Here is a 65,148-nt window from a genome sequence, read left to right as displayed (position 1 = left end):
AGTTTCTAGTTACTACAAATCAAGCTGCTATGAATGTTGCTGGAATAGTTGTTTGTGGACATTATTTTCCATTCTCTGCAGTAAATGTGTGGAAGTAACTGAGTCTGGAGTAACTGAGTCACGCGGCTGCTGCACATTTATTTAACTTTCAATTGCCAAGGTTTCTCCCACAATGCTGGGGACGGTGTACATGCCCGTCAGCAGTGTGTGACTGCTCCAGTCGGTTCACATCTTGCCAGCATTTGGTGGAGTCATTCTTCATGCTGGCTGCTCAGGTGGGTATGCCCTGGCACCTCCCCATGGGCTTACCTGGCATTTCCTTGATGGCTAAGGACACTGAGCCCCTTCCCATGTGCTGATTGGTTAGTCATGTGTCTCTTCAAGTCTTCTGCCCATTTTTTGTTTGGATGACTTTTTTTTATTTGTAGGAATGCAGTACATATTTGGGACATAGATCCTTTGATACGTGTATTTGCACTTTATTGCCTGTTACTTGACCAGCAATGGTTTTAATTTTAGTAAAGTTCACTCTTAACGGTTCATGACTTTTTGTGTTCTGAGAAATATTTGCCCATTCTAAGGTCCCAGTGATACTCTGTCTTCTGGAAGATTCGGTTTTAGCTTTTGTTTAGGTTTGTAACCCACTGCACTGAATTTCTGTGTGCAGTGTGAGGAAGAGGCTGAGGACCACTTCCTCCCACGTGTTCATCCTGTTGTTCCAAATCATTTGTTGAAAGTTTTTTTGTCTCTGTCAAATACTGCTACCCCCCTAGCTGTATTCCTCTGGGTCCATTCTGGAAGCTCTCCTCTGCATAACGGCCCTAGGATTGTCCTCAGACAGCACCCTAGTATCTTGGTCACTGCAGCTGTAAAGTACAGTACAAATGAATCCCTTTTGTTCTACGTATTTTCTACTTTTTCAAAATTGTTTCGACTGCTTGCATTTCCACATAAGTTTTGGAATCAGCTTGTAAAAGTACCCGAAAAAAAGTCTGCTGAGATTTTAATTGGAATTGCATTGAATCTAGATCAACCTGGGGATCGTCTTTTCAGGTTGCCATAACGACCCCACACACAGGGTGCTTGAACAAAAGAAGCCCAACGTCGGATCCGGTTGCCCGCCTCTTTCTGGCTCGTGGACAGCCTTCTCGCCTTCTTGCCTTCTTACTGTGCACTCCCATGGCCTTGACCCTGCCTACTATGAGGATGCCAGTCGTGTTGGATGAGGACCCATCTCATGACTTCATGTGACCTTGGTCACCTCCAAATAGAGTCCACATGGGGGGTCAGGACTTCCACGTGAGTTTGGGTGAGGGCGACAGTTAAGTCCACCACAGGGACTTAAAAATTGCAGCTACATTGAGGCCACCAGCCAGTGAATACAGTGTCCTATATATCCAGACCTCACCTGCATCAGGGTTCTGGGTGCATTTTGTTTATCCTAAGTCATCTCATCGTTTTCCTGCTTTGTTCAGTGTGGTGACATAGACATGTGATTGATCCTCTATATTGATCTTGTATTCTGTGACCTTTCTAAGCTCATTTGTTCTGGTAGCTTTTTGCTGTGTTATAAAGCATTTTCTGTGTACATGGTTGTAACATCTGCAAATAAAAACCATTTGCCTGTCCCTCTCTAATCTCCATGCCTCTCGTTCCATTTTCTCCCCTTATTGTGGGGGTAAAGCCTCCAGCACAGTATGAATGGAGCCCAGGTCTGGTTCCAACCTTGGGGAGGAAGTATCCTCTCTCACCATGAAGGACCCTGTCTGCTATAGGTTATCTTAGGTGCAGTTATCAGGTGGAGGGAGTTCACTCCTCGTTCCTGAGTTACCATCATGAGGGCACGTTGAATTTTGTCAAATGCTAATTTCTTCATCTAATGAAATTACCATAAGGCTCCTCTTTGTTCTGATAAGGGTGACACCGACAATTGCACGATTATTCTTGAGCGGCTGAACAGGCCTCCTGAGCGCATGGTGTTGGTCTTGTGTATAGCATGCTGGATTGGACTTGCTGGCACTTTGTTGGGCAGGTTGTCCACAATGTCCTCTATTAGTTTTTTAATGTCTGTAGGATCTGTAGTGATGTTCCCTCTCATTCCTGATATTGGTGGTTTGTTTCTTCTTTTCCCTTGATACCTACCTAGAGGCTTATCAATTTCATGGATCATTTCAAAGAACCAACTTTTGGTCCTTGATTGATTTTTCCCTATTGTTTGCCTGTCTTCTGTGTAATTGATTTCTGTTCTTTATTGTTTTCTTCCTCCTGCTCATTTTTGGGTTTAATTGTTCTTTTTCTAGCTTCTTAAAGGGAAGATTAGATTATTGCTTTGGGGCTTTTCCTTTCTAATATAAACATTCCATACATTTTAATGTTGTTTTCATTTTCATGCTGTTCGAAATGTTTTATAATTTCCATTGTGATTTTTTTCCTTTGACCCACAGATTACAGAAGCCTATTAGCTATACTTGGAGACTTTCCAGGTATTTTTCTGTTATTAAATTCTAATTTAATTCTGTTGGAAAATCTACTCCGTTTGGTTTCAATCGTTTTAAGTTATAGACTTGTTTTATGTCTGCCTTGGTGAGTGTTCCATGTGCACTTCAAAAGCACATCTGCCTGCTGTCAGGGCAAGCCAGGTCCAGTTCATGATGGGCAGCTAGTCTCTTCTACCGACTGATCTCCTCCTTTTTAGTTCTTGAAGTTTACAGGTGACTTTGTCTATGTTCCCTTTACGCCTATGAGCTTTTGCTTCATACACTTGAAAATCTCTGTTCTGAGGCACAAGCACACTCCTTGGTAACATCTCTGACGTGGGCCCAGCTACTCTGATCCTCATCTGCTTAGTGTTCATATGTTACCTCTTTCTTGATCCTTTTGCTTCCAACCCAAGTCTTAAACCTGAAGTATGTTTCTATTGTAGACAGCATACACTTGGGTCTTTTTAATCCAATTGGACAATGACTGCCTTTCAATTGAGGTGTCTAAACCATTGACATTTTTTTCAAGATTTTATTTGAGAGAGCGCCGCAAGCAGGCGCAGTACTCAATCCCTACACTGAGATCATGCTGAGCCCAAGGCAGATGCTTCACCAACTGTGCCACCCAGGTGCCCCTAAACCACTGACCTGTACGGTGATGATTATTATTACTGGATTTAAATCTGTGGTCTTTCTATTTGTTTTCTGTTCAGTCTGTTATCTTTTCTGTCTTTATCTGCTGCCTATAGACTAAGAATTGTTGTTTTATCTCTGTTGACTTTTTAGCTCTACCTCTGTAGTTGCCCTAGTTCAATGTACCTCTTTGACTTGCCACAAGTGCCCTTAAACATTATACCACTTCATGTAAACATAGGAATCTGGGACATTCACTGCCTCTCTGACCCTGCACCCTGCCGTTGCCATGTATTTTCCTCTACAGACGTTCCATATTCAATACGTTGTTATGCTTTCAGTGAGTAGTCAATGATTTATAAAAGGAATCTGGAACAAAATAGATGTTATACTCACCCACATTTGCCCATTACAGCACTCTTCACTGCTTTTATAGATCTAAGTTTGCACCTGCTAGCGTCTGCCTCCTCTGAAGAACTTACTATAACAATGCTTCCATTGCAGACATGTGTCAGTAATGAATGCACTCAGCTTTCCTTTGTCTGAAAGTGTTCTATTTCAACCTAACTCAGGTTGGGAAGGATATTTCACTGCATATATAATCCAGGTTGACAGGTTTTTCTCCCTTTTATTATGTTAGATTTCATGCCATTGGCTTTGAGCTTGTGATGTTGTGACCAAGAAAACTGCTTCTCCCTTATCTCTTTAACTGTTTACATGAAGCCCTTCTGCTTCCACTTTTTGTCACTGCCTTTCCACACATGGGTCATGATGTGCCTTGGATGGGCACGTGAAGTGCTTCGTCCTGATGGGTTTCCTCATCTCTGAAAGTCCCACCTGGTTCGTCTACAATATCCTCTAGGTCTGAACACGTTCATCTGGGCTAACTCTATTTATTCACCATTCAATATTGAATGGTGCCTGACATCATGAAACAAAATAAAGATCCTTGTTCTCATGGAGCATATGTTCTGGGGCAAAGAGAAAAATAACGCTTACGGACCTTGTGTGACAGGAAGCCTGAGCACTTTGAGCATTGCAGGTGCAGTGGAGGAGCCTAAGGAGAGGGAGGGAGGGGCCTGTAGCAAGGGTGGGCTGGGAGCCGCCTTCCCTGCAGAAGCCCCGCTGCAGGAGCCAAGCCATGGTGCTGGAGAGGCAGGCTTGTGGGCAGCATGGTTCCATCCTGGCTGCTGTGAGGTGAATGGACTTTAGGGGTGTGAGGGCAGAAGCTGGGAGACAGGCAGCTGAGAGGGCCCCCAGGTCATTGGCGTAAGTGGAAGGACAGACGTCCCATCCACTGAGATGAGGGCGGTAGATGGGAGACAGACTGGGAGCCCTGGGTGGACGCAGGTGTCACAGGAAGAGGAGGTGCAGGGCAAATGCACAGCTCACTCTAGGAGTCCTGCTGCAAAAGAGCACCAGTAGCACAGCAGCTGCGGGAGAAGAAAGTGTGGAGAAGGGTCTTGTTGGGACAAAAGCTGCAGTGTTGTAGCAGCCTAGTAGACTAGGTAATCCCTGCATGGGAGATGGAGGGGGCTGCCAGTGGTCGCTGGGTGCACACCACAGGCCTGGGATCAGGCGCACAGGAAGGGCTGCTTTACTGAAGGGCAGTTCATGTACCATACAAGCCACTCACTATGCACCACCAGCACTTTAGTGTGCTAACAGGCTCCTCCGCAGCCACTCCTCACTGGTGGCCACAGATCACGCATCTGCCTTCTCTGAACGTTCTGTGTCGGTGGAATCACACTATTTGGGCCTTTTGTCTGGTTGCTTTTGGGGTTCATCCACCATCTCCTGATGGACACTTGGGCTGTGACAACCTTTTGCCATTAAGAACAAGACTGAGAGCGCTCTTGTCCATGGGGTCCTTCCAGTGCACCTAGGTCTTTGGTGCTTTCATCCCATCCTGCTCCAGAGGCCTCAGTCCCTGGGGGTGAGGGCCATGCTGGGTGAAGGGCGCTCCGTGCCCGGGCTCCAAGCAGGGGTTGGGTGACGCCAGGGGACCCTCGGGTGCGCCAGGCGAGAGAGGTGAGGGGCTCACCCCCAGGGCTCTCCTCTGCGCCGCTAGTCCCCGGCCCCAGAGGACAGGCTTGGCCCTGACCCCACGGGTGGAGGTGTCCGGGTGCCCAAGGGTGTGCACCTGCCGCTGCACGGCACGGGGCTGAGCACCGGGCTGGGCAAGGGCTGCAGGAAGAGCGAGCGACCAGGTGGACATGAGTCCAGGCGGAGGAACCCCGGCGAGTCGGGAAGGGGCGAGGGGAAGAGGGGAAGTCCCAGGGAAGATGAAGCCTGGCGACAGCCCCCCGAGCTGACGCCCCCCCGCCCCAGCACCAGGAGAAGCCCCGGCGGCACGCCGGCCCTGGGGGACCCCCTCCCGCTCCTCGGGCCTCACCGGGCCATCTCGGCCTGCCGGTCGCGGTGGCAGGGCCCGGGGATCGCACCTTCCCGGGAGATCGCGGCGTGGAGAGCGAGCAGGTAACCCTCGGGCCCACCGCGTCTGGACCCGCACCCCACCCGGGCACGCGGCCCCTTTAAGGACTTGCTGCGCCCGCCCGCCTCCTTTTTTCTCGCCCGCCTCGGCCTTCCCGACCCGCCGGGAGCGCGCCTGCGTCACCACGCCCCAGGGACAGGGAGAGCCATTGGTTGCCGAGCTCGGGGCCACGTGACAGGGGGCGGGCGGGGCCTCCGCCGGAAAGGGCGGGCTAAGGTGACAGCTGTGTCGTTGTGCGTAGGTGCGGGCACCGCCGGGCTGACCTTCATCCCCGCACCGCCCGCGGCAGGGCGAGCCAATGACTGCGACGAACTGGGGCACGTGACAGGGGCGGGGTTTCCGGAAGGGGAGGGGCGAGGCGAGCGGCTTGATGCGCGGTAGGTGTCGCGGGATTCGCGATGCCAGGCGGGGTCTGCGGCTCGCCCCGGGCTCTGGAGGCAGGCCTCGTACCCGGACGTCTCCCTCCTCCTCCCCAGGACGCGGCCCTCCGCCCGGGGCCTCTCCTCGTCCCCCGCTTCCTCCCGGGACACTGTCTCTCCTTTCTCTTTCCTCCTCCCTCCTCCTCTCCCTCCGCCCCGGGACACTGAGCCTCTTTCCTCCTCCTCTTCCTCATCTCCCTCCTCCCAGGACACTGTCCCTCCTCCTTCGTCGTCGTCGCCGCCCTCCTCCTCCGCATTCTTCCTTCTCGGGACACAGTCTTCCTTCGTCTTTCTCCTTCCTCCTCCTCCTTTTGCCTTCCTTCCTTCTCCTTCTTTCCTCCTCCTCCTTCCCCCTCCTCCTTCCTTCCTCCTCCTTCTTTCTCCTTCCTTCCTTCCTTCCTTCCTTCCTTCCTTCCTTCTTTTCTCCTCCTCTTTTCCTTCCTCCTCCTCAGGACACTGTCTCTCCTCCTTCCTCCTCCTCTTCCCCTTCTTCACCCCACACACACCATCCCCTCTTCCCGGGAATGCAGCGCCCTCTTCTGTCTGGCATAGCCCTGGTGCCCTGGCCGGAGGAACTTGGGCAGAGTCCAACCAGAGGGATCCATGGTCTATGGTAGGGGGTGCTGGGAGGGGCTCAGGGGAGCAGCTACCTGCCTCTGCCGAGTGTGCATGAATTGGTGTTGGTTGAAGAGGCTGTGTACGCCTTGCTGGGCCTGGCACCTCCTTATACCGAATAAAACAGCTCTGCAGCTAGCCCAGCACCCCTGCTGCCGCAGGCTCCGTCCCTGCCGAGTGCCCGACCTCCTTGGGCCTTGTCCTCCTGCCCCACATTCTCTCCTTGCTGTCACCCTACCAGTTCCTTCCTGCAGCTCTCTGGGTGCTTAGCACGAGTTTGGACGTGATCTGGGTTTTTCTGTGCAGTTACAGAAGTCTAGCCCTGAGGCTTTGCGGTGTGCAGAGGCTGCTGTGTGAGTGTGAATGAACGGCGTTGTGAAGGGAAAAGTACCGCAGTCACATTTGGGCAAAGCTCAAGTTTTATTTAGATGGTTGTTGTCCTTTTCTACCACACACCTCTCCCGTTCCTGGGATTGTAGTGCTCCAGAGTGAATACTTTGTGGTTGCGCTTCTTCTAATTTACCACCAAAAAATTCTTGTCGGCTGTGCCCAGAATACCACCTTGAATTGTATTTCACTGTCCAGGTCACCCCCTGAAGAGCCCAGGGTGCAGCGGAGCTCAATGTCACAAATTGTGAAGCACTAGGTGGTCACCTTGTGTCTCTGCCACGCGCATTTCTAGTATGGATCAGAAACTGTCCAAGCTGGTAGAAGAGCTCACGACTTCGGGAGAACCCCAGCTGAATCCTGAGAAGATGAAGGAACTGAAGAAAATTTGCAAGTATGTCTTCAGGTCCAGCAATTCATGCTGATCGCTGGCTCAGCAAGTCTGAGACACCCCCAGGAGATTGTGGGGCTTCCCCTGGGGTCCGGCCTCCCGCCTGGTCCGTCCCAGCCCTGCCTTGCCTGCCTCTGCCATGGTCCCTGTGTGTGGGGAGGGAAAGCGCAGGATGTTTCCCCAGGGCCCTGGGGACCCTGCCCTGGCAGGCCATCCCGCTGTGGGCCCCCGTTCTGGGGTTGGGGGCAGGCTGGTGCGGCAAGAACACTTCTAAGGATGGCTCTGTTGGGAGCACAGGTGCACAATCGCTGATTGTCCTTATCCTGCATTTACAAAACAGGAAAATTGAAGTCAGTTTAATGACGTCGTTAGCTTTTGAAAAAAAAAAAAATTCAGCACAGATCAGCTGTCACAGTACACCCAGAACACCCCCTAACAGCAGTGGCTTCTCTTGCAGGGAAGAGAGCTGAGAGGACTACAGGAGGCAGGGTGTGTGGTGGCTCCTAGGGCAGGTCCCAGAAGCTCCACTGACCTTTCCTTTGCTGCACCTGCAGGGGAGGCTGGGGGCTGGGGTCTCTGCTTGGCATGAAGTCTGTCCTGCCTTTGTCTGATGGGCCAGCTGGTGACCACTCTAGGCTTTAGCGGCCATGAGCCTCTGCTGTGTCCACTCAGCTGTGGACAGTACTGATGAACAAAGTGAAGGAGCGGCCATGGTTGTGTCCCAACTGGGTGCTGACACTGGATCTCCTGATTTTACATGTCATGAAGTATTATTCTTTTGGTTTGTTTCAGCCATTAAACCTGTAAAAGCCATTCTTGGCTTGTGGTCATACAGAAACAGGCAGGGGCCGAGGGCTGCAGTTTGTCCAGCCTGTTCTGGACAAAGGTTAGAAGAGTGGGGGCGTCCCTGCTGCTTTGCATGCTGTCCGCACACAAAGCATGTAACGCAAGGCTGACGGGTGTCCCCAGGTCTTCCGAGGAGCATCTCAGCCACACCTACCACCTGCTCACAACCCAGCTGAGCCAGGAGCATGCCCAGATCCGCCTCTCTGCATTCCAGGCCATAGACGAGCTCTTTGCCCGGTCTCACCAGTTCAGGATGCTGGTTGTTTCCAACTTCCAGGAGTTTCTGGATCTCACACTGGGCACTGACCATGAGCAGCCCCTGCCACCCCCCAGGGAGGTGGCCCAGAAGCTGAGGCAGGCTGCCACCCGGGCTGTCCACGAGTGGAATGAGAAGTACGGGGCGGCCTACAAGAAGCTCGCCTTGGGCTACCACTTCTTAAGACACAGCAAACAGGTGGGCAGGCTGCACTCTGTGCTGCATTGGTGGACACACTTGCCTGGCCACTTGGCTGCCAGCTAGGGGTGTGGAGGGCTTCCGGGAGTGGGGCAGCAGCTCTTCGAGGAAGACATGTGGAGGGAGCTGGGTCTCTGGTCCTGACTTCCACAGAAAGCCCAAAGGAAGGGAAGTGTCCTGTGGCCAGGAGTTGAATCCCGTCAGGGTTTGTTGTGGGCTCTGGTGGTCCTGGCTGCTGCTGCCTCTGTCCCCCTATCCTGGCAGCTCAGGCCTTGCCCGGGGCATCAGGCCAGTCTGTGCAGCCTGACATGCCGCAGCCTGACATGCCGCCTGGCTCTGCACCTCTGCAGTCCCCTCCCGGGGTGTTTCCAGGCCCCCCGGGATGGGACAAGTAGCATGCGCTCTCTGAGGTGCTGCTGACTGTGCTTCTGTGGGGGATCGATCATTGCTGTCCACGTGTCTCCTTGTGTTTAGAAGCCTTGGAGCCAGGGACACACAGGGCCTGGCTCATGGGCATGTCTTCTCTCAGGCCTGGTTTGCCTTATTCTCTCTGTGTTCTATGTAGTCAGGTCTCATGTCTACTTCAATTTCCCAGGTGGATTTCCAGGATGTGAGCGCAAGGACTCTGGCAGAAAGGAAGCGGGAGGAGGAGAAGCAGAAGCGCTTGGATAGAATCTACAAGGAAAGGTCTGAGCGGGCCGTCAGGGAGATGGAGGGTGAGTGCATGGTGAGGGACCACCCTGCCATGGGGGTGGCAGGTGGGCAGCCCCAGCCCTGTCCCCCGGAACCCCTGGGCAGCCTCTACTCTCCCACGCCCCCTGGCGGCGCTGCATGGGAGCTTCCGCAAAGGTCTCTAGGCTGGCAGCAGGGACGTGTGCCTGTTCATCTCACAGCCCGTTTGCTCTTGCCAGCACCCCCACTTCAAAACCTGACCCTTCCGTGAGGGACAGGGAGCAGGCCTCTGCCCCCTGAGGATGGTGCTGGCGGGCCCCAAGGAGGTCCCTGCTGAGAAGCAGCCAACCAGAGTGCCATGGTAGAGATGAGCTCTCAGTGGAGTGCTGGGAAATGCTGTGTCCTTATAGCTCTCCCCTGGCCTCTCTCTGTCCACGGTGGCACAACCACTTGGTATCCTTGGGGGCACCAGTAAGCTTCATGGCAGAAGTCCAGACCTGTGTGTGTGACCAAGGACATCCCACAGGGCGGCCTTGTGCAGCTGTGTTTGTGGCTTCTTCATCCGAAGGAGTGGTCTCTATCGGGGGAGGAAAGAGGAGGCACAACGGCCAGGCAGCACACAAGGACCCAGCCCACCTGCCGCTGGCATGTGCCTTCCCTTTGATCAGTGCCCTGTGCTGGGGGCAGGTGGTATTGTTTTGCTGGTGACCCAAGAGGCAGTACCTGTCTCTGCAGAAATGTCCGAGGAGATCCGGAGCTGCCTCACGGAGGTGGAGACCTGCTTCAGGCTGCTGGTGCCATTTGACTTTGCCACAGGCCTGGGGACAGCGTCACCTCTGGTGGCCTTCCCTGTGTCTGAAGAGAGTGCCCGCTGCCAGGCCGGTGCTGTGAATCATGGGGACGAGGAGCAGCCCTGCTGCAGCAAGACCCTGATCGCCTGTGCCCACCTTCCGGGAGCCGTCAGTGGGGAGGGGCCACCCCAGACTGCCACGGGGGCCAAGGAGGAGGAGGGGGACAGTGATGGTGACAGTGACAGCGACAGTGACGGAGAAGGGTTTGTGCGGCGCCATGGCCTGGGGTCCCACAAGTACACACTGGATGTGGAGCTCTCCTCAGGTAACCCAAGCTCCTGCATGCTGGCCTGGGCTTTCTACCGTCAGCCATGGGCCCTAGGGACGCTGGCAGAAGCCGGAGTTCTTGGGACCGTGAGCGGAGCAGAGCAGAGACTCCGGGGTTGGGGTGAGGGGTGACTTGAGGCTCGGGTCCTGTGGTCCCACCCTGAGGTCCTCCGTGTGACAGGCAAGCCTGACACTTTGAGGGGCTGAGGAGCCCTTGGGGAGGCTGTGCTGCCCAGTCCCAGGCCTGTCGGGCTCAGAGGGTGACTGTCGGGCTCAGGCCAGCCTCTGTGGCTTGCAGGAAAATGTGGTTGGAGAGCGGCTTCTCACCATGTTCGTGATGACGTAGGAGAGATGCAAAGGGCCCCACGTGGCCTGCACCCTTTGTGGGCTCTGGGTGGTTTGGGAGCCTGCTAGGGATGTCAACAGAGGAAGAGCAGTCAGACTACCTAGTTGTGTGAAGACCTGTCAGGCGTCTTGGGTCCAGCAGCCCCAGGGGAACTGTCTGGTTGGGTCTAGAGGGACAGACAGTGTGCAGAGGTGGGGGTGCCCAGCCAAATATGGGCTGGGGGGTGGGATGTGAAAAGAGCCCCTTGGGACTGAGCCTCCGTCCTGAGAGTGGTAAGGGGCAGCCCCAGGGGGTGGGGGTCCAGGGCTTCCACAGGTTCTGTGGGATGAGCAGGGTCTTCAGGCCTGTGTGCAGGGAGATGTGCAGTCTGGCTAAAATGGTCTCCACCAAAATCAAAATTTAAAGTAGTGAGTCTGTGTCTCTGGGGTGAGGTGTGGGGTCCTGGGCAGAGTGTGGCTGGGGCAGGATGGATGAGACGGACAACTTGCCCCATGTCCTCTGCTGACCCCGTGTTCCAGACGCCCTGAGGGTGCATGAGGACGAGGACAACCACGCTGTCATCCACTCGGCCCGCGATGCACTCAAGCTTATCCAAAACAAGTTTCTGCCAGCCGTGTGCTCCTGGGTCCAGGTAATGCATGTTTCCACCAGACACACATGCTGGGGGTGCTGGGGCCACGTCAAAGGGCATGCGAGGTGTGAGGGAGGGTGCCCTAACCTGCTCAAGTGACGTGCCCCCTCGCTGGCAGCTCTTCACCCGTGCAGGGGTCCATGGTGGACACTTAGAAGCTGCCATTGACCTGAAGGCGGAGCTGGAAACCGCCCTGAGGAGATCGGGAGAGCTGGACATTAAGCCTGAGGAGGGGCACAGGAGGGAGGTGAGTGCTGCCAGGGGACTGGGGGAGGGAAAGTGAGGAGACCTACTTTTTGAGCTCAGTTTTCAAAGTGAGCAAGAAATCACTGGCACTCAGAAATATTCTGGCTCTACCTCGCTGGGAGCTCCTTTCCTGAAATGGAGGGTCTGACCAGGAGGGTGAGAGAGCACTGCATAGGCAGGCCTCCCTGTGGATGAGGGGCTAGGACAGGGTCCAGGGCAGGAGGGCATGGCAGAGCTGGGGAAGGAGGCAGAAAGTTCTAGTTAGGAGGGAGATCACAGGGCCTGAGAACTAGCCCAGCCCTGCTGCACTTCTGCAGCCTAAACCTTCCCGAGTACCCCCAGCAGAGCCTCCCATGAGCTGGGAAAGGCTTTCTGGGCTCAGGGTCTCATCCTGTCCACCTGCGCGTGACCAAGGACACACCATATTAGGGTACGTGCAGGAGACAGAGAATCCAGACTTGTTCTCGGGCTTGTGCAGAGGGCCGTGTCCCTGGCCAGGGCAGATGGATACCATGGTCCCAAGCGGGGCTCCACAGAGGAGCTCCGGGGCAGTGAAGCAGGGCGAACATTTGATGTGGTGCCCCATTTGGGGAGGATAGTCAAGGATATGTGTCTGCTGGTTGTGTAGCACCTCCAGGCACCGTGTGGTTTGAGAGGGGGATGCTGGTCCTCTCAAGGGTTGTGTCCCCGGGCAACCTGGTGACGCAGGGACAGGCCCGTACCTGTCGATGGGGTGCCAGGAAGTCCATCAGCTTCTGGGATACCAGACACTGGGCAGCAACCCTGAGCCTCGAAAATGGTGCCCCCTCCCATGAGCCTATGCCAGGATCTGGACCTTAATGTCCAAAAGGGATGTGAGAGCCGTGTCCTCTGCAGGTGTCCTCGGGGCCTGCCAGCAGGGAGGGGCAGCCACAGCTGGAACAGCAGCCGCTGTGTCAGAACCAGGAAGACAGCCTCCAGAGTGCACCTCTCTGCTGGGAGCCAGGCCCCTGGACCACAACTCCTGGCCTGGCTCTGGGCAGATGTAGCTGTTAACAACAGGAATTCTGGGGTGGAGGAACAGTATTCCCTGGTGAGGAAGAGAAGAGCTTCGGAGCCGCTCAGACCTAGGATGGATGGGGACCGACACCCTGGCTCTCAGCACCTAGTGAACTGGACCCCTATGGGGCCCCTGGACACCTATCACAGCACCCCTGCCCTTGGTGTGCCTCTGAGCAGCTGCACCAGCGGCTGTCCTCCCAGTGCAGGGTATGCAGGCCACGGGGACCGGCAGAGGGCACTCTTGCCTTTCTCCCATGAAGCTGTGCTGTCTCAGGAAAGTTCTGGGCAGGAGCAGGGCCTGCTCACAGCCTCGCCTCTGCTGGCTGATGTCCTAGTGGATTTCTGTGGGTGCGAGATTCCTCGCAGAGCATTTCAGGTGTGTGACTTCACTAAGAAGTTAGTTTTGTGCATTTTGATCAAGATCTTTTTTTTTTTTTTTTTTTTTTTTACGATGAAGGGAGGTTGTTGTGTCAGGAGGAAAGTGATCTGGTGCACTCTGCCCAGCACGTCAGGAAGGACTTCTTTCCGAACGTTAGAAGACCCAGGATCACAGCATCAGAGCAGAGGCTGGCCTGAGATCAGGCAAGGGTGGGGGGACCGGGTGGCTCCCCTGGGTGCCTCCTTCATGGCGCCCTGAGGACCAGCCCATGTTGCATGAAGACCACCTCTCCACAGCCAGGTCTGCAGGAGCTGAGGGAGGTGCCCTTGGGGGCTGAGAGAGCCCCGGGGTTGTGAGGGCTGCTTGGGCAGGATGGTCTTGTCCTGCCAGGCCTGGGGATTGGTAGCACTGCTGGGGCTGGCAGGACACTGAGCCCAGAGGTGGCAGCAGAACCTTCATGTTGGCCTGATGCCGGCCAGCCCACCCTGGCCTCATGGTTCAAGCCCCCAGGGCAAGGGCGGGTGTCCTGTTGGACCCAGGGAGGACGGCTGCTGTGTCCCGAGTGCTGGTACCCCCAGCGACCAGTGGGCAGTGGCCAGGGTGGGTCGGGTCCCCTCTCCAGCAGATGCCTTGGGGATCTTGTGGGTCCAGTTTGGGGCTGCCTAGTTGTACTGTGGCTTCTGCTGCCCCCAGCAGACCCAGGGGCTCCAGCCAGCACCTCGATCTGCTGGACTGTTGGGGAACCCCCAGCATCGAGGGCATCGGAGGATGCGTCTGGTGGGGGCAGGCTCTGTGGCCCTGCCCCTCCTGCACAGGGTCGGCGGGGCGCACAGAGATCCCTGGGTCACTGGGACCTTGTAGCCTGGAGTTGCATGTACAGAGGCAGTGTAGCTTCCATCAGCCCAGTGGACACTTCCCAGATGCTTCTCCACAAACTGATTTTAAAAAGACAGTGCTCTGAAATCCTTGGAGATTGTGCTCATCCACGCTGGCGGGCAGCGGCGCCTGGAGATGAAGCGATTGGGGCCCGAGTGGCTGAGTGGCAGTGCCCCGCTCAGGTGAGCGCCGCTTCCCAGAATAGCCGCCCATATCTGCACATCTGCTCCCGCACCGGGCGGCCGCAGAAGCTGCTGCGGTAATTAGAAATTATGAACGACGTGTGCTCCACTCATTTTCAAATCAAACGTCTGGGGCTTTCAATCGTTTGCCTTCGCGTCTCCCCACCTCACAGAGGCCTAGCGGGTGGCGTTGAAACCTTGAGCTCCACAGGCTGAGCTGGGGACACTAATCCATAACGTGAGACCTAAGTATTTTTGAACTTCTGCCAGAAATGTCAGAGAGGATGAGCACAGGGCTCCTGGCCAGGCCTGGGAGCTGTCCTCCCCACAGCCCGACAGGAACCAGCCACAGGGCGGATAGTTAGAAGGTATCCTGGTTCTGGGTTTTGTGTAGTTGTTGGCTTGTATGTGTTGTTTTCCTCTTGACACGGAGGTTCCGTCTTTAAGATATATTTCAGCCAGTTTAAATATGTTTAACTGTTTGTTTTATAGAGTGTGTCTCAGTTCTGTTTGGAAGCAGCTGGGGATAAATCTGAAATAGATCAATGTGGAGCATCATTTGGTAGATTTAGTTTCCAGTCCTGCTGCTGCGGGAGAGGTGTAATAATCTGTGGCTGCTACATTCGTTAAACTGATAAAAATCCTTTATAAACTTTTAAATTGCCTGCGGTTTAATTATGTGGCCAAGAACAGCGATTATTTTGTATTGTGTAATTAACAAAATATTAATTTCCTACCAACCAATATGTCTGAAAACATTAACCTAGAGCACCAGTTTATATAAACTATCAGCAGTATGGTTTTTTTTGAACGACTGGGTTGTGTGTTTAAGTGGGTAAAATGCTTGTGTGGGTGCTTTGGTCTGATGAGCAGTCTGACGTGGCGGTCGAGGGCTCTGCCAGGGGACACATCCTCTCTGTTCCAAACGCAGCCGGACCACGTGGCTCAGGGCAGGCGTCCCTGGCAGATCGTGTGACGAGGATGTGCCTCAGGCAGGGGTCCTGGGTGCTCCAGCTGCCATTGTGTGGGACAAGTTTTCCATGCTGCTGGAGCCACATGAGGGCTGGCTTCCTGTAGGTGAAAAGGACAGAGCAGGAAGCCCAGGGAATGAAATGTTGAACGAGGGAGGCAGGCCGGGGAGGCAGGGAAACTAAATCAGCCAGCAGTAGGGACCTTGTGCTCGGCAGGGCCGGTAAACAACCTTCCTGGTGACATGGCTCCCTCCATCACACTGAAGGCCACGCGGCTGCAGCCAAGGGCTGGGAGCCGGGGGAGGGGTCACATGCCTTCCGCCCTTCTCACCAGGCCAGAGAGCACTCAGGTAGGCACCGAACTGCCCAGGCCAGCCCCTCACCTGTGCCCTGGGGCTCTAGGGCCCTTCTCCGCCCCACCACACCCAGGCCCTCCCTGTGCTGTGCGCACCCCTTGCTCTTAACACCTTCACATGTCATCCCTTTGATCCTATGAGCATCCCTATGAGGTGACTCTGTCACTACCCCATTACACAGATGGGAAGATTGAGTCTGGGGGAGGCCCTGAGCCTCAGTCTCAGAGGGTGATGTCTGCCTGCACTTTTGCCCGAAAAGGTTAGGCTGAGGGAGGACAGCATGTACAGTGGCTTCTGTTGTGTGGATGGCCACCTCCTTGGGAGGTGAGACCCGCCTGAAGGGAAAAGCCTCAGTCTACTGGGAAGGATGTACTGTCCCACCGCTTACCCACTCTCATAGGCCATGCCCTGCTTGGTGGCCTCCCTGCATGGGTGACCGCAGCACAGGCTCCAGGTACTGCCTGAGGCTCCTGTGTTGCGTGACGGATGCCCTGGAAATGGACCCCCAGGTGTCCCGTTGCCCCGTGGTGTTATGGCTTGCACTGCTGGCAGGCCGGGTGCGGTGTGGGAGCAGTTTCCAAGGCAAGGCCTGTCGAGAACCCCAACCTGCCGCTGATTTGGATCAGACAAGAAACGGGGCCACGGTCATTCTGGAATGCAGTGATGCACATCTGCACCAGCTCTATTCTGAGTGGGGGACCTTGTGCTCTGCAGCCTTGTCTGCATCCAAGCAGGCTCTGTGTGGCCCTGAGTGCTGTTGTCAGGGGCCCTGTTCCCTCCTGCTTGCTGGTCAGCATGCGCCCCACCGTCCTCTGCCCTCTGAAGGCGCGTCCCCAGCCGCTGGAGATGCACATGAGATATTGGCCTGGCTGGGCAATTTGCACGGCCTTCCAGGGAGGGCATTAGCATATAAATAGCAGATGCAATGACGACCATCACAGCTGAGCACGTTTAATTTTTAGTTTATAAGATAGAATGGGGTTTTAAATGCATGGCCATCAAGCCGCTGAAAGACAAATGCAGTTCGGAGCTCACTTGTCTGACGAGGCCTTACATCATTTTTTTTTTTTAAAAAGGGAAACAGACACACATAAAACTGAACAAAAGTGATTTCTTGGGTGAAAAGTAATTGAGATTGCGCACCGAGTTAATTAGATCGTACAAAATTTATTTAACGGTCCCAGCTGCATCTCAGGCGTGCGTTTGGCGGGCAGACCTGCTCCCAGAGCCAGGTCGCTCTTCCTCTTCCCCTCAAACAATCAGTAACCCCGATACCCCCACTGCTGTAAGCTGATTGTGTTGTATATTTTAGCCATTTTATTGCTTGTTTAATTATGATCCCAGAGGCTCATTTTTCTAAATCCTTTTAACTGTGGGTGCGAATCCATTTGTATGAGATCAAGGAAGGCCGGAGCCCCCGGCCTGCACCTCCCTGTGGCTGTGGGCTGGCTGGCCTCTCCCGAGGGGCTGCCCAGTGAGGGAGGTGTCCGATGGGCCGTGGGGCTCTGACCACCGGCCAGGGCCTCCACCTGTTGGAGAAGATGGGTGCACACCTCAGATGCAGTGTGGGGGGGGGGGGATTGGTTTCTCAAGACTGTTCTGTGTGGTTTGTTGCTCCCAGCAGCATTGAACAGTTCACAAGTAGACCCCAATTTGAGGGCATGATTCTCTTCCTGTTCTCACAGCATCCACATGCCCCTGCCCACTCCCTGCCCAGGACCTTGCTTGCCTGGCTCAGGCCTGTTTCTGACCTGTGACCTTTGACCTTGAGGGGAGGTGGCCACCTCACTGCCCCACATAGGACTGGCTCCCATGAGCTCTTCCTGCAGGCCTCAGTCTCCCCAGACTGTACTGCTTTACACAGGTCTCAGGGAGGGCTTTCTGGTTTGACTGTGGTGGTGTCCATGTTCTTAGTAGGTCACACAGGTGTTGTAGCAGTGGTGACTGCCTGACCAGAGCAGTCCTGGGGAAGCAGAGGAAGCTTCCTCTGCCTCTGGACACTGGCTGTCACTGCGCTGCCCTGATTGGGCTCAGGGTTTGACGTCCAGTTCACTTTGTGCTGCGGAGCTTTCGGAGAGCTGAGGAGCCCTGGACTGGGAACGAGATGTTGAACTTGGGAGCTTTCGAGGGTGGATTTGGTACTGGCCGCATAGTCCACCTGGCGCTGTACCACCCGCCGTGGGTGGGGAGGGCCGCCCCATAGCCAGGGAGCTCACCACTCACGCGCACCAGTGCGTTGCCACAGAGGCCAGAGGCCCAGCTGCGGGGACCCTGGGTGGGGGGTGGGGGGGCAGCTCTTACCCCGGGGGAGTCCCCAGGCTCTTGCAGAGGACAGCGTCCTCCTGGAGGTGTGTGCTGCCTGGTATGGCCTCGTCAGTGCTAATTTAAGAACAAAGAGGAGCCCAGGGCTCCATATTTCATCTTGGGAATAAACAGTTGTAGTTAGGGAGAAAGAGGATATAATTCCTAATAGTTAGCTAAGCAGCTGAATATTTTTTAGGAAATGAAAATTTAGTAAAAGTCCCTGGCAAAATTGAAGGGTGTGAGCAGTGAGCGTCATATTTTATGAAAATGACCTCCATATTTTAAATCCGGCACTCCGTGTTATGCATTGTAGCACCCAGTCCACATCTACCTTTTAGAAAATTAAAACACATAAATTCTGTTTAGTGTTTGATACGCACTGCACTAGCCGAGAACCGTAATGCCCTAAAACCTTGGGCTGCTTTCCACCTTTCATAAATTCCTGGGTAGATTCTATACAAAAATAATTTTCAGGTCCGTGGCTCATTGTTATTCAAACGTGATTGATCGCCGTCATTTGCCCAGCTCGGGAGTTAAGTGCCCCTGTCATTTCCAAAGAGTATAATTGGGACGTTTCACAGGTCAGTGGTGGAGACAGGCTTCCCTTTTGATCAGTGTTAGACTGATAACAAAAAATTACAGTTTCCGATGATGAATGTCTCCCGTGCTTCCCAGATGCACCACCGTGGGTTGTACCCAAACAAAGTGCATTTGCATCTGATTATGCCTCTCAAGGCAGGCGTCCTGGACCGCAGGTACAGCCCATGTGGCTGCTGATGCCCAGTCGCCGTGGCCGCCACCAGGCCTGGCTCTGCGGGGACTGGCTGCTGTGAGGGTGCAGCTTGGCATCTGTGACCCACTGGGCACAGTGTGGTCTCCTCTGTGCCCCCGAGGTGTGCTGCTAGGAGAGCCGTTGGAAGTGAAGGCATGTGCCGCATGGTTCTCCATCCAGAGTTTGTCTCTTCCTGCCTTTGAGGGTTCATGTCATGGGCACCCACCCGACAGGGGTCTCCTTTCTGGAGGGACTGAATTTGTTGGTGGCAGTGGTGCGGTCCGCACCCTGGTCTGGCTCAGCTGGCCCCCAAGTGTTCCAGGTGGGTTGGCAGTGGGGTGGGTGCTTCCCTCTCAGGAAGGACTGGTCCTGATGGTCTGTTCCCCTCCCAAGTCCTATCCTAGGGCTGTGGGGGTCACTGAGAATGTGGGGCCACCTACAGAAGCCCCACTCCTCTGCGGACGACCTGCATGGGTAGGGTCCCTGCCACACTTTCCGGGCCAGGTGCTGCCCAGCCAGCAGGGCAAGGGCAGAGATCCGGGTCTTGTAGAAAGGAAGCCAACCCCATGTGGTTCTTCAGGCCCTCTGGGTAGGGGGGCACGGAGGGGGGCCCCCAGCTCTTTTCTGGTGGCTCAGGGCTCCTCACCACACTAGCCTGGATGGGGAAGGGGGCCTCAACCAGAGGAAACGGTTTCTTCAGTGGCTTTTTAAACAAGTTATTCTTAAGGACAGAATATTCCACAAGTGCTGTCATGGGAGCGGGGAGCTGGCCTCTTGCTGGGTGATATCAGTCTCCTGGGGCTCTGGAAACACATCTACTGCATGAGACTCTATAGCCATGCATCTTCATGCATTCCCAAGGGCACTGGGCAGTGGGGCAAGTTTATATGTGGTTTGGATGGGGACCCTAGATGGCCGGCTGATGGGATAGCCATGGACCTGGCATGAGCTCAAGTGGGACCAGGCCTGGAGACAATCTTTTGTCTAAGGTGATGCAGCGTACCTGACGCTGGACCCCAGCCCGGAGAAAGGTCTCCACAGAGGCAGGACTGGGAACTCCTGGGCCTCTGTGCTGTGCTTATACACAGGTCTGGGGGTGTTTCCACAGGTGGCAACCCCAGGGGACAGGGACGAGGACAATGGCGATGACGATGATGACGGGGACTTTGTAGAGGTTCCAGAGAAGGAGGGGTATGAGGCCTGCATCCCCGACCACCTGCGGCCTGAGTACGGTGAGTGCAACTCGGGTAGCCAGGATCCTGCTAAGGATGCTGACCATTAGAGTGTGACCTCACATCTGGGTCTGGGGTCTGGGGTCCACTGAACAGGGGAGCCAGCTGTGGTGGATGCCCCACCTGCCGACACCACAGATCTCATGTCCCAGGCAAACCTCTGGCCAGGGCTCCTCCCCCAGGCCTGCCCTGCAGTGGGCTCCTGCTGCCCCTGTGTTGGGCCGGCTCCACCACCCATCTAGGGGGTACAGCCAAGCTGGCTACATGCAAGAGGCAGCCCTGTGGGGGACAGAGAGGTCTCAGCACTTAGGAGGGAGTCCAGGAGTGGGGCAGGCACCAAATGCCCAGGGGAGAGTGCTATGGGGGTGTGGTGTGATTCCCAAGGTGGCAAGGCCAAATGGGGCAGGAAAGAGACAATGGCTAGCAGTGGCTGCACCCTGTTCTCAGGCTCCCGAGGCCCCAGGCCCTGTTAGCTGGGGCACCCCTGCTTGCTGTCTGTGGAGTCACAGCCTCTGTGTCTGGCCCAGGACACCTGTGTACCTCGTGACAGAGGAGGGCTGCTCCAGAAATGCAGACCCACCTGCAACTGGTCTCTCCTGTCTGGGCTTTCCTTCTTTTCCATACCTGCACCCCAGGATGGTGGCCTTCTGGGGAGCAGGGGTGTGCGCCCACAGGATCTACCCGCACACACACAGAGGAAGCAAATAAAAACAAGACCATGGTTTCTGTGGCAAAACAAACCATTTGATTTCTGAATCTGAAGGTGAAATGTGAATTTGTTCAGATGATTGGCAGCTCAGGTGTGGCCCAGGGTAGCACATCTAGACCTGACACCTAACAGTGCAGCCCTGGTTCCTCTCCTGCTTGCCATCCACCAGCCAGATGATCTCTCCCCAGGCACCCACCTGGACGCGGAAGCAGCAGCGACTCATACCTGCTCCCTGGCCGCCAGGGGCCTGTGTGCATGCCTCACCCTCTGCTCCAGCCACGTGGGCCTTCCCTTAGTTTTTGGGTCTTCCTCTGACTGTTAGGCAACCTTCCTGTCTCTTGTTCCGTGCTCTGCGTCTGAAATGGTCCTGCCATCCCTGGTTTATGCTGCCACCCCCCCACCCAGAGGAGGGGCTCTCTGTGGCCAAAGGCCTCACCTGCATCCATGAGGTGCCTGGGGACTGCTTAAGGCACCTGTTAGGAGCAGTGACCGCCCTCCCGTGCCCAGGCCAGGACAGTGAACAGTTGGGGGCAGGACTTGCCAGGGAACAGCCCGCTCAGTGTGGTCACTTCTCTAAGTTTCTGCAGCAGAGGAGCCTGGTGGCAGGTAGCCCCTGCCTAAGAGCCTCCTGTGGCTGGCAGGTTGTCCAACAGAGGTGAAGCTGCGAGGCTCTGGGCCCTGCCTGGGAGCCCCACCCTGACCCTCAGCTCATCCTCTGACTGTGACTTTGCAGTTGCAGACTCTTGCCCTTGCCCTATGCACATCCCGCTTTGAGGACATTGAGCCCTTTCAGAAGGGAGAGCTGCCCTCTGGCCTGGGGTCACACTTGGACCACAGTGCAGTCTGTGGAGTGCTTCGTCTGTGCCACATCCACTTTGGCATGAGGGAAGTAGCACCCAGTGAAGCACTTGCTAGGCACCCACAGGGACACTCCTGCTGGCAGGGTCATAAGCGGCCATGGATCCTTTGGCCTCCCCACTAAGAGTAGCTGAGGGGACTGGATGACAGAGGCTGTGTGGGCCCTGCTGTGCTCACAGGACACGTGCCTGAACTCAGTGGGTGAACCTCCCTCCGGGCCTTGTCCACCCAGCCAGGACAGAGCAGAGGGAAATTGTCCCCACAGAGCAGCCTGCAAGCCTGATTGTGTGGTTCCTCCACCGAGCTCTGGGTGTTTCTCCAGCAGCAGGTGGGCGGCATGGGTGGGACGCCTCTTCTGTGCTCCTGGGGCACCTGACTGTGGCCTGCCCCCGATGTCCACTTCCTCGAAAGGCCTGGTGCATGTGGAGGGAACCAGAAGCCCTGTTGGTCTTGGTGCCAGCTCACCCGTTTTCTCTGGAAGGCTCATGACATTCTGTCACCTGGAAGATTGTGCTGGTGGCTAACATGGATCAGGGCTGAGTGCTGTCCATCTGTGTTCCCAGACAGGTGGGCTGGGGCAGCGATGGACACAGCCTGGGTCCCTGGGGGTCATGACCCAGGGGAGACTGCATCCCCAAGACAGCCATGCCACCCTGGCCACCACCCTGAATGCGGCCGTGAGCCCCAGCGGGCCCCGGGGCTCTGGAGGTTTCCAAACACAGAAATGTGCCGGGGCAAGTCAGTCAGTTCATAACACTAGTTTATATTCCGCCACTGTTTTTTCAATTAAATGCAGGTGAACCTGCAGTAGATTCATCTAAATCCACACGGCTGCGGAAGCTGGCGCTTTTTCTTTCTCATTTCTTTCTCTGAATTTTCACCGAGGGGCTTTTATCTTCCCCTTAATCCTACCATTTCTGTCAGGACATAATCTCTTTCTCAAATTTACATTTTAATTACAAGGCCAGCTGAACTAGGTAAAATCAATAATGTCAAGCTCGGCGGCCTAACTCCGCACGGAAGCCGCAGCCTCTCCATTTCCCGCTATCGATTCATCGCTCCCGCCCTGTCTGCCTTAGTGCTCCAGGCAAATGGGTGCCACTTGGTCAATTTAAACAAAAAAGGGGATTTGAGCAAGTGTAGGATTCTTTCTGAAGGCAACTGTGGAGTAAATTTGAGGCAGGGTCCCATCCCTGAGGCCCATGCCCTCAGATGGCAGGCTCAGCAGGGGAGGCAGTGCCAGCTCAGTGTGGCCTCTAGCTCTTCCCGGAGGATGCACGCTCCCGGGCCTGAGGAGTGCCGCCTGCTTTTTGGGGTCTTACTTTGAAAGTATGTCAGCGAGATTGATTTTCTACAACAATGTGAAAATGGTAGTGTTTTTTTAGTACTCTGAGTATTTACTCTGCTTTAACACGCTTACCCATCTTTTTAATGGTTTAAAACAACAAATCAATGAAAAATATATTTCATTCTTGTAACTCCTAGGAATTCTCATATTGATCTTCAGGCTGTGATTGTATCCATCTAAATGCCACAGTGCCCACTTATCAGCCGCCCCCCCCATCCCCCGCACCAGGCGTGTGCGTGTGGCGCGTGCACGCTCATGGGCTGACTGTGACAGGCTCTGCGGCAGTTAGTGATACACCTTGTCAACATCCCAAGTAGAGGTGTTGGGGGTTTGGGGAGCTGGAGCTAGGGCATCCTGGTGCTGATGGAGCCTGGTGCGGGGTCCCCACCATGGGGGGCCTGTCACACCCTAGTGGCTCTATCCTCCATGCTCAGCGGCCGGAACCTGAGAAAGGGCAGCAGGAGGCTTGCCAGGCATGTGGAGCAAGGGCAGGCAGATGATTCCTGCAAAGGGCCTATGGGCCTCGGGAGCTCCCAAGAGACCAGCTGCGTGTGTGGCCATGCGCCGGGAACACCATGCATGGAAAGTGGCCGGTCCGCTGAGCCCTGTGGTGCAGCATAGGACTGGGCGGCCGCCTCCAGGTTAAGTCAGACTGCCCCTGCTGCCTGAAGCAGATGCAGTCCCTCCTGGCAGTGCCAGCCCAGCCAAGACTTTCCTCAGGTCCTGAGTGCTGCCATGTCCCTCTGGTTTTCTCTCTAAATGCAGTATTTGTGATCCGTGTTGTGGGGGGTTGCTGGGTGGAGCTGTGAGTTCAGCGGGACCATCTACACCATGAGTCTGTGTGCTCAGGAAGGGTGAATTAGAGGGTGTGTGTCAGTTTCTGGGCTCCTTCTGACCACCCCGTGGCCTAGAGATGCGGTCTGGGGACACTGAGGTCCCCTCGGGTCCTACTGCCTGGTGGTCCTGGCAGGTGTGCGTGTGCACTCAGAGGGCTTCTTGGAGGCAGCGTCCCACACGCCTATTGATTTGGCCTTGATCTGTGAGGTCCGCAAAGCCCACCATGGTGAGCCCCTGAGCTGCTTACCAGATGCGCTGTGTCCCTCCTCGTGTGTCCATTCTTACTGAAATGTCATCCTGGCAACGCTGCCACCCCACTTTCTCTGGGTCCCCACTTGCAGCATAAGTCTACTCGCACGTCTCTAGCGTCGTTTGTTGTAAGTGGGTCTCATGTGGCCCGCAAATCATTAAAAGTTTTGGAACTAATCAGCCTGCCTTTGAACTACTTTAATCCACATGAGGAATGATCACTACGTTGTTAGATGTCTTAGGCACTTTGTCGCCACTTCTGTTTCTTTCTTCTTCTGACCTTTCATTTGCTAGATTATTAAATCCATTTATTAAATATTAATAAAATTGTAAGAAAATTGATTTTTCTGAGGGTTGTTCCTCATTTTTGAAAGATTCATCCTCATGTTTCCTGCACACAGTTGCTGTCATGGTGTAAGGACGACTGCACTGCCCTCCCTCCTTGCCTCCCCAGCCCAGCCCTGTGCTCACGCCTACATGCCTTGCCTACATGCCTTGCCCCACGCCCAAACTCACTTCCCTCCCTAACGGATTGATTACTTGATCTGAGAGTGTTTTCAAAGCAGACCTCCCGGTGGTGCCAGAAGGGGTCTCATGCCCATGCAGCCCCTCATGGGCATGGCCAGATGCTAGCAAGCTGGATGGAAAGCTGTAAGCATGAATGTCTTGTCCTTCAGTCTTCTCAGGACAAGCTCCAGAGATGGCACGTTCACCGTCACTGCTGATGCCAGTGTTGTCCATGGTATCCACCTTTTCTTGTAGAAGCTTTTTGGATCTTTCTCTTCATCCTTAATGTCCTTAAATTTCCTCATAACTTGACCATCCATTTTTTCTGTCCATTTCCTGACACTCAGTGGGCTTTTTGCCCCATACCTGAGCTGTGAGAGAGCTCCCAGGGGTGCCCACCATTCAAGTGTGCCTCACCTGTTTGGTACATCGTCACCGCAGGAGTGTGCAGCATGCCTGTGTGACGTCTCGTCCTCTGTCTGAGACACGTTGCTCAGTCTGTTTGTTTCCTTCTGGGTGGGTCAGTCCTTAAGCTGTGAGCCGTGCTCGGCCCCCAGGCCCTCAGCTAGTTTGGAGGGGCAGGGATGGCGTGCCACTGGTCTCCTGATCTGTGTGCTGTGCAGCCCTGGAACCCTGGCTTATATGGTGACAGCACAGAGAGGGGCCAGCAGGGGTCAGGGAGGGTCTGGCTAGTGGAATTGAGGAATCTGCTTTCAGCCTGTTCTGAGGACATGGGGACGGCCATGTGCCATGCAGGTGTCGTCGGGAGACGCAGGCATCGTGGCCCACAGGTGCCACGTGGAGCATGGCTGTGGCTGTTGGAAGATTTGTTGCAAACACATGCAGTCAGTCCCATTGTGACAGCAGTGCCCCTGGGGGTCTGCCTGGAGTCTTGGGAACAGTGGCCGGAAACGACACATCTGTGTTCCAGGGCTGGAGAAAGAGCCGGCTGTGCGGAGCTTGCCAGTGAGGAAGAGGACAAGGAGGGACGAGGAGGCATGTGACCCCACCTCTGCTGCTGCCCAGCTGCATCAGCTGCGTGGACGCTTGCCCCCATCCCCAAGCCCCAGGTGACGTCCAGATGCCCTGCCTCTGCGTGGAGCACTGAGCTGCCTCCTGGCTGCGAGGCCCCTTTGGCTTCTGTGGAGGCAGCCCTGGGCATGTTCACCGGCCAGGCGAGCACCTGCCAACATCTGTGCCCACGGCAGGGGCTGCCAGCAGCATCGGGGGGTCCTCGGAGCACTGGCATGTCAGCCAGGGCACAAGAGAGGCTTGAGGCTGTGGGGTGTGAGGGACAGATGTCATAGCACCCCCAGGCCTGGCGTGAAGGCTAAAGATCCGAGACCAGCTCCTTGCATGGCTCCCTGGGGACAGGTAGGGCTGCCCTGGAGCCCAGGTCTAGGGAGAGCAGAGGACAAGAGGGAGAGGCAGGTGGCTGTGGCTGGCTTCTGGCATGCATGGTCAGTGTGTCCTGTTCTTGTGGCCTCTCCAGGGCACCTGTGGGACCAGAGGAGGCTGGGAAGCTGGCAGTAGAGCGGGCCCGGGCACCTTTTGTGCCCTTTGGAGTGGACCTGTGCTATTGGGGCCAGGAGCAGCCAGTGGCTGGGAAGATCCTCAAGTAAGTGTGGTCGCATCTGGTTCCCATGGGTGCCCAGCCTGCTCCTTGCCTGTCCCCTGCCTGTGAACACAAAACCAGGCACAAGAGGAGCATGAGGGCAGTTAGCACGCACAGGCTCCCTAGAACTGTGCCCCAAAGTGGGATTTGGGACTTTCTCTGAACCTCTCTTTTGCTCCCTGGGGAGATGTCCTACTTTACCTCCTGGTATCTTGAGAGCTCTTAACTGACCCATCCTGCTCTGCCCCAGACTCTGGTGCCTCTGATGTCCACATGGGCCAGGCCTGGGGTTCTGCATGGACCTTCTGGGGACCCATCCCCTCGCTGTGCTGGCCTACATGCTCTCTGTGGGGCTGTAGCTGGGAAGGGGGCACAGTTGCATCCCCTCAATCTGTCGGGAGTGTGGCCCCTAGGTCGGCCCCCGTGGCCTAGCACTGCCTGTCCTCCTAGACTGGGGGCAGCACTGGAGGCTGTGGGCAAGAGCAGACTCTAGAGACTTGGCTTGTAGCACCTCTGACAGGGTCCAGAAGTCTCTGCACTCTGCTCCTCCCCGGGGTGCCTGGCGCCCTGTCCAGCAGCATCCCTGTGGCAGCTCTGAGAGTCTGATGTTGCAGGTGTGACTCTGAGCACCGCTTCTGGAAACCTAGCGAGGTAGACACAGAAGTGGACAGCGCTGATGTCTCAGAGATGCTGCAGAGCCGCTACATCACCTTTGCGGGGACATTTGAGCCTGTGCGGCACCGGTGCCGTGCCCTGAGGCCTGACGGCCGGCTCTGCGAGCGGCAGGACCGGCTAAAGGTGAGGTGGTGGCCAGGGCCAGTGGGGGCCACAGGCATGTGGGGATGGTCACCTTGGGGCCCAGCTGAGCCAGGACAGGGTGGCCAGGTAAAGTGCTGGGCTCTAGCCAGCCACTACCCTGGCCAGGCTCCTATCCCAGGGAGGGCTTGTCTGTGGCTGGCAGATGTTGCTTAGCCACCACCTTATGGCCAGGGTTGAGAGTCTGACATCCGGGACCTGGGCTGCTCTGCCCTGGTCACTGTGTCCCTGCTGTCCACTGTGCCTCCTGGGCCTGCTCTGTACTGAGCCTGGGTGAGCAGTGTGGAGGGAGGTGGTTTTGGCCAGACCAGTGTAGGCCTACCCTCCATCACAGATGTACCCTGAGGGCTGTGGTCGGCAGAGACAGTGGGCAGCCCCATCCGGCCGCCAGAACTGCTCTTTCTTTGTTACAGTGCCCTTTTCATGGGAAGATCATCCCAAGAGATGATGCGGGACGGCCCCTCCATGAGGAAGATAGGGCCCGTGAGCAGAGGCAGCAGCAGCAGAGGCAGGCAGGCCATGCAGGTAAGTGTGGGGCCTGGGGCAGGCAGGTGGGCCGCTGGGCGGGGATGGCCTGGGACCCTGTGTGTGGCCGCCTGCCACCTCTAGCATGGCTGTAAGTCACAACAGCACCGCAGGGGACACAGGCTTCTTGGTGGGCCATGTTTTCCTATAGCTGCCCCCAGGAGACACAGACACACGGCCAGAAACCACCATGTTATCTGTTGGAGGTTTGGGTTCTGGTTTCTGAATCACATTTTTAAGGAAATAAGGGGAACAGAGGTAAGAAAAATTACTGGCTGAAGCCTGCTCTCCAGACGGAAGAGCAGCTCGCTTCCTGCCAGATAGATACCTTCTGTGGTGCCTTGCCACGCCCTCCCCTCTGCAGAGCTCATGCTGCCAGTTGCCACCCTATAAGGCCCACCCTGGGCAGCATAGTGGGCTTTGGGGGTGTGTGTCTGGGCAGAAGCAAAGAGATCCCAGGCACATGTGCTGGCACATGCCACATGCTGGCCACCTGATGTCAAAGGACCCCTGAACAGGGCCAGGTGGTGTCACCTGGAAGTGACTGTCCCTTTCTGGGTGCATGTGGGCATGCTCAGAAGAGGGTGGATGCCCACCAGACCCTGGTCTGTCTCAGTGTCTCTGCCTGCATTAGGGTCTGGAAGACTTGGCCACCTGGGGCTCTGTCTGCCCCAAGAAGCCAGGTTGCAGACCCAGAGCCCTGAGGAAGGGAAGGTGGCCTGCATGTGAGGGTCCCAGCCAGGCCGTGTTTGTGGTCATTAGTGGGTTTTTTCCCTTTGACAGATGTCAGATTTCAGGCTGACAGGGCGTCCGAGCCCCCGGGCCATGGATGGCGGCAGGGAGGGGCCAGTGACCTGCTAATCCGCGGGGCGAGGCCTTCCCTGGTGGCTCACACTCAGGAGCAAATTAAGTGCGTATTTTTTGTGTCAGCCCTGAAGAGTATCTGGTTCTGCAGCCCTCAGTGACTTGTTAACAACAGGTATCGGCCGCGGCCGCGGGCCGGCGCTGGCCAGTCAGATGTGAAATAGCGTCTCTTTACTAACTACAGTATTGATCCCCGCCTCCCTCGCACGCGGGGCAATTTTCTTTTCCCTGGGCTAACCTCGGTGACAATGCGCGCCGAGCTGCAGGCCCGCCAGCGCACAGGAAGGCCACGCGGCCCCGCCATCTATTGATTTTCTTCAAAGGCTTTTAAATTGCTCCTTCATTTTACTGAGATGCTCATTCCATCTCTACCGGGCGCCGGTATTTTTCCGTGGTGTTTAAACAATTGCTGCATTCACTGAGCTCCTAAACTGTGGCGCCTTCTTATTATGGGAGATAAACTGTTTAGACAGTTTTCCTTAATCTGGGATTAATCATTCCTGGGACTGAATCGTGCAGCCCTGCACTCCCTCACTTCAAAAAATCAACCTGGGGAGGCCTCACCGTCTATCTGTGTGGGGCATGCATCCTGGCCCCTCGGACCCTGGCCGCAGGCTTCCCATGGGCCGGTGGCCGCCACTGGTGTGTGGGGTGCCAAGCAGCCTTCCGCAAGCTGGGGTCACTGTCCGTGGGTCTGGGCGCATGAGGGTGGCTGTGCTGTCACTCCTGAGCGGGATGGCACTCTGTCTCCTGGACCTCAACTCCACCTGGTAGAGGGAGTCCGGCCCCCACCAGGGTTGGGCAGAGGAGGCCAAGCCAGGGCCACAGCAGGGCCCATCGAACCCAGGGCTGGGAGCCCCAGAACATTAGGCCATGAACCCTCTCCTCAGTCCCCACAGAGGTACAGCCCCAGGCTGGCCAGGCCACGCCCTGTGGGACCTGGAGCCCTGTCTCCTGCTACCTTGCCAGAGCTCACCATGGCCGACCGTGTGCAGCAGGAAAAGCAGAGCTATCCGGGTGAAATGACCCCCTCTTGCTGAAGCCTGTTGTCAAGTTCTCTTTGGGCCAATAAAAAAAACTTGGCCCGTCCTGACCCCTTGGTTGTGGCCGCCCCTGCTGCGTGCAAACAGCAGGCAGCCGTAATTGGGGGCCAATGGGGCCCAGTACAGGTGCGGCCGGGAGGTAGCCTGCATGTGGCACTGCCCCCCCAGCTACTAGCCTCCACTGCCTTCCTGCCAGAAGGGTCAGTGGGTGTACCCAGCACCTTCCTGGCCTCTGTGGGCACAGGGGCCCATGGGGCACAGGATGGTGGGGGACTCAGCCTTGGATGCCTGCCCCCCTTGTCACTGGCCAGCAGTGGGCACTCTGAGCTGCCCTCAAGGCAACGAGGGATCAGGAGTTTCTTTAAATCTTGGGGTCTCTTGGCAGACTGGCAGGACCCCGAGTTTATGAGAGATGTGGAGGCCGCCACGGGAGTGGACCTTGGCTCATCTCGGTCCAGCGGGAGAGGCAAGGGCAAGCGGAAGAAGCATCCCGGCCTTGCCGACCTGAAGCAGCAGGCCAACACTGCCCGCGCACGCATCGCCAAGAAGGTGTTTGCTAAGTAAGGGCTGCATGCAGCATTCCTGCCACCCCACGCCAGGATTTGGGGGTGCTGCAGTGGGTTGGCTGAGCTCTCTAACACCGTGAAGGTCCAGGGCCCGAGACCTTAACTCCTCTCTGCTACGCCTTTCTCCCTGTGACCACTGGGTCCCCAGGCAAGATGGGTGCTCCTGGTCAGCAGGGGGCAGGGGGCCAGTCAGGAGCAGAGCCCGGAGCTGGTCACCCTGAAGCTGATAGATGAGTGTCTTCTCTAGTAGGCAGAGGCGGGGGGTTGGGGGGGGTCACTGACCAGCACACCATCGTTTCCTGGGGATGAAGTGAGGCCTCCATGGTGACTGCTGGCACTGAGCCAGCTCCATGTCTCTACCTTGCCCAGCTAACCTGGAAGGACTCTTGTGGTCTGTGGGCAGGGAAGTCACCTCCAAGGCTGGTGTGATGGGAGGCACCATGCAGGTCTCCACTCCATCAGAGCTTGGCCAGTGCTGTGAGGGAGGTGGGTCAGGGATGGGGCATCTCTGCAGCACAGCTGGACCTGCCTGGTGGCTGTGGCTGGGACTTGGCAGGGCCAGAATAGGAGGGCCACCCATCAGCACTGTCACTGCCTTCCTGCCACTGTGGCTGGCCAGATGAGTCTTGCGTGCACAGGTGTTGCCAGAGGCTTTGGGGCACTTGTTTAGGAAGCACCTGCGGGTCTCTTGGGTACCATCAGGCCACCCAGGGGGGCAGCCTTCTCCAGCAGACCCCTAGAAGGTCTTCAGCTCAGTGTAGTGGGTGAAGGAGGCTCTTCTCCTCTCTTGGCCAGCATCGCCAGGTATTTGGCCTGAGTCAGGTTGGACAGGAGGGTAGCTTTCTCTGTGCCCACACGGAGTCCCCAGGGGCTGTGGGGAGTGGCTCCTCATTGCGCCTTCGCGTGAGTCAGCATCCTGAGGACAGTGTGGCTCCCCAGGCTCCAAACACAAGGCTGGCTTCCTGCAGATCCACCAGGGGTAGAAGGCACCCTGGGTGTTGATACCCAGAGTACTGGCCAAGGGGCCTCTGTGCCCGGCCTCCTCTCTCCATCCTCAGAAGGCCTTCATGCTGGCTTCGTGGCAGCAGCTTTATTGCCTAGAACTTGTCCTGTGGGAGGGGCACAGGTGACCATGCCCTTCATAAGGTAGCAGAACCCCTGGGATGCACCCAGCAGTCACACAAGCACTGGGGGCAGCAGGGCATCACTGCTTGGTGGCCTCAGTGGCTTCCTCCTGAGCACAGAGCCCAGGCACTCGGGCAGTGAGACTCACTTGACCTGCCTATCTGTGCTTTTTGCTGCATATCCTGCACTGTTGCCCCATGGCTGTGCCCTGAGGCGCTGTGTATGTGGCTGGGCAAGAACAAGCTGGGAAGGATCCAGATCTGGTGCTTCCTAATTGCGTCTGCCCTCACACTGCTCCACGACAGGTTGCAGGGCAGGCTCTGCCTTTATCTTGGGGTGTGGCCTGGTGCTGGTGAGATTTGGGGTCTAGGGAGCCCACAGGATTAGTGCCAGGACTGCTCTTAGGCTCTCTAAGCTGTGGCACCTCTAGTTGGAACCCAGAGCCCTGGCCAGACTTCCCTGATCATGTCTCACTTGCTTTCCCCACAGGGCAGCTGTGCAGAGGGTGATCACAGCCATGAATCAGATGGACCGGAGGAAGCATGAGAAGTTTGCAAACCAGTTTAACTATGCGCTGAATTAGAGGGCCAGACGATGTATGTGGTCTCCTCTGGCCATCAGCTCCTCTTCTCCCTTGGCTGGTGCACTAGGATGGGAAAACAGACACAGGACTGGGCTGTAGCCACAGCCACCGTTGTTTTGTGTATTCAATATGAGAAAATAGTACAGATTCAAATTACAGTGCGCTGCAGGTATGGACTGTCCCCTGCTGTGGCAGGCCATGGCCATCTAGTTATGGGTCCTGCCTGCCTGAGATCCTGGAGGTGACATAGGCAGCTGTGTCTCGGTGGGGCACCTTGCAAAGCCAATCCACTTGTGACATGCTTCAGAGTGAATGGCCCATGTGTGACCCCCCACTCCCAGCCCTTTCCCCAGGCAGTGGTCACTCACAGGGGCTCTAGGAAACCTCACACTTCATGTAAACACTGTTTTTAAGACAAACACAAAGAGAAGTGAGCCGTTCAGTGTTACACCTTGCATTTCCAGTGCACAAAGCGTTTTGGTGACGGATCTGCATTAGAATGCCAACAACTACCTCACTGCTTTTGTTTTTTAAAAAATAGTTTTATTGAGATAGAACTCACACACCGTAGGATTCACACTTTTAAAGTGTACCACTTAGTGGATTAAGTACATAGTACAGCCTTGGACCACCTGGTTCTAGAACTTTCATCACCCCAGAAGAAAGCCTGTCCCACTCCTCACTCCAGCCCCTCCCTCTTGTTTGTGGCTTTGCCCTTTCCAGGTGAACGGAATCCCAGCAATATGTGGTCTTTCATGTCTCCTGGGTTTTCCATGTCGTGGAATATGTCAGAGCCCCATGCCCTTTAGTGGTGCAGTGATGACACCCAGTGTGTGGGCACAGCACACTGCTGATCTGTTTCTCACGGACAGTTGGGTTCTCTCCACACCATTTGGCTATTATGAATAATGCTTTTGTGAACATTTGTGTACAGACATACATGTCCATTTCTTTTTGGTTTACACCTAGAAGTGGAATTTCTGGTTCATGTGACAACTGTTTTGACTTTTTGATGAACTGCCAAACTGTTCCAAAGGAGCGGCACCATTTTCCTTACATTCTCACCGCAGTGCGTGAGAGTTCCAATTTCTCCATATTTTTGTCAACACATGTTATTATCTGATTTAATTGTAGCCATCTTGGTGTGAAGTGGTATCCTGATTTGCATTAACTTGTATTTTCCTAATGACTAATGATATTAATTATATTTTCATGTGCTTATTGGCCATTTGTGTACTTTTTTTGAGAAATAGCTATTCAGATCCTTTCCCATTTTCAATTGGATTGTTTTGAATTGTAAGAATTTTTCATATATCCTACACCCTTATATTGTTTGCAAATATTTTCTCCCATTCTGTCTTTTCCACTTTCTTGATAGTACCATTCGAAGCACTAAGTTGTTAATTGCGTTGACATCCAGTATCTCTCTTTTCATTTGTTTCTTGTGCTTCTGGTGTCCTGTGTAAGCACCTGGCCTGGTCCTACATTTTCTTCTAAGAGTTTTATAGTTTTAGCTCTTAAATTTGGGTCTTTGATCCATTTTGAGTTAATTTTTGTATATGGCGTGAGGTAGGGGACCAGCTTCATTCTTTTGTGTGTGGATTCCACTTGTCCCAACGCCATCTGTTGACAAGTTCTTCCCCCCCCCCCCCCCACTGATTATCTTGACATCTTTGCTGATCATCCGTTGGCCGTATATGCAAGAGTTTATTTCTGGATTCTCAGTTCTGTCCCACAGACCTGTATATCCTTACACCAGTGCTGCAGTGTCTTGGTTAATAGAGCCTTGTGGTGGGTTTTGAACCCTGGAAGTAAGTCCTCTAGCTTTGTTCTTTTTCAAGGTTGTTTTGAACATTCTGGGTCCTTTGCATTTCCAAATGAATTTTAGGATTGGCTTGTTAATTTCTACCAAAAGAGGGCAGCTGAGATTTTGATAGAAATTTTCTTGAGGGCAGCCTGGGTGGCTGGGCAGCCCAGGTGGCTCAGCGGTTTAGCGCCGCCTTCAGGGCATGATCCTGGAGTCCTGGGATCGAGTCCCACGTCAGGCTCCCTTGTATGGAGCCTGCTTCTCCCTCTGCCTGTGTCTCTGCCTCTCTCTCTCTCTGTATGTCTTTATGAATTAAAAAAAAATAAAATCTTAAAAAAAATGAAGTGATGATGTGATTTTTGTCCTTTATGCTGTTGATATGGTGTATTATGTCAATCGTCCATATTTTGAACCACCCTTGCATTCATGGGATAAATCCCACTTGGTCATGAAATATAATTCTTTTTATTGCATTTGGGTTGCTAATATTTTTCAATTCCATTGACCTAATTGGCTAGTATTCTATTAAGGATTTTGTGTCTATATTCATAAGAGATAGTGTATACTTTTCTTATGTCTTTGTCTGGCTTTGGTATCAGAGTAGTACTGGCCTCATAGTTGAGTTGGGAAATATTCCTTCCTCTTCTGTATCTTAGAAGAGTTTATGAAAGATTTGTGTTAATTCTTTAAACATTTGCTGGTATTCACCAGTGAAGTCATTTGGTCCTGGACTTTTCCTTGTGAATTTTTTTTTTAACTAATTTGTTATCTTTACTTATTGTAGATCTGTTTAGATTTCCTGTTCTTCCTTGAGTCTGTTTCAGTAGTTTCTATATTTTTAGGAATTTGTCCATTGCATATAGATTTTTGGTTGTGATTTGTTGACATAGAGTTTAGAGTATTCCTTGGTAATTCTTTTTATGTCTGTAAGGTTGCTGGCAATGTCTCTTCTTTCATTCCTGATCTTAGAAATCTGAATGTTCTCTTACTTTCTAAATTTTCTTGGCCAGTCTAGCTAAAGGCTTATCAGTTTTACTGATCTATTCAAAACCAAACTTTTGTTGATTTTTCTCTGTTTTTCATTGTTTTATTAGTTTCCACTCTAATCTTTATTACTTACTTTGGATTGCCTTGGGTTTAGTTTTCTTTCTTTATAGTTTCTTAAGATAGAAGATTATCTTATTGATTTGAGGTCTAGCTTCTTTTTCATATAGGTGTTTACAACTGTAAGTTTTCATCTAAGCACTGTTTTAGCTTCATTGCATAAGTTTTGGATATGTTTGTTTCATCTTTACCTACAAGTATTTTCTGACTTCTTTTGAACTTCTTTTTTTTTTTTTCTTTTTCTTTTTTTTTTTTTTTTTTTCTTTTGAACTTCTTTTGCTCACTGATTTTTCAGGAGTTAGTCTAATTTCCACATACTTGTTAATTTCCCAAAATTTGTTCTGTTATTTGATTTTTAATTTCATTCCATGTGGCTAAAGAATGCATTGTGTATTATTTCAGTCCTTTGAAATGTAAGACTTATTTTATATATGTGCTATCCTGGAGAATGTTCCTTGTGCACTTGAAGAACTGTGTTCTGTTGTTGGGTGTTCTGTAGGTATGTGTTAGGGCAAGGTGATTCTAGTGTTGTTTACATCATCTTTTTCCTTTTGACCTTCAACCCAGTTGTTCTGTCCATTGTTGAAAGTGGGGTATTGCTGTCTCCAACCATTGTTCTTGAATTTTCTGTTTCTCCTTTCCATCTGTCAGTTTTATTTCATGTGATTTGGGGCTCTGTTGTTAAGTGCATATGTGTTTATACTGTTATTTTTTCCTGATAGATTGACCCTTCTATAACATGGCCTTCTCTGTCTCTAGTAACAGATTTTATCTTTTTTTTAAAAAAAGATTTTTTGTTTATTAATGAGAGACACAGAGAAAGAGAGAGAGAGGCGGAGACACAGGCAGAGGGAGAAGCAGGCTCCATGAAGGGAGCCCAATGTGGGACTCGATTCTGGGTCTCCAGGATCAGGCCCTGGGCTGAAGGCGGCACTAAACCACTAAGCCACCCGGGCTGCCCCAGATTTTGTCTTAAAGACTTTCTTGTATGGTATCCGTATACCCTGTGGTTGTTGTTTGCATGGTATATCTTCTTCCATCCTTGTACTTTCGTTCTGATTCTAACATGTTCCTTGGAGACAGCATGTGGCTGATCATGGCTTTTAATCTGTTCTGCTGATCTCTAACTCAGAGTGCATTATATAGTCCATTTACCTTTAATGTAATTACCGATAAGGGAAGATTTACGTCTGACATTTTTCAGTTTTTCTACACGTCTTTTTTCCTCTTTTCTCCATTGTGTGTGTGTGTGTGTGTGTGTGTGTGTGTGTGTGTGTGTGTTAGATGGATGTATTTACTGAATTCCCTTGTCTTTAACTGAGTTTTTGTATTTGGGGGAATTCTTTAGTGTTTGCTCTGAAGATTCCAAAATGAACAAGTGAATACAGTCTAGTTTGGCTTCATACCAGAGTCTACAAAAGCCCTATTCTAATGTAGGTCTGTTCCCTCCCGGACCCTTTGTGCTATTTTGTCATCCAAATTACATCTTTATAGATTATATTTTAGATAATATAATGTGGCAACTCTGGAAATCAGATCCTCCTCCACCACAATTTGTTGCTGTTATTTGTATCTTTTCGGGACTAATTCTGTAAAGATCTATATTCTTTGTCATGTTTGGTGACTAAAATCTGTTTGATTAGTTTAGTGATCAGCTAATGATTGGACAGAGACTTCTTTAAATGCTTTGATCCAAGAAGGCTTGTTGCACGTTGGGCACACCTTGAACACTCAGCCAAGCAGTTGCCAACTCTGCCTTAGCTCACACTTCCTGCTCGTTCAAGGCCTCAAGTTCAGCCAGAGGGGAGAGCTAAGTACTCTTCATGAGATTTTTCACTAGCCTCTTCTTTGGCCAAGTAGATGTTTCCATTGTAGGCAGCTGCGTTGTTAAACAGTATCCCTGATCATTCTCAATAGACCCACACTGAGCCAGTTGAGTCAAGCCAGAAGAAAAGACAAGCCTGGCAAATGGCTTTTTTCTAGGCACCAGCCAGATAATTCCAATTGTGACAAGTCTCCAAGGGTGGGGCTTTGGGGTGCTCCACACCCAGTGTTTATTCCATCACTACTGTGGCTGTGAGGCTGTGTTATAAAGGCCACTGCAGATCTGGAGAGAGGGAGTGGGAAGAGCCAACTTGAAATGCCACAAGGTTTGCCCTTCCCACCAAGATTCAGACATTTTTCTAGCATAAGCCTCCTTGGATTGCTTTGGGTCTTTGGTTAATTTCCAGAGTTTGAAAATGTTAATTTTGTCGTATTCCCCGTGTTCTGTGGCATTTGGAGCAGTCTGAATTGCTGGTGGGACAGCCCTTCCTAGCCCTTTCCTATTGGACGGTCCTCCAGCAGATGTGCTTGTACACACAGTTTTCTTTCATGGCCACAGGTGTTTGTGGGCCAAGTCCCCAGGACGAAGTGTGGAGTCCAGCAATGGTGTAGGTGCCAACTTGATAGGTGCTGTGGAGCCTCTTTGCTTGCTTTCCTAGGAGCCATATGTGAGGATGCTGACTTCCAGAACCCTCCCTCCCTGCCTCCTTTGGTGTGGTGGCCCCAAAAAGCTGGCATCTCCACTCAACCTATCTCTTAGAAGTGAGCTGTCAAAAGGAGTGTTTTTTTTCATATGGTGAAGCGCTCATTGTTGCTCCTTTTCTGTGAGTCATGTGTCTGTATTCTTTGCTTATTTTCCTCTTGGCTTATTGGCTCATTTAAGTTGTAGGAGCTCTTTGTTCATTAAGAGAACTAGCTCCGTGTGACAAGTTGCAAATATTTCCTGGCTGCTGACTTTGCTAGTGTTTTGCCGTGTGGATTTTTCACGTGTCTGAGTCTTAGCAGCCCCCCAGGCCTTCTGCATTCTGTGTCCCATCCCCATTTAAAGAGTATATTTTTAAAATTCTTATGTTTCTTTTGGTATTTTTTTGGGTTTAATTTCCACATTTAAATCACTGATGTCTTTATCACTTATTTTGATATAAATTATGACCCAGGAAACCCAGTTCCTCTTTCAAATAGCTGCCAAGCTGTGTCATCCATTTCTTGACAAATGAGTATTTCTTTTGAGATGGGGAGCACCGCCCTTCCCTTACATCCACACCCACGGACAGTGATTCTCTTCCACCCCATCAGCTCGCTGTACCATTGTGATTACTATAGTTTTGGGCTATGTTTTTACACCAGAGACCTCTTTCTGTTCACTTTGAGGCAGTTAGACAACAAGAGGTGCAAGGGGTGGGGCAGGGAGGGCATTCTGTGAAATTTACTCAGGCCCAATTTGTCTGCGTCACATCTTTTCATGCCTCTGTACAAGTGTTTCCTAAGAGACAGTGCAAGTTTGTGTGCTTCTGGCCAGTGGGGGAGAGAGCCTGCCGGCACAGGTGCAGCCCCACACCCCCCACTGCCAGCTCTGAGGCAGCCTGTGGGGGCAGACCCCACCAAGAGACCCCTGGCCCAAGGGGTGGGACAGGACAAGGCTCCTGGCAGCTGCACACCAACAGGCCCAGGATCAAGCCAGGAAGGACAGATCAGAAGGACTTTGTGCTACAGGAAGGGAGCTCATCATCTCCGTGTTATCCTGGGCTTGTAGAGCGGGTCCTGTGTGGCTCAGGGTGCACCAGGGAGCAGAGCATGGCCCTGACAGGAGGGTATGGAGGTGGGAAGAGCAGATGGGCAGTTGTCCTCAGGCTGAGGTGCCTCCCAAGGCCACTCTGAGTGATGGTGGTTGCGGAGCAGCAAGCAGAGAGTTCCTGTCAGGGTGGGTGATGTGGGGAGCAGCAGGGGGCAGGGCTGGCAGGATCAGATCCCCCATGTGGGGCTGAGAGCCATGGGGGTTCAAGGGGAGCATGGCACAGAGGGGAGCCGCCGTCCCTGTCCAGAGCAGACTGGCTGGGGCTGGCTGGGAGTGGTAGAGGAACGACAGGTGGGAGGATTGGCAAGGCCCAGTTGGATGGACCATTACAGAAATGGGGTATCACAGTTAGAATTAGCTAACTCCAGGTGGCAGTGGCTGGTAAACAAGGACTTATGTATGCTTCTGTCATGAAAAGCCCTAAGGTGGGTGCCCCAAGCTGGTGAGAAGCCACCATGGTGCCACTGGGGCCTCCTCTCTTCCTGGCATCAGTCCATAGGGCCTCCATCCCCAAGGCTACCTCTTGGTCCAAGCTGGCTGCTGGGGCTCCAGCCATCACAGGGTATGGAGAAGGAAGGGGAGGGTATGTGCCTTCATTTCTTGTGAGGAGCCTTTTCAGGAGTCCCTCATGGGAAAGAAAGACACAAACACTGCTCATGTTGCCTTGGTTACAAGCAGTGTCCAGCTGCCCAGAAAGCAGAAAATGCTGTCTTTTGTCCAGCTCCCAGCAGCTCTTATGTCCAGGCAAGAGGGTGAACAGAACCACCCTCAGCCGGCTGCTCTGAAGAGGTCTTCATAGGGCTGTCTGGGATGGAGTGGGACATGCATCCTGGAGTTATCACCTGCTGTGGGGGAGGAGGTCCCCCATGGACCTGTGTGCCACTGTGTCTACAGATGACCATCCCTACATCCTGAGAATGACCTACTTGAGTCCTGCCCTCCCTCCCCCAGCTGTTACCACCTGCTGCCCCTGGGTGCCTCAGGCCGTATGTCCAGCCTCACCCTCCCCATGTAAATGCCACGCCCTTCAGGAAGCCTGACCTGATCCCCCCAGTAGCGTAGGAAGGTCTGAGTCACAGTTCCCAGAGCTGAGTGACAGTTTCCAGAGCCATGTGAACCTCAAGTGGCCCAGGGCAGCAACCTGGGGACTCCACATTAGACCCTGGGTGCCACTTCGGGATGAGGGACTGACCCCTCAGGCTGGCTTATGAGGTCACAAGGGATTAACTGCAGGTGAGGGAGGAGGAACAGGAGGCGCACAGACAGTGGCTGGTCGTGGTTGGCGGCACTGGTAGGCCCCGGGAGGACTGTGTGGCTAAGGAGGCCACAGAGGAGCCGTCTACTGCCCTGGGGGTGGAGGCCACGTGGATGGGGGTGTGGTGGCGGTGGCTGGGGGGAGCCAGGACAGCAGTGAGGCCTGGGGATGGGCAGTGAGGTGGGCAGGTGTGCAGATGCGGGGGAGGGGGCTGGGGAGCAAAGGAACAGCAGCAGAACAGCGAGCAGTGGGGCAGGGCAGGGCATGGCTCAGGTGGACGAGCTGGTGAAGAGACCCATGGAGACAGCGAGTGGGGACCGTGTTTGGGGGACCTGGCTTGGAAGGGGGCAGCCCGAGGCCACACAGGGTGGAGCAGGAGGGTGTGGACACTGCCTGCAGGAAGAGAGGGTGAGGAGGGCAGGCGCCCTGCGGGTTGGGCGTCGGTGGCGAGTGGCTGGAGCTGGCAGTGGAGGGGCAGGGGGCCATGGAGACAGGGAAGTGGATACAGTGGGCGTGGCAGCAGGCTGCTGGCCAGGTGAGTGTCCCTGGAGGGCGAGGCCCAGGTGGTGCAGGTAGGCAGGAAAGCCAGCAAAGCTGCCAGGGTGGCAGGTATGCAAGCAGCCCCATGTCCCTTCTCCCCTCCTTAGGAGTTAAGTCACCACCAGCTGTAAAAACTACATTTCCCAGCCTCCCTTGGCTAGGAGCGGTCATGTGACTAACCTTGATCAGTGAGTTGTGAGCAACTGTGTTAGGTGGGCTCCTGGGAAGGTGCCTTAAAAGGCAAAGGGGTGTACCCCTCTTCTCCTATCCACCTATTTGCTTCCTGGAATGGGGATGTGATGGCCGGAGAGTTGCCCTGCATCTGGGTCTGTGAGGATGGAGACCAGCCCAGGGATGCTGTAGCAGACAGTGGGATGGATGAGGGTTTCCAAGGACCCTGTAGGTGTCATAGCTGCCTGGGGCTGCGAGCCGCCGGATTTCCCTCACACAAGAGAACATGAATACTCCTCCAATGTGTCTTCATTTGGATTTTCTCTTTCATGCAGCCAAAGCCAATCCTAATAAAAAGGCACCACAGAGCGCCAGCCGGGGCTGGGCAGGGCTGAGTGGTGTGGGGACTGGCATCATGGGCAGAGAGCTCTGCCTGTCTGGGCTCAGCTGTTCCCGGGCAAGAGCTGGGGTCAGTGGGTGAGGGGAGCGCCCCCAGCAAGGCCTCCAGGGAGTCCTGTATTTGTCTGGGCTCATATCAACAGGGCCTGTGCCTTGCTGGGCAGGAGACAGACATGACAGGCTGTGTTCTGGGATGATGGGAGGATGTGGCCTGCAGCCAGGACTGGCCCAAGGAGCCTGAGGAGGGACCACCGTCCCAGAGTGCACTTGGATCCTGCCCGAACTCCACAGTGGGACCCCATGGTGGGTGGGGGGCCATGCAGAGAGGCTGGGAGAACCAGCACTCACCTCTGCCTCTAGCTCAGGCCTGGAGTGCCCAGGCCTGGAGGTCTGAGCACCGCGGAGGCACTGAGCCAACTCCCAGGGCGGCTGTACCGGGTCCCCCTAGTGCTCTCCTCCTTGCCCTCGAGGGCTGTGAGGCAGCAGGGCCCTGAGCCCAGCAAGATGGGCTTGGGCTGATGGGCTGGCCTTCTCTGGCCTGTCCTCCCCAGCTCCCAGGAAGGGGACGCCTGTCCTCCCCAGCGCCCAGGAAAGGGATGCCTATCCTCCCCAGCTCCCAGGAAAGGGATGCCTATCCTCCCCAGCTCCCAGGAAAGGGATGCCTATCCTCCCCAGCGTCCAGGAAGTGGGTGCCTGTCCTCCCCAGCTCCCAGGAAGGGGACGCCTGTCCTCCCCAGCGCCCAGGAAGTGGGCGCCTGTCCTCCCCACCTCCCAGGAAGGGGACGCCTGTCCTCCCCACCTCCCAGGAAGGGGACGCCTGTCCTCCCCACCTCCCAGGAAGGGGACGCCTGTCCTCCCCACCTCCCAGGAAGGGGACGCCTGTCCTCCCCAGCGCCCAGGAGGGGACACTTGTCCTCCCCAGCGCCCAGGAAGTGGGTGCCTGTCCTCCCCAGCTCCCAGGAAGTGGGCACCTGTCCTCCCCAGCTCCCAGGAAGTGTAGGCTGTGGCTTTCTGGCTTTCTGGCTACCTGGCAGCCCCTCCAGCCAGCTGGGCTAAGTGCACACTAATGCTCATGATTCAGTATTAGGCCCAGAGCCCTCTGGAACTTTATGGAGCTCTGGGTCTACTCTGTCAGCTGTCTATCCCCTGGGTGCCTGGCCTCCGTGGCGAGACCTAGAGTGTCCGCACCATCTCCACATCTCCCATTGGATTCAGCAGATTTGAGCCCTCCCCTCCCTGCCGCAATGGCCATGCTGAGCTCTGCCAGCGGGAAGCCCTGCTCTGGGGGCTGACCACCCGGCACGGCTACTTGGCACAAAGCGTCCTGGTGCCAGGGCTGTGCAGGTGCACAGCAGAGTGGGGGCGGCAGGTGGGGTGGCCCCGGAGGGGAAGGCCAGCTGCAGCAGTGGGCAGGGTGGTCCTGGCCGCCTCTACACCCCACCCCACCCGGCTGCCCGATGGGCGCCGTGGGGGCTGCCCCTCAGCGGCCCTGCACCTGCTAGTGACGGTGAAGCCAATGAGGGCTCTGTCTACTCCTGCCTCGCTCCCCAGCTCGCCCTCAGCCCTCCCTGGACTGGACAGTGGCCCGCTACCCGGCAGGGACAAGCTCCGAGGGCTCCGTGGCTCCTGGCACACGGACGGGGGCCATACGCCTAGGGAAGGCCCCCCCCCGGGCGCAGCCAGCTTCCACCGCAGCGCAGGGCCCCGGAGCGCCGGGCATCCTGCTCCACCCAAGTGCCCAGAGCGGTGCCGCGGGGCCCTCTCATCCCAGGCTCCCGCCCGCCGCCTCTCCCCTCCCGGTTGTCAGGGCGCCCGGAGCCGGTGGGGCGCACGGCCGCGAGTCGTCGTCGGAGGAGAGGTGTGGGCTCAGGGCCAGAGCGCTGGGCGCCCCGGGGCCTGGCTTGCGGGCAGCTCCGGCGCTCTGGGCCGAGCCGCTCAGCCCGGGGAGCCGCCCGGGGTCATCCCTGCCGGGCCTGGGGGCTCCCGTGTCCGACGCGAGCCGCCCGCCCGGTGCTCTGGGTGCGGCGGCCCTGGTGGGCGCCCGGGGGGCCGTGCTGCTCCCAGCCCCGTCCCCCGCCCGGCTCGGTCCCCCCCCCCCCCCGGGCTTCCCTAAGGCTGCGCGGAGGGGGAAAGGGCGTCCCTGAAGGCCCGGGTCGGGAGGGGGAAGGGGAGACGCGGGACCGGGACGCTAGGACAGCAGCCGCAGCGGCCCAGCCCGGGGCGCGGGGGTGGGGGTGGGGGTGGGGGTGGGGGTGGGGCAGGCGCCCTCGGAGGGCGCAATCCGGCCACGCGACCCCCAGCCGGGGGGCGCGCGGGGTCCGACAGCCCGGGGCGCCTCGGCGCGGCAGCGCGGAGCCTGAGGGGACGCAGTGCAGCCTCCTGCGGTTTATTGATTGAGTAAAGTTCAGCAAAGTGCTTCGGCGCGGCCGAGCCCGGCCCGACGCGTACAGCCGTTCATAAACGTAAAACTCTCCTGCGGCAACCCGCTGTCTACAGAGCGCCCAGCGGAGGCCTCCGCAGCCGGGCCCGGGCCGCCGCGCTCAGAGGTGCGGCGCGTAGAAGGCGGGCGCGCCGTAGGTCTGTGAGCCCAGCACGAAGGGCGACAGCACCGCGGGGCTGGACAGGAAGGGCAGCTGCGCGGCGCACACCAGGCCGCCGGGGCCGTGCGCCGGGTACCCCGCGGGGCCGTGCATGGCGAGCGGCGCGCCCATGGGCGGAGACGGGCTGAGCGGGCTGAGGCCTCCGGGCAGCCCGGCCCCCGGGCCCGCGCCGGGTCCCGGAGCCCCGCCGCCGCCGGTCGGGGCGCTCGTGTCGGCGCCCGGGTTCTGCTTCTTCCACTTGGTGCGCCGGTTCTGGAACCAGATCTTCACCTGCGTCTCGGTGAGGCTTAGCGACAGCGCCAGGTTGAGGCGCTCGCACACCGACAGGTAGCGGGTCGCCTTGAACTTGTTCTCCAGAGCCACCAGCTGCTCGTAGGTGAAGGCGGTGCGCGCGCGCCGCGGCTTCCCGGACTTGGAGTCGGAGCCCGTGCGCTTCCGCTTGGGCTTGGAGGCCGCGGCCGCGCCCTGAGGGGGGGTCCCCGCGCCCCCTGCCGCCGCCGCCGCCGCCGCCGCCGCCGCCGAGGCTCCGGGCGGGCCCGGGGCTCCGGGCGAGCTCCCGCGGGGGCCGGGGGCTGCCGCCTCCTCCACCGCGCTGGGGGGCGCCTCCGCCTCGGCCGCGCCCGGGCAGCCCGACCCGCGGGCCGCGAGGCCGCCGCCGCCTCCCCGCGCCTCCTCCGCGCCGCGCGCCGTCCCCGCGTCGGGAGCCCCGTCCTCGTCGTCGTCGTCGTCGGGCGCCTCGTCCCCGCTGTCCGCGCTCGGGCTGCGGCCGCCGCCGCCGCTGCTGTAGCCGCCGGCCTCGGCCTCGTCCGCCTTGTAGGGGTCGCCGGCGTCTGCGGGCGAGCGGGCCGGGAGGACACACAGTTAGGACGCGGCGCCCTGCCCGCGCTCGGCCCGCGCTCCCCCGCCCCGGGAAGGGGCCCCCCTCCTGCTCCGCGGCTCCTCTCGGGGATCGGCTCCCTCCCCGCTTCCTCCGGGGCGGGGTCGTCCCCGGTCCCTCGCCCCGTCCCTCCGCGCCTCCCTCCCCGGCCCGCCTCTTCCCGCCGCTCCGAGCCTCCCGCAGCAGGTCTCCCCGGGCCGGGCCGGCAGGGCCGCGGGTTTACCGCGGGCTGAGAGCTCCGATCGATCCGCGGGGCAGATACAAACTTAATTAAACTCATTTTGTGTAATGTACAAACTAGTTAACGGCCATTTAATTTATTTCGGCGTATATTACCCTCCAATTACGGAAAGGCGTGGACCGGCCAATTACCGGGCATTTGAGAGCCTGCTGCCAGCGGCCAGTGGTGGGGCTGGACCGGCTGCAGGGAGGGGACTTCGGGAGACCCAACTGGCTGCCCTGGCCCCCGATTCCAGCTCCAGCCGCCGGTCCCGGCTTCGCAGCCTTCCCCACTCGGTGGAAAGCCCCGCCAACCTGGGTCCTACCGGAGGCTCTGGCCTGCAGGTTCCGGCCTGGGCAGTGCTAGGTCGGGGGCTGTCCCGGCTAGGCCCAATCTTAGCAGCAGCCCCAACCGTCCAAGCAGAGGCCCCTGAGGTGGCTGCATTTCTAGCCTGGAAAATTTGGAAGGCAGGCTATCCTACGCAGGGCCTGGCAGCGCGTCTATAACGACCGTACCCCCACAGGTGGTGGCACCACTAGGAGAAAAGCCAGGGCATGTGCCCAGCATGGTGCTACCCAGTCCGGCTCCAAGGCCCCAACTGTTGAGTCAGGTTGGCATCAAGAACCTCGTGAATAAATGTCAAACTGGGTGCTAGCACACTTATCCAGGGCACCTGCAGAGGTTGCAGGGAAGTCGGCAGGGCAGATGGGCTGGCCCCCCACCCGCACCCCTTAGCAGGAGCAGGGGCTGTCCCCTAGGGGACCCTGAGAACACCTGGCCATCCAGCTTTGCCATGTCGGGAGTAGTCTGAGGAGGAAAAGGGCCTGACCTGGCTCCCTCCCTGAACCTGTGAAAGACCGGGCCTTCCGCTCGGATGGGCCCCCAAGCTGGTGGAGGCTCTGGGTGGAGACTCTGGGTGGAGAACCCTGGCTAGGCCAAAAGCGGGAAGGGTTCCCCTCCAGCCAGCCTGGGTTTGCCCTTCCTTCACGTCAACCCCACCTGGAGCTGGCGAGCCCAGGCACCCCAGGCCCCTCTGCCCCAGCACAGCGGCCCCAGCTCTGTCCACCCTGCACTCCCGTCCCTGCTCCTGCTCCGCAGAGGGACTGGGAAGTTGCAGGGAGGAAGGGCCGGAGGAGGGGGCACCAAAAGCAATCAGGAGCCGGTCGAATGCAATTCTCGATCAATAGCGGCCCCTAATAAGTGTAATAGGTTTTAATCGAGTAATTATCCGAATTTTGACCCTATAATTTAGATGTTCGGGGGGAGTTTGCAAGGTGCTTGAAAGAGATATGCATGCTGCCGTAATGGGATATCGACCGGGCCGGGGGCGCGGGCCGCCCCATTACCGGCCGCTTTCCGCCGCTAAGCACATTTCCCCTTAACTGTAATCGAAGGGATTTAATTGTTTTTCCAGAGATAACCAGCGTTTTGTCACAATTAGTCTGATTTGTCCAAAAAAAAAAAAAAAAAAAAAAAGGAGAAGGAGGAAAGAGGGAGGGAGGCCTCGGGCGGCCGCGGTGGGGGCGGGGAGGTCACGGGCCCGCCGCCTCGCAGGTCCCCTCCTCCTCTGGCACCAACTGCCTTCCAAGGCCGGCCCTGCAGCCCCGAAGCCCCGGGACCGGCCCGGGCGGAGCCATCCCGGGAGGCGCGGCACGGGCCCCGGAGTCCGGGTCGGACGGAGCCCCGCGCGCTGCGAACTTTGCACCGAGCCTCGGCACACCGCCGGCCCGGCTCGCCGAGGGGCCCGGGAGCGTGAACGCATAGATGCGGCCCGTCTCCCGGCTCCCGCGACCGGAGCGGGCCGCGTCCTACTCACGCGGCGGCTCAGCTCCGGCGGCGGCTCCAGCTCCTCCTCCCGCGGCGGCGAGGGCGCGGCGCTCCAGCTCCTCTGCGCGCGGCGGGCGTCCCGGGGCAGCGGGGGCCGGGGCGCACGGGGCCGGGGCGCACGGGGCGCACGCGGCGGGCGCCACGGGGCCCAGAAGCACACAGCGGCGTCTTCTGCTGTTGAACTTGTTGGGGTCCAGAATGTCCAGCACCGAGAAGGAGGTGGGGCGCGGCGGCGGGCCAGGCCGGGCCGCCCCGGCCCCTTCGGGCGCCGCGGGCACCGTGTCGCTGGCGGCGAGCGGCGGGGGCCCGGCCCGCGGGAAGGCGGGCAGCTCGGCGCGCCCGTCCATGGAGTCCCGGGCGGCGGCGGCGGCGGCGGCGGCGGGCGCGGGCGGTGCGGGCCCCGGGCCGGGCCCGGGCGGCGGCGGCTGCAGCGCCGGGCCGTCCCCGGGAGCCGCCGAGCCGCTGGCGCTCATGCCGGCCTCCCGCCGCTCCGGCCGCGCGGGCCCCGGCGGCTACTGGGCTCCCATCCCCGGCGGCCCTGGCGCCGCCGCACGATCTGGCGCAGGCGGCCGCGGCCCCGCCGGCTCTCGGCGCCGTGCCCCGCGCTCCGCCGCTGCTGCCCGGCGCTGCCTCCGCCGCCGCCTCAGGCGCCCGCCGCGCCCGGCCCGCGCATTTATGGCGGCCCCGCCGGCGGCGCCCACGCGCCCACACGCCGCACACACGTGCGCCCGCAGGCGGCCGCGGGGCTCCGCCGCCCTCGTTAGCGCGCGCGCCTAATTGGTTGCGAACGGCCCCGGGCGGAGGAGGCGGGCCCCGCGCGGGACACACGGACGGAGCCCCGGGCCCGACCGACAGACGCTCAGCCGGGAGCCCGAGTGCGGGCCGCCGGCGGCTGTCGCGGTCGGCGGCGCGTCGCTGCGCCTCCGCTGGTCCAGAAACGGTGCGCTGCGTCCTGGGCGGAGGGGGAGGAGACAGCCCTGGCTTTTAAATAATTGCGGGATCAATCGGCGGAGGGGCCGCGGAGGCCCCGGGGCGCACGGGCGGGCGAGCGCTAAGACTCGGCCGGGACATCCCGGCGCGGGACGCGGCGCCCACGCGGCCCCTCCTCGGCCTGCAGGCGCGCGGTCCCGGCCCTCGGGCGGCCCCTCGGCGGCTGGGGCCGGGGTGGGGGAGGTCGTGGGCACACTCTGGTGTCTTCCGCGCGGTCCGTGCACCTCGGTCGCGCCTCTCCGGGTCGCTCCTCTCGGGGCCTCCTCTCGCGGCTCTGTCCCTGCGGCCCCTCCCGCTCCCGCCCCCTTCGCGTCGTCAAACTGGGGCCCGGCCCTGTGTCCCCGCGAGGGGCGGGGCCGGAGGCCCCTGGGTCGCTCATTAGTAGTGGTATCGAAAATGAGGGAGGCTGGACGGCCCTCCCGCCCCCGCCCCCGCCCCCGCCCCCAATCGGGGACCGAGGAAGCGTACGGACAGCAGGCGGCCTACGTACAGATCGATACGCTTCAGGTAGGGGGACACATGGCGGCAAACTCCTGCACCCCCGCGCGCGGAGACTTGAGAAGCCCCTCGGTCCCGGTCTCTATTTGTGCATATTTATCTACAGCTGCGACTGTTTGCACCGCCCGGCCCCGGCCCTCGCCCTCGGAGGGACCGGCCAGCGTCCGCGTCCGAGGGTAAGCCCCTTGGCTGCTCTCGCAGCGCCCTTCCTGGTCCCTGCCGCTGGTGGGACCCAGGTGGGAGCCGGCGGTGGGGGCGCGCGTGCGGGGGTCTTCAGGGTGTGAGACTGTCTCTGACGGCCGTGAGTGTGCACGCAGGCGTGTGCACGAGCAGTGTGCGCGCCACCCGACACTGCGGTCCCCGGAGCCTGCTCCACACACAAGGACGGGTCCTTTGCAATTACCGCGGGCAATGATCCTTTGGAAGCAGAAATTAAAAGTTGGGAGAAATAATGGGGGACCAATCGGCTGTAATTTGGGCCAACCTCGGACATGCTGAGCCTCAGGGAGGCTGGGACTGGGGGGGAGGTAAGGCCTCCCCTCTCCCAGCCCGTCCCCTCCCCCGCACACTGGTCCATCCCGAGATTCTAATCAGACCCACAACACTGTGTCCTTCCTTGCCAGGACTTGATTATTCTTTATCTTTAAATTATAAATCACCTCTGGGGGAAGGAGGGTGGATAATCTCTCATCACAGGGAGGTAATTATCTCCTTCCCGCCCCCACCTTCCTGGCGGGACTCTTGGGCTCTCTCTGCCCCTCCCCCAGCTAAGTTTGAATATAGATGTGCACACACACACACACACACACACATATACATACACACTCATTCAGCAGCACGCGCCACATACAATCTCAGATTCATTCATGAGCACCTGGGCACACCGTGTCAGGCGCATGATTCACAAACGCATTCACCACCCTGCAGCGGGCCTCAGCAGCGCCCACCAGCTCTGTTCGGTCTTGGTTCCCTCTTTATTCTTTCCACGAGGACGGCACTCAAGGCCCCTACCTGCCCCTCTCCCACGCCAGGCATAGCACGAAGTGCCCTCGGGCAGGTCCCAAGTGCAGACCTCTGACCTGTCTCTGGGTGGCTGAGTTCCAATGTGACCTAGAGCATCACAGCCCCTCATGTGTGCTCACACTCCATGCCACACAGGGCCTGTCCCTATCTACCACCAGTCACCACGGGAGGTACAAATATGGCAGTCACTGGGTGGGCAGGTGCTGGGTGTGTGCTCTCACCCCCATTATACACCCCCATTATATACACCTGCAGGTGAGAAAGAGAAGCGTGAGGCCTCTTGGTACATCTTTCCTTCAACACAAACACACAAAATGAGTTTTATATAATGTAGATGTAGCACAACGTATGGTATCACTAAAACATAGTAAGTAGAATACAGTATATTAAGTATGATACGTAATAAACATAATGAAATAACATATTGTAATACACAACCAAACATATTCACACAGCACAGTAGGATGTGCTCCCTGCTGAAAGGTGGGGGTTCAGCTGACTTGGAGAAAAGTGCCATGACTGTCCTGGAATTTGGAGGTGCCAAGGTTCTCTTCCTTGGTCCTCCTCTCCCCTCTCTTCCTTGCCCTGAATAGTCTAATGGGAATTGCAGCAATCAGAGTAATGAACTGCAGGGTCTGACCAAGGGGAGCAGAGGCAGGGCAACGGGTGTGATGGGAAGCCCCCAGCGCTACATAGGGGACCTTGCATCATGTTCCCACGTGAAGAGGATCTGCTACGTGAGGACAAGAGTTAGGGAGATCATGGCATCTGCTCTTGCCCTCCTCTTCCCCTACCTCTAAGAAACAACCCAAGTCCTAGGGACACACAGCACCCGTTCTACTCTCTCTGATACCTGGGAACAACCCTCCCCTCCCCCAACCTCAACTCAGAGCATCCAGGGCTATAAAGACGTCCTTTCGCTCCTAATCACAATTGATTGTCAATTAGACCCTCATTTGTGCAATCTTTGCCCATCTGCCATATCGGGTTATCTCCAAGCCACCAGCCTCACTTGCTGGGCCCCAGGTGGGCACTGACAGGTGAAATCAGTGCCTGAGATAGGGATGCCTCTGCCTACCCAGTGGACAGGAGACACCCCTTCATTGCTAAGCCTCCACTCACTGTACATCAGCAGGACCAGATGGGGTCTTCGGCAGGCTGGGGGAGGGGCTGCACAAAAGCAGGAAACAAATGGAACAAGTGTAGAAATCTGTAGGAGAGTTTGGTTGTAAAAAGTCTGAGAAGTGATGGGGGGCGGAGGGGAGTAGTGGGTGAGGGCTGTGATTATGCAGAAGAGGAAGGGGAGGTGTTTGGGAGAGGGATTGTGGAATGCTGACCATCCAGCCCTTTCAATCCATGGCCATATGCTCTCCTCAGCATCAACTTTTTGGAATTTTGGAGTGCAAAAGAGCAGGAAGGGTGTCCTGCCACTGCCACTAACTTATGTGTTTAGGGGGCCTCCTTTCTTTTGCACCTGGAGAGCTTTACTGGACAGGGTGGAGGGGCAGCATGTTCTGGAGTCTTCAGGGCATGTGGATGGATAACCTTCACTTTGTATAATGTTTGCTTCATACAAAGCACACCCCACTGCAGACTGCCCAGGGGCCTCCCAACATCGCTGTAAAAGATGCAGGGAAGGGACTGTCACCCCCATCTACAATTAGTTCTGACTCCTTGCATCCATACTGGGTCCTGCTGATGGTATAGTGCTGGCTCTGAACGGGCCAACCTTCTGTGCACCTGTGGGAAGGATACAGGAGGTAGAGGCGGAGAAGGAGAACAGAAGGCTTCTCCTTTTGCTCCCTTTGACTCTTCACCCGCTGGACTCCATGGTGAACTCTTTTGCTCACCCAGAGTTTGGAAAACAAGAAGGGAACTTTCTCTGCTTATTGACTTCTTTATTTATCTTCTTTCAAATATAACTCTTCTGAGGTCTTTTGATTTCTCAAACAAAGGTATCCCACACTCAGAACAACAGAGAAGAAAGGAAATACCGGAGGCTGGCTGCGCCTGCGGACCGCACAGCCGCGGCACCAGGGCCATCCTCGGATCCATGGAGAGCGCCAAAGCACGTCAGCACCACGGACAGCGCACCCAGGCTGCGCCTGCGCCCGCGGTCAGCACCGCGGACAGCGCAACAGCGTCCTGGCGTCTCCGCTCTCCCTGGTTATCACCCCGCTGTGACATCTGCGCCCGTCCTTGGCTGTCTTCCTCATATTCTGGGACACCCCGAAGGAGGAAGACGGCGGCAGATTGTGTGTGGTGTGGCGTCATGGCACAGTGTATGCTATGCCCCAGTTCATTCACCATGGCCAACCAAAAGGCCAGATTTTTACGAGGTTTTCACTGCCTGGATTTGAATGCTTCTGTTTGTAAGCTTCGATGAGAGTTCAAAGATGATAAGCATGTAGCGCTGGGCCTGGTTCCTGGCACGGGGTCAGTCAAATGCAAAGGTGAGGTTTAAATCCTTTCAACTTAAAAACAAAATCCCAAATCATCAAAACGGAGAGTGGCTCTTGGGCTGTGGAATCAGGGGTGCTATGTGCAGAGAGTAGGGCACCCAGCTCCCATGTCAGCACTGGGGAGGAGGCGGCCAGCTTCCTCTCTTGGCCTCGGAGGACATCCTAGCTCCAAAGGGTTTTCTGACCAGAGGGTAGGACAGGGGTGGGGATTACCACCTCACAGATGGGTGAATGGGGGATGAAGAGGATTGATCTCATGCTCAATATCATCCAGCCAGGATGTGGTGGAACTCTGATGTGAATGCTGTGTCCTACTGATGCCAGCATTCTTAATGTGCAAAGCAACAGATAATCAACCACCAGGTGCCAAAGGGAAGGCAGTCCAGGTGGGGTGCCTAGAAGGGTCCTGGCCGCTGCAGGCTCTCCCTCTTCAGAACCCCCTGTTGCCTTTGGTCTTTCAGCTGCTTTGCTCATCCTTCTTACAGGGGCAACAAGGATATCCAGGTTCAATCATACCCAGGATGGCCACCTTCCATCCCTGTGATCCCACAGTCCTGTCAGTACCCAAGGTTTCAAGTGCAGGCATTCTTGCCCTCAGTAATCACCATAGTCGTCTGGGCTTTCTATGGATTTTTTACCCAGGGGAATGTTCTAAGCCCTGCTTGGAGGTGAATGGTCAGAAGACTCCTGGTGTCGGGGCATCTGGGGATGCCCTGAGCACAGAGTGTCAGAGTTTCCTGCTGTTGACTGCCTCCACTTCGCACTGCGTCTGCCACAGCCTAGCCCTCCAGTGTACTCTTCATCATTCTAAGGCACAAATCAGATCACACTCCACATCCAGAAACACCAGAAGGTTCCCATGGTCCAGGGCCAGCATCTGGGCTCTGCAGCCCAGCATCAAGGACTTCCTGACTGGATCCTCTGGGCTGTCCTGCACAGTCCCTACACCTGCACCCTGTACCCAGAGTTCCTGAGCCCGATGGTCAACCTGCTGTGTGCCTACACCTGCAGTTCCTACTTTCAGCCATGCCCTTGGCCATTTGTTCACACAAATCATTCCTACTTACCTTAGTGGCAACAGCACCCAGGAGCCGTCTGATTTTCCCACAGAAAGGTAGGTGCCATCCTGAGTGTCCGTCCAAACCTTGAGCTTCATCCTGTCATGTTTTAACACACCATGCTACATTTATCTGTTCACTTATGGTTCTGGCTCCAGACTGTGGACTCCTGGACATTGTGTGTGTCTCACTTTAGCTCTGTGTCCCCCATCAAAGTAAAAGCAGAATGTAAAATGCAAAAACATGTTTACACTGAAAAGGAACATTGGAAGGCAAAGTGCTGAGGGGGTGGAGCAAGCATTTCAACCCACCCACTCTACTTTCACCCCAGTAGCAGACTGGTCTGACTTCCTGCTCTAGCTCTCTGACTCATCCTATTCTCTGAATAGGGAAATGTCCCTGGCTGGGGAGTCAGGGCCCTGGTCACCTTGGCTCTGTCTTCCACCAACAGGGAGTCTAGCACTGATCAATTTTTCTCCTTGGTGTAGTGGATGCAGATGGTGTCCTGCCCGGAATCCTGCCCAGCACCCTACTCAGATCCTTGCCCAGATCCTTTACCAGACAGCCATCCAGATCCTTGTCCAGATCCCTACCCATACTACTAAGAGCGGAGAGGCTCAAGTTCGCACCCATAAGCTACTCAAGAGAACTGTCCCTGGCTGATGGGAGACTCATTCCCAGAGACACCTGGGGAGGGGGCGCCCCTCCTTGAGGGGTAGATAGCTGTTCAGGATTTATGCTCCAGGGCTCCCTGCAGATCAGGCCAAGGCAGGACTTCACCAGAAGGCATCCTTGCTCCGCCCTGTCCCTACTTTTCCTGCCCAGCCGCTTGGATTTCTCCTACCACAGTGAACTCAGGTCCCTGAATCTGTGCCCGTGACTCTGCCTGGGTCCCACCAGGGGGTGACAGGTTGGGATGGGGTGGAGGTTGACCTAGGAAGTCCCTGTCCAAGAGAGGGATTATCCCCCTGCAGTGCAGAGTGTCTCAGTGCACAGCTTAATTCAGGAGTCAGGATGTGTCTGTGGACATATGGATATTTACAGTGATGCTTCTTGTCCCTCACTCCCCTGCTCCTCCAGCCCCATCCAACTGGAAAAACTCTAATTAAATCAGAAATGTCATAGATTGGATAATTTAACCACAGTTTTTCTTTCCCTTCATCCTCTTACTCAGCCATGGTCTTCTAATGGGGAATGTAGACTTCCCAGCCATTGAAAGTATGCTTTGGCCACATGACCTGCAGTGGGCAGAAGTGACCAGGAGCCAGTTCAGAGCTCAGACCTTAAAAGCATCTGCATTTCTGACCCTTACAGCTTTCCTTCTTCTCTGTGAAGAGAACATGTTCCAGACACTGTGGTTCCCTCAGCTGGGACTAGGAATAAAGTTCTGGAGCCCACCTGATGAGCCCAGTGGGGGGCAGCCAATGGCAGCTGATCATGGGTCACAAACAGGAAATGGGTGATAATGGCCATGGACCCCTGAGAGCTTTGGGGCTGTTTGTTACACATCAGAGTTGTAGCAGAAACCTGGCTGATATAAGTGGGGCACCTTACCGCCCATGGCATCCTAGAGTTAAGAAGATGCAGCCTTAGCAGTACCCACCCATTTGCCTGTTCACATCCCATCTTTCCTGGCTCTCCTGCCTCAGTTTCTGTGACCAGACCCTGTGTGTCCACCAGTTGACCCCTTCACTGCTTACCCATTACACAGTCACAAGACTCTTTCCCAGACATCTCTACAGGCACCTAGTCTCAGGTACCGGTGTTTCCCCCCACTGCACATCCCACAGAGGGCTCATTCCTTCATCCACCAGGCATTCAGCTACTCTCCATGGCACACCTCTGACAGGGCGGACCCTGTGGTGGGCACGGGGGCATAAATGAGAAAGGCAGGCAGGTCTGCCATTAGGGAGGGTGGGCAGTTACACAGTTACCAGGGAGAGTAGGCTGTCCCCAGTGATCCTTCAGTTTCCACCGGAGGTACCCTGAGGGAGGGAGGGCGGTCATGAGGACAGATGGTTAGGTTAGGCATGGAGGGGATGGCCCTTCCCTAGTCAGGAAGAATGGACATGTGGACCGTGTCCTGGGAAGCTGCTCCACCCAGGGAGGAAAAGGGGAGGGGGCACGCGGAGCAGGCGCAGGGTGAGAGGAGGGGCCCCGCCAGGTACACAGAAGGTGTTCAATAAATGCATTCAGTGAAACTGTTCCTGCACTGCTCCGCACATTCTACAGCAGAACTCACTCAGGGTCTGGAGGGCGTGTGCGGGGGCGGGCGTCAGGCCTGGTAATGGACTTAATTGAGGTTAATGCCTCTTGCACAGTTCCCTGATTATTAAATTATTATCACACGCGCGCATCATAATTAGAAGTTTGAGTAACACTCCAAGGGAAACCTTGGAGGAGCGATTCTGGAACATCGCTGTCCTGGGCCCTCTGAGGGGCTGCAGAGAGGTGGGGGCGGGGCCTGTGGGGCTGCGGACTGAGGTGGGGGTGAGCGCGCTCTTGAGGGGCCAGCGGGAATGGAGGAGGGGCGTGTGGGGTGTGCGCGCCCGCGGAGGGGTCGTGTGCCCGGTGTGGGTGCGGCGGGGGTGGGAGGTGAACGCGCGGGACCCCGACCCGAGGACCCTGCCCCCCCACTACCAGGGCCCCTCCCTTGGGGAATCGTTTGTGTGTGCTGAGGGTCCCCTGCGGCCTGCCTGCTGGCAGCTGCTCTCCGACCCCAAGCGAGCCAGGGTCTGGGGATGGGGCCCGCGGTGAGCGCCCCGGCGGGAGGGGCTCCAGGTCGTCCTCTCCCTCTCGGGCCCAGGCTCCCTGCTGACGCCTTTTGGCACGGCCACATTCCGGGGCGCCCTCCCCAAGATCGCTCCTCTGGAACCCCTCGGGGACCTGTCTCTGACCCAGGACACGCAGGTCGAGGATGTGCATGTCTGTTGTCCATGCACACGTGTGGCTCTCCTACGTCCGCTCCGTGCGGGGGTGTCCACGTGCCTGCGCGTGTGTGCCGGGTGTCCACGTGGCCCCGTGCGGGGCGTGTGCCCAGCGTGGCCTGGGGGTCGTCGGGGTGCACGGGCTGGAGCCAGGACCCTCTCCGCGGGTCAGGTCCCTGGAGCCGGCGGCGCAGCGCACTGTGTCGGTCTGGGAGCCTGGCTGCGGGTCGCTGGCCCGTCCTTCCGGGTCCTTCCCCAGCCTCCCCCTGCACGGCTCTGCCCGCCTCCACCTGCACGGCTCCGCGGAGGACCTCGGGAAGACGCGGGGCGCGGGGCGGCGGGGCGGGGAGTGCAGGGTCCCTGGGGACAGGCACCAATCAGCCGCCCCTCCCTCCCCTCGAGAGCGGACTCCCTCCCCCTCGTTCTCTCTCGCTTTCCCCTTCCTCTTCTCTATTTATTTTCCTCTCTGTTGCTGAAACATATTGAAGGGGAGAAAAAGCCAACATTAAGATCCAGTGTGAGCCGCGCGGCGGTTTAACGATTTCAAATGAGCCCCGGCGTGGGTGAGGACCTGACAATCCCCGTCAGGATGGCAGATGACGGCTAAAATTACCCCGGAATCAATATTCTCACCGGGTGTCCCGGGCTGATAAGCGCGGCCAAGACAATGTTGACTATTAAAGTCGACAGCTTGAGATATTACACTATTAGTTATGCTATTTTTAATAATCTATAATATTTGGGCTATAATTAATTAATTATACGGGTCAGATAATATCTAGGGCTGGAATGAGGTCTGAAGGACCTATTACGGTGGTAATGAGAAAGGAGAAATCTAATCTGGGGACAGGTGCTGGGAGGGCCGGCGGCAGGATCCTGACGCTGCTGCCCTCCGTGCTGGCCTCATCCCTGCTGCTGGGCTCCCTCCCAGCCAGGGGTCTTTGGGGTCACGGGCAGTGGGGCTGCTGTAGGGTGGGTCTCTGACCCCAGCTCTGAGTAGCGGAGGGGCGCTACATGTCCCCCTGGGAGGCAGGTACCCCCGTCCCTGGACCCCCACCTGCTTTCCCACCTGTCTCTGCAGTGGGGGCATGGAGCAGAGGGTTCCCCACTTCTCGGTGCCTAGGCCATGGGTGCCAGGGCTCACCTGTGCCCCTCCCCAATGTCTTCTAGCTGATACCCAGACAACAAAATCTGAGCCTGTGGCCTTGGTCAGAGAGGCCTCCACCTGCACCCCCCTTATCCCTGGGCTCACCACACCCCTGTCAGGATGCCTGCCTACTGCTGTGCCCTCAGCCAAGCTCACTGCGGCCCCAGGGCCTCTGCACTGGCCATTCCTTGTCCTGAGGCCAACTTCTCACTGACACTCCTTTCTCCACTCCAGCAGCACCCGCTAAAGGCCCTGGCTCAACTCTACTCCCCAAAGGCTTGCTTTATTTATTTGTTGGTGGAATGGAGGGCTGACAGAGGCGGGTTCTGCGGCTCCTGAGAGTGACCTTCAGTGAACACAGCTGTCCTGTGTATATAACCAGGACAGAAACAGTCGTCTGCAGTGAGCTCTGGTCTCTCCTTCTGGCGCTGCAGGAAGCCTTGCTCTGGGCACTCAGACCGGGGAATGCAGCCCCCTCCCTCCCTGGGGCACTCCACCAGAACCGTGGAATGTGGACTGTGGTTCTCAGGGCTCAGTCCTTGGGGCAGTGGCCCCAGGAGGTGAGTAGGGCTTGGTGCCCAGAAGGGTCCTGGAAGCAGAGTCAGGCTGTGGCTTAGAGATAAGTCTTTCTGCCCAGCAAAGTCTGGGGACCTTGACCCTCTGTGAACTTCCTGACCTCTGCTGAGTTGTCTCCCTCCGTGAGTCTCTGTTCCCAGTCATTTGGCACCTAGACTATGCCCAGGTGGCCCTGTTGCCATCCCCAACTGCTCATTGTCTAGATTGCCCACTGTGCTGGGCACAGGGTCTGAGGGCTCATGGGCCCCAGGAAATTTAGAGATCCTGCCTCCCCTGAGGCAGACAACCCAGGGCATGGTTAGCAGAGAAGCCCAGGCAGCACCAGGCAAAGGCCAACTGAGGGTGAAATGGGCAAGCCCTGGGGTGTAGGCTGCAGGGGTGCGGGTGCCATGTAAGCTCCCTATTTACCTGACCAAGCCCTGCTGTAGGGCCATGGGAAGGATCCTGCTATCTCAGTGTTCTTAGACAATCTGTATCTTTTCTGATGATAAAAATGATTTTTTATGCACTTTTCCATGCTCATGGAGAAGTGCAAGGAAGCCAAAACCTCTGTAATCCCGCTGCACGGCCAGACCTCAGTGTGCACCTTGCCTGTTCCTTTGTCCCATGTTTTTTGCTTTTTAAAGACGTGCACATTGGTGCTGTGTGTGCACTTGGGTTTCTGCTTCTCCCCTCGCCTTGTTGCGTCACGGGTACCTCCCGAGGTTGCGCTCCTCCAGAGCTAATTACCACTCAGCTTCAGGTTACTCTAAACACATTGCTGTGTAGACTCTTATTGAGATTTTCATCCTCTCTTTAGGAGTCCCTGGGCTAGTGGTGAGGCCCTGAGTAAATGACCCCAGCAGCACATCACCTGCTGCCAGCACTTCCACGCACAAGGTGGGCAACTCCTCTCTCGCTGGAGTTTATTGGTGAGGATGCACGTTCGCCTCAGTGAATACCAGTGGCGTGTGCTTTTAATTTTTTATGACCCACTTTTGTCTCTTTTCCATTTGTTCAACTGTTGGTGTTGTTTTTTACTTTTTTTTTTAAAGATAGATAGATTGATTGATTGATTCATGAGAGACACAGAGAGAGAGGCAGAGACACAGGCAGAGGGAGAAGCAGGGAGCCCGATGTGGGACTCGATCCTAGGTCTCCAGGACCTGGCCCTGGGCTGAAGGCGGCACTAAACCGCTGAGCCACCTGGATTGCCCAACTGTTGGTGTTGTAACAGATTTTTTTTTTTTGTAACAGATTTTTAAAAACCCTTTACTGGGGATCCCTGGGTAGCTCAGCGGTTTAGCACCTGCCTTTGGTGGAGGGTGCAATCCTGGAGTCCCGGGATCGAGTCCCGCATCAGGCTCCCTGCATGGAGCCTGCTTCTCCCTCCTCCTGTGTCTCTGCCTCTCTCTCTCTCTCTCTCTCTCTCTCTCTCTATGTCTATGTCTATAATAAATAAATCTTAAAATAAAAACCCTTTATTATAAAATATGTCAAACATACACAAGAATGCAGAGAAGAGACCTGCCACTGGGGCTTAGCAGGCATCCGCACGTGCTGTGACCCCATCTCTCCTCACAGTCACACTTCTCTGTCTGGGGTGTTCTTAGGCCATCTCCACACACCACCTCCCTTCACCTACAAATATTTCAGTGGAGAAAGGAGATGAAAGGCAAACCCCAAACTGTGCAAACAACACGAGTACCCACCTGGAAACCCCGACTGACCAGCACCCATTCCCAGGACCAGCTGGAGAGGTCAGAGGGTACAACCTATAAAAGGCCAAATTCCTACATACTAGCAATCAATAACTTGAAACTAATTTTTTTTTTTTTTACAATATCTCCAGGTTCAGGAAGTTCTTTCCTAATCCTAGTTTTCTGAGTTTTTATCATGAACACATGAGTTTATCAAATGTTTTCTCTGCAGGTACAGAGTGTCCCATGGCTCTGTTCTTATAGTGGTCATGGTGATCGGTGATCTATGCTGAGACACTCTTGCATTCTGGGGATGAATCCCACGTGGTCATGATGTTTTCATTCTTTCTACATGTCTCTGGATTCGACTTGCTAATATATATTTTTTTGACTTGCTAATGTTTGTCTGAAGATTTTGCAAAGATGTTCATGGTTCTGTAGCTTCTTGTCCTATCCTTGTTTCCTGTTGCAATTGGGGGATGCTGCACTCATAAGATGGGAAAGTATTATTTCCTCTATTTTCTTGAAGAGATTATGAAGAGGTTTTTTGGGGGGGTTGTGTTTTTTTTTTATTTGTAACTATTTTGTAGAATTTTTAAAAAGATTTTATTCATTTATTCTTGACACACACACACACACACACACACACACGGAGAGAGAAAGAGAGAGGCAGAGACACAGGCAGAGGGAGAAGCAGGCTCCATGCAGGGAGCCTGATGTGGGACTTGATCACAGGACTCCAGGATCAAGCCCTGGCCTGAAGGCAGGAGCTAAACCACTGAGCCACCCAGGGACCCCCTATTTTGTAGAATTTACCAGTGAAACCATCTGGATTTAGTTTTCTTCTTTGAAAGGTTTTGAACTATGAACTCAACTGCTTTAGTAGATAGAGGGTATTCAGGCTGTTAGCGTTTCGTGGGTGAGTTTTAATAGTTTGTGAATTTCAGGCACTTGGTCCATCCATTGAGATGCTGAGTCTGAATCTGTGTGCGTGGAGCAGACCCAACTCTTCCTTTTCGTGTCTGTGGGTTCCATGGTAATAACCTCTAGTCCTGCTCTTGGTAATTTGTGTCTTCTCTTATGTCTCTGTCAGTCTGGCTGGAGTTTATTAATGTAATAGTCTTTTCCAAAGAATCAGCTCTTACTTCATTGATTTTATCAAAAAATTTTCTGTTTTTAATTTACTGATTTAGCCTTCATCTTTATTTTTTCCTTTCTTCTTTGTTCTGGCTTTCTTCTGCTCTTCTTTTTCTAGTTTACTAAGGAGGAAGCTTGGATTCTTCTTTTCCCATATAGACATTTCCTACTATAAATTTCCCTCTAAGCCCTGCTTTAACTGCACCCCACAAATAATTTTGATACTGAAAACTTTCTTTTCATTTAGTTCAAATGTTTTCCAGTTTCCCCAGAGGTGTTTTCCTGACTTGTGGATTATTTACAAGTGCGTTAATTTCCGAGCTTCTAGGGTTCTCTATATTGATTACTACCTTAATTCCATTGTGGTCAAGCACATACTTTGTGTACGTTGAATCCTTTTAAATCTGTTGGGTTGGCTTTATAACCCAGGATCTGATCTTTCTGGAGAATGTTCCTTGGGCACCTGAAAAGGATGTGTATTCTGCTCCTGTTGGATGGAATGTGCGATAATGCCTTTTAAGACCAACTGGTGGTGGTGCTACTTCTACCCTCGTGCTGGTTAGGGCTTGTTCTGCTGACACAGAGGGAGAACGAGTGAGGTCATAGCCATCATTATGATTTTTTAAAAAAGATTTTATTTATTTATTCATGAGAGACACAGAGAGAAAGAGAGGCATCAACACAGGCAGAGGGAGAAGCAGTCTCCATGCAGGGAGCCCGACATCGGACTCGATCCTGGGTCTCCAGGATCATGCCCTGGGCCGAAGGCGGCACCAAACCGCTAAGCCACCAGGGCTGCCCTATGAATTTGTTATTTCAACTTACAGTCCTATCAGTTTTTGTGAAGGTCTATTGTTTGGTGAATGCACACTTTATGGTTATGTGATGTCTCCATTTACTCCCAGTAATTTTCCTTCATCTGATATTAGCATATATATGCTCATATAGTATATGAGTACAGTGCTTCTTTAAAAAAAAAAGATTTTATTTATTTATTCATGAGAAACGAGAGAGAGACAGAGACAGAGACATAGACAGAGGGAGAAGCAGGCTCCCCACAAGGATCCCGATGTGGGACTCGATCCCAGGACTCCAGGATCATGACTTGGACTGAAGGCAGATGCCCAACCACTGAGCCATGCAGGCCTCCCACTCTTTTGAATAGTATTTCCACAGTTTATCCTTCTGCATCCTTTAACTTTTAATTTACCTGTATAGTTGCATTTAAAGTGAATTTGTGTAGACAGTATGTTGGATTTTTCTCAATCCTGTAACAATCTCTGCCTTTTAATTGGTGGTTTAGACCATTGACACTTAATATAATTATTTGTTTGGATTCGAGTCTAACACTGTACTGTTTTTACCTGTTCATCTCATACCTCTCCTTCTCCTTTCTCTTTCATGCCTTCTCTTCATCCTTCCTTCCTTCCTTCCTTCCTTCCTTCCTTCCTTCCTTCCTTCCTTTTTAGTATCCCACTTCACTGGGTGGGTTGTTTTTTCCCCTATGTCTTCTTGTATAATTATGTTTTTAGCAATTGCTCTGGGGATTACAATATAGACGCTGAGCTTGTCACAGCCTGTTTCAACTGACTATTTTGCCACTTGCAGTGGAATGCAGAAAACTTAGTCCTCAAACCACATTTGTCCTCCCTTTTGTAGTTGAAGTTGTCTTGTTATTACACTTGCATACATTCAAAATCCCCAGACAATGCTATAACTTTTGTTTTCAGCCTCCATATGTATGTTAAAGAAGTATGAAGAAAAACCAGTTTCACATAGAGGTTTATTACTTCTTTTGCTTTGTCCCTAAAGTTTCAAGTTCTCTTCTGGTACCATTTTCATTCTACCTGGAGAACCTCTTTTAGCATTTCTTTTAGGGAAGGTCTGCAAGTGACAAATTCTCTTAGTTTCCCTTCATCAGAGAGTGTCTTTATTTTGCCTTAATTTCTGAAGTATTTTTGCTGGATATAGAATTTTGGGTTGACAGTTTGTTTCTGTCAGTACTTTAAAAAAATATTATTCCTGGGGCACCTGGGTGGCTCACTGTCAGACTCTTGATCTCACCTCAGGTCTCAATCTCAGGGTCCTGAGTTTAAGCCTGCATTGGGCTCCACACCCAGCATGGAGCCTACTTAAAAACAAAAACAATGCATTAAAAAAAGTCCCACTGCCTTTTGGTTTCCATAGTCTCTGATGAGAAATCCATAGTCATTCCAGTCATTGTTTCCCTTATAGGTAATTTATCATTTTTTAACGGGTGCTTTAAAGATTTTTTCACTGTCTGGTTTTCAGTAGTTTGATTATATGTCTGGGCATGATTTATTTGACTTTATCTTCTTTAGAGTTTACTGAGCTTCTGAAATCTGTAAATTTATGCCTTTTATCAGATTTTGGAAGTTTGAGGCCACTATTTCTTCAGATATTTTTTTCTGCCCTTTCTTCTTTCCTTCTGGGACTCCATGTGGTGCACATCTCAGGACTTCATTCCTTTTTATTGCCCAATAATATTCCATTGTGTGAATACACAACACTTTGTTTATCCATTCATCTGTTGGCAGACATTTAGATTGTTTCTACCTTTTGCTATTATAACTAATGCTATGATAAACATCTGTGTACAAGTTTTGTGTGGACAGATGTTTTCATTTCTCTTGGGTATATATTTAGAAGTGAATAAGTACTGGATCATGCAGTAACTATGTTTAATCATTTAAGAAACTGCCAAATTGTTTATGAAAATGGCTCCATCATTTTACATTACCACCAGTACTGTATAAAGATTTCAACTGCTTCACATCCTTGTAAACATTTGTTATCTGGCTTTTTGATCTAACCATCCTAGTGGGTGTGCAATATCTCATCGTGGGTTTTAATTTTATTTCCCTGATGATTAATGATGTTGAGCATCTTTTCATGTAGTTTTCTGGCCATTTGTATATGCTCCTTAGAGAGTGTATTCAGATCATTTGCCCATTTTTAAATAGAATTATTTGTTCTTTTATTATTGAATTTTAAGGATTCTTTGTATATTTAAGATACAAAGTCCTTATTAGTATAGGATTTGAAAATATTTTTCGTCCATTCTCTGGGTTGTCTTTCCACTTATTTAGTAGTATCTTTTGAAGCACAAATGTTGAGATACCTGGATGGCTCAGCCGTTAAGCGCCTTCCTTTGGCTCAAGACATGATTCTGGAGTCCCGGGATCAAATCCCATGTCGGGCTCCCTGCATGGAACCTGCTTCTCCCTCTGCCTGTGTCTCTGCCTCTCTCTCTCTCTGTGTCTCTCATGAATAAATAAAGAAAATCTTTTAAAAAACGAAGCACAAATGTTATTAACTTTGATGAAGTCCAATTTGCCTGTTTTTTCTTTTGTTGCTGGTGTTTTCAGTATCATATCAGAAGTCACTGCCAAATCTGAGACCATGAAAATTTACCCTTATGTTTTTTCCTAAGAGTTTTATAGTTTTGGGTCTTAGATCAAAGATCAAATGGTCTTTGATCCATTTTGAGTTAATTTTTGTATGTGGTGTGGAGGAAGCGTCAAGCTACATTCTTTTGCATATGGATATTCAGTTTTCTCAGCATCATTTGTTCAAAAGATTTATCCATTGAATGGTGTTCATACCCTTGTTAAAAATCAGTTGACCATAAATGTGTGTTCTCTCTCTCTTTTTTTTTTAAGATTTTATTTATTTATTCATGAGAGGCAGAGACATAGGCAGAGGGAGAAGCAGGCTCCCTGCAAGGAGCCAGATGTGGGACTTGATCCCGGATCCCAGGATCACACCCTGAGCCAGAGGCAGAAGCTCAACCGCTGAACCACCCAGGCCTCCCACAAACATGTGTTCTATTTCTGGGTTCTGTCCTAGTCCATCGACCTCTGTCTATCCTTGTGCCATGATAGCATTGTCTTCTTCACCATTGCTTTGTAGTAGGTTTTGAAATTTTATTCTTTTTTTCAGGATTGTTTTGGCTATTTTGGGTCTCTTATAATTCCAAAAGAATTTTAGAATCAGCTTGTCAGTTCGTAAAAAGAGGCCAGCTTGGATTCTGAGAGGGATTGCATTGAATCTGAAGACCAATTTGGGGAGTATTATCATCTTAAAACAATATTTGGTCTTTGACTCCATGAACAAAGGATATCTTAGTATTTATTTATGTCTTCTTTAATTTCAGCAAATGTTTTGTGGTGTTCAGTATAGCAGTGTTAACCTCTTTGGTTAAGTTTATTCCTAAGTATTTTATTCTTTTTGATGCTATGGTAAATGGAATTGTTTTCTTAATTTTATTTTCAGATGGTTTACTCAGACTACAGTTGTAAACTTCATTTCTTTGATTTGCAATTTCATTTCTTTTTTCTCTCCTGCTAAAAATCTTGTTTCCTAATGACCTTAACATAATTACCTACATGCTTCATCCTATGATATATCTATAATAATTTCAAAATAGTAATGCCAACGTTTCTATTGGCAAGAGGATATCCAAGTGCAGTTTAAGATTTCTTTATGCAGTTGGGTTTTTTGTTTATTTGTTTGGTCCTTAGAATAAGTCTCACTGGGCACACGCATAAAAATACTGTGCATTACAGGCACTTAAAATAATTCTTTTTCTGTGTGATAAGTTCATTAGTTCCAGTTTGCTTTAAATTTTTGCGGGTTGATTTTCTCCTTTTTTAGATAAACTTTTTTATATTGTGTAAAGCCTTTGCATAGCTCCAATGCTGCAGTTACATGATCAAGTACCTTCACAGATGTCTGCCTCCTATCTCATCCCCTCTCTCCTGTTCTGCATCGACCTGTGTCATGCGTGGTTGTTCACCCTCATGCCCTCTGCCTCCCCACAGCCTCCCTTCCTGCTCCTGGCACCTGCTTAGCAGAGTCCCCCAGGGTCAGTGGGAGAGTGCCCTCATGGGTTCATTAAACGACCCCCCCCCCATTCCTCCTGTAATAGGCCTGCATTTGAAGGCTACTATCTTGGTCCTTCAGTAGGTAAGCCACTAGAAAGTAATGAGGATGATGATGACACCGCTGTAGTAAGCATCAGCACTGCCTGGCTGCGGGCTGCCACTCTGCACGAGCAGTGCCTACTCCTTCCATGCACATCACTGTGTAGCTCTTGGAAAGTTTCCTGTGTCAGAGGTTCATCCTCAAGGCACTGCTTTCATGCCACTCATTCATCCACTTAAAAAACGGTTCTGGACTCTGCTGGGCCTGGGTATACAGATGATTAGCTATCCTGGGATTGGTCTCAGCCGGTCAGGCTTCAGCTGGAAAGCTGAGGGACTCAAAGGGAGGCAGCGGAGGGGGACACCATGAGGGAGACATGAGATGGTGGTCCGGCAGCCCCCCGCCATCACACTCCCTCCTCGAGGTCTTGTCTCTCAGCCCTAGAGCCTTGAGGCTGTGCGGGATTTCTAGGTAGAGGCCTGGAAAGGAAGGAGCGCCCATCTCTGGATATTTTGCTCGGACCAAGCCATTTGGCTGTGGGATGGTTGGCCACCCACAGGGTGGTGACAGTTCTGCATCGATTTGGATGTTTCTGCTTGGTCTTTGAGGTGTTTCTTCTTGTGGCCATTGAGTGGAACCTGTGATCATCAATTTGCCCATCTGGAAATTGGGACGATGTAATCTCTCTGCTGAGCTGCTGCAGAATTAAAAGCTCAGCTCTGACAGGTTTTCTGGAAGTGTTCATGACCTTCATTTCAAATGGGCGTGTGGCCTCTTCTCAGCTCTGTCAGGCTA

The 65,148-nt window shown here is 54.6% G+C and overlaps 2 protein-coding genes across 6 annotated transcripts; one reads left to right on the top strand and one right to left on the bottom strand.

Annotated features, from left to right (window-relative positions):
* The first annotated feature begins 5,261 nt into the window (after nt 1-5,261).
* UVSSA (UV stimulated scaffold protein A) lies at nt 5,262-32,716 on the top strand. Of its 5 annotated transcripts, none has more exons than XM_025998776.2 (14): nt 5,262-5,591; nt 7,227-7,422; nt 8,389-8,719; nt 9,315-9,435; nt 10,127-10,507; nt 11,374-11,486; nt 11,605-11,733; nt 19,722-19,845; nt 25,285-25,423; nt 25,846-25,971; nt 26,583-26,766; nt 27,198-27,309; nt 29,602-29,776; nt 31,397-32,716. In XM_025998776.2, exons 2-14 carry the CDS (start codon nt 7,325-7,327, stop codon nt 31,488-31,490), a joined length of 2,127 nt encoding a protein of 708 aa, XP_025854561.1. In that variant the 5' UTR covers nt 5,262-5,591; nt 7,227-7,324; the 3' UTR covers nt 31,491-32,716. The 5 variants fall into 5 exon arrangements, with proteins under 5 accessions (XP_025854561.1, XP_025854560.1, XP_072593826.1 ...); XM_025998775.2 differs by lacking the exon at nt 5,262-5,591 and adding an exon at nt 5,804-5,984; XM_072737725.1 differs by lacking the exon at nt 5,262-5,591 and adding an exon at nt 5,933-5,984 and having other exon boundaries at nt 8,480-8,719.
* Nucleotides 32,717-42,925: 10,209 nt separating this feature from the next.
* Nucleotides 42,926-46,382, bottom strand: NKX1-1 (NK1 homeobox 1). The gene is made up of 2 exons (XM_072735232.1): nt 45,899-46,382; nt 42,926-43,815 (listed from the first exon to the last, which is right to left on the bottom strand). Exons 1-2 carry the CDS (start codon nt 46,380-46,382, stop codon nt 42,926-42,928), a joined length of 1,374 nt encoding a protein of 457 aa, XP_072591333.1.
* Nucleotides 46,383-65,148: the final 18,766 nt, after the last annotated feature.

Source organism: Vulpes vulpes, chromosome 14, assembly GCF_048418805.1.
Source record: "Vulpes vulpes isolate BD-2025 chromosome 14, VulVul3, whole genome shotgun sequence".
Lineage (NCBI taxonomy): Eukaryota > Metazoa > Chordata > Mammalia > Carnivora > Canidae > Vulpes > Vulpes vulpes.
The sequence above is the reverse complement of the archived record's forward strand: the minus strand, read 5'-3'. Positions and strand labels throughout refer to the sequence as shown.

What these genes read in the sequence shown, in the direction of transcription:
- UVSSA (XM_025998776.2), top strand. Translation starts at nt 7,325, where the DNA reads ATGGATCAGAAACTGTCCAAGCTGGTAGAAGAGCTCACGACTTCGGGA. An exon ending in CCGTGTGCTCCTGGGTCCAG is followed by an intron (nt 11,487 to 11,604) that starts GTAATGCATGTT and finishes CCTCGCTGGCAG; the next exon opens with CTCTTCACCCGTGCAGGGGT. An exon ending in CCACCTGCGGCCTGAGTACG is followed by an intron (nt 19,846 to 25,284) that starts GTGAGTGCAACT and finishes TCTGTGTTCCAG; the next exon opens with GGCTGGAGAAAGAGCCGGCT.
- NKX1-1 (XM_072735232.1), bottom strand. Translation starts at nt 46,382, where the DNA reads ATGAGCGCCAGCGGCTCGGCGGCTCCCGGGGACGGCCCGGCGCTGCAG. An exon ending in CGCCGGAGCTGAGCCGCCGC is followed by an intron (nt 43,816 to 45,898) that starts GTGAGTAGGACG and finishes GCTCGCCCGCAG; the next exon opens with ACGCCGGCGACCCCTACAAG.